The sequence below is a fragment of the Pongo pygmaeus genome, chromosome 7 (assembly GCF_028885625.2).
Source record: "Pongo pygmaeus isolate AG05252 chromosome 7, NHGRI_mPonPyg2-v2.0_pri, whole genome shotgun sequence".
Lineage (NCBI taxonomy): Eukaryota > Metazoa > Chordata > Mammalia > Primates > Hominidae > Pongo > Pongo pygmaeus.
This window is the reverse complement of record NC_072380.2, coordinates 115101145-115172543: the sequence shown is the minus strand read 5'-3', so window position 1 is coordinate 115172543 and position 71399 is coordinate 115101145. Positions and strand designations below refer to the sequence as shown.

Here is a 71399-nt window from a genome sequence, read left to right as displayed (position 1 = left end):
ACCACCTATTCGGGGGAAGCTGATTCTTATGCACCAACTTGGCTGTCAGAGGGAGTGTGGGTCCTGATTAGTTAAGCCATTCTCTGCATGTATGTTATCATTGTGCGCCCTGACTGGGGCATAAGACCCAAGCTGACCCAATCAAGCATCTTCTCTTTCCTCATAGATGTGGACAAGATAATGCCAACTGTCTCTGGTAGCCATCTTGCAACCACAAAGGGCCCTAGGGGGGATGGTGGAGGGGGGCAGACAAAGCTCTTACTGAGGATGGCAGAGCTGAGAGACAAGAAGAATTTGGGCCCTTGATGCTGTCACAGGGTTCAGTAAGAAGCCTACCCTGTGTCTGCATGGCCAGTTCACTCATTCCTTCATTCTACAAGTATTTATTGAATACCTACTATGTGCCAGGCACTGTTTTACATGCTGGAATATAGCAGTAAATATAAACAGACAAAAATCCTCATCTTGTGGAACTTATGTTTTTGTGTGGAAAGAAAAAAGTGACAGACCATAAACATAACTAAAATAAGCAAGAATAATATGTCAGAAAGTTATACATGCTATGGAAAAATAAAAGCAGTTTGCTATAATGGATTATCAAATACTAAATTCCTGTATGTATTGAGCATTCTTTTCAGTAATAAATCAAAACATCCCTTTTGGAAGTTGATAGTCCTTTAGTTTGCAATGTATAAGAATGCTTAATTTTGCACTGGTGCTAGGCTTCTACTCAGAAGCCTGTAATCCCAGCACTTCGGGCGGCCAAGGCGGGTGGATCACAAGGTCAGGAGTTTGAGACTAGCCTGACCAACACGGTGAAACCCCGTCTCTACTTAAAAAATACAAAAATTAGCTGGGCGTGGTGGCACATGCCTGTAATCCCAGCTACTCGGGAGGCTGAGGCAGGAGAATCGCTTAAACTGGGGAAGCAGAGGTTGTAGTGAACTGAGATCACGCCACTGCCCTCCAGTCTGGGCGACAGAGACTCCATCTCAAAAAAAAAAAAAAAAAAAAATTATAATGGAAATGGGAGGATTCCTAGGGATTGTGACTTAAAAAGGCATTTGTCTTTGGACAAGTGTGATAATCAAATTAATGAATCTTATGAACTGCCTACTAGTGTTGCAAAGGTATCAGATTCAAACAAAATAACAAAACAGCACACACACATACACACACACACAGTGGTAGTCTTTGAAATCTGGATAACCAATGAGCTGGTGGTAAAAGTGAAACTATGCCATCCCATGACACACATTTTAGAGATGCTCCTAAATTCTGGGATAAATTTGTCCAACTTCAGGCATCATTTTGAAATGTACACAGAATTCCACATAAAACCTATCAAAATAATTTAATGTTAGGACAAGACCACAGCGCATTAGGAGATAAAAATGCAAAATCTGTGGAAGCCAAATGTATATGATCATATTTAATTGTAAGGCCTGGAACTGCTAAGTTTATTGACAAATTGTCAGTCCTGGTGCCAATGAAATGTGGTGAGTAATGATCAGAGCAAAGTAAGCTAAATGATTGACAGGGCATCTCTGTTTTGTGACATACTTCGTCATTGAATTACAGAAATTGAATTTATTTACTTTGCTGTTGATATAAAGCACGATGACGTGAAATGAGTCACTGCAAACTAGCAAATCTGGTGACACTATGAATTCTTGCATTCTTTTACTGTTGTCAGCCATGAGCCGGGTAAAGTCGATGAAGATATTTTACACTGCCAACCTTTGCAACTTGCACAGACAACTCGCTAATCACTCATGACATAGACTAGAAGTGAAGATTTGGGGTAGGCATGGATGGGCTGAGGCTCTGGATGGTAAATGTCTCCACAGTCAAGCTGTTACACCAGAGCTGTGTCCCCTCAATGTCACTGCATGCAGGGAAACTGTCACCGACCAGAATAGGTATGAAGATTTCAGACAAGTACTAAAGCCCATAAAATTGACAGTCATGTCACAAGCAGGCAACTAAATACCTGACCTTTTTTCTTGGCTGTGTGAGGAGATGGGCAATGTCTACAAAGGACTGCTGCTTCAAATAGAAGCTCAATGTCTTTTGACTAGAAAAGCTTTCATTCATTTAGTTCAGTTATAACAGAACTTCCTTTTTTCTTTTTCTTTTTTTTTTTTTTTTGAGACGGAGTCTTGCTCTGTCGCCCAGGCTGGAGTGCAGTGGTGTGATCTTGGCTCGCTGCAACCTCTGCCTCCCGAGTTCAAGCGATTCTCCTGCTTCAGCCTCTGGAGTAGCTGGGGCTGCAGGCACATGCCACCACACCCGGTTAATTTTTTGTATTTTTAGCAGAGACGAGGTTTCACCGTGTTAGCCAGGACAGTCTCGATCTCCTGACCTCGTGATCCGCCTGCCTTGGCCTCCCAAAGCGCTGGGATTACAGGCGTGAGCCCCTGTGCCCGGCCTACTTCCTTTTTCTTAGAAAACGTTCCCTTTGTGAGGCCAGGTGCAGTGGCTCATGTCTGTAATTGCAGCACTTTGGGAGGCCGAGGTGGGCAGATCACCTGAGGTCAGGAGTTCAAGACCAGCTGGGCCAACATGGTGAAACCCCGTCTCTACTAAAAATACAAAAATTAGCCGGGTGTAGGGCACGTGCCTGCAGTCCCAGCTACCTGGGAGGCTGAGGCAGGAGAATCACTTGAACTCAGCAGGTGGAGGTTGCAGTGAGCCAAAATCACGCCACTGCACTCCAGCCTGGGCAACAGAGCGAGACTCCGTCTTCAAAAAAAAAAAAAAAGAGAGGAAACTTTCCCTTTGTGAGGTATTATGACTGAATGGGTCTGGCTTTGTAAATTAATCTACTTGCTCATCTAAACCCCTAGCTATACGGTTATGAGGAAGTGCAGGAGTACTCCCCACTCAAGACTAAGGGACCAAAAAGTGGAGCAAATCTGGTGCCACAGACTTTGATTTGAGTCAAGATTTTTTTTTTCCATTGCCTGAAAGGCTTGGCTATTAACTCATCTGAAGATGTGTTAGAAAATGACACTTAAGGCTGGGTGCGGTGGCTCACACCTGTAATCCCAGCATTTTGGGAGGCTGAGGTGGGCATATCACCTGAGGTTAGGAGTTCGAGACCAGCCTGGCCAACACGGTGAAACCCCGTCTCTACTAAAAATACAAAAATTATCTGGGGGTGGTGGCACGTGCCTGTAATCCCAGCTACTCGGGAGGTTGAAGCAGGAGAATCACTTGTACCCAGGAGGCGGAGGTTGCGTTGAGCCTAGATCACGCCATTGTACTCCAGCCTGGGGGACAAGAGCGAGGCTTCATCTCAAAGAAAAAAAAAGAAAGCAAGCAAAGGAAAAGACACTTAAAGGCTTAATAAAAAGCCTTCTATAAGTATTCTCCTTAAACTGGCAGTGGTTAAATATACAAGGAAACTTTTATTCTACCACTTCAGAACATCACCAAATAACTCTAGACCTTCAGAATAGATTCTGAAGATACCTGCAGATGGTTTCCTGAAACACTTCTTTTGTTTCTTTTCCGTTTTGTTTTCGAAGACAGTAATTTACATTAGTTTATTCCACTTATATCATTTTGAATGGGAATTATTTCTCAGCAACTGAACCTATCAGAGAAGATGGTTAAACCTAGTAGCAGTCAACATTTATTAACACTTTCTTTGTGCGCATATTGTGTTGCAAGCGCACATATTAACTCATTTAACCATCAATAACACTTTGATGCAGATATTACCTGCTAAATAAATAAATGTTAGTATTTCATTTTATAGATGATAAAACTTAGACACAAAAGGTTAAGCAACTTGCCCAAGTTGCACAGTTAGGAAAGCCAGGATTAAAAGGAGATAATTCTGGCATCCAAGTCCAAGCTTTTAACCATTATGCTATATATTTTAAATATATAAATGTATGTAGGTATATGTGTGTGTATTTAAAATAAGTGTTACCTTAATACTGCTGCAAAAAATTACCACAAACTTAGTGGCTTAAAACAACACCACTTTAGGCACATACACACCATGGAATACTATGCAGCCATAAAAAAGGATGAGTTCATGTCCTTTGCAGGGACATGGATGAAGCTAGAAACCATCATTCTCAGCAAACTATCACAAGGACGGAAAATCAAACACTGAATGTTCTCGCTCATAGGTGGGAATTGAACAATGAGAACATCACACACCGGGGCCTGTAGGGGGGTGGGGGGCTGGCGGGGGTGGGGGTAGCATTAGGAGAAATACCTAACGTAAATGGCAAGTTGATGGGTGCAGCAAGCCAACATGGCACATGTATACCTATGTAACAAACCTGCATGTTGTGCACATGTATCCCAGAACTTAAAGTATAATAACTTAAAAAAAAAAACAAAACACCACTTTATTGTGTTAGATTTCTGGAGGTCAGAAGTCTGAAATGGGTCTCACTGAGCTAAAATCAAGGTGTAGTCAAGGCTGTGTTCTCTCCAAAGGCTCTAGGGGAGAATCTGTTTCCTTGCCTTTTCCAGCTTCTAGAGATTGCCTGCATTTCTTGGCTGTTGGCCCCTTCCTCCATCTTCAAAGCCAGAAGGGTAGCATCTTCAGTTCTTTCTGACTCTGACACTGTCTCTCCTGCCTCCATCTTTCATCTGTAAGACACTTATGAGTACACTGGGGTCACCCAGAATAATCTCTTTATTTTAAGGTCAGTTGATTAGCAACCCTAATTCCATCTGCAACCTTAATTCCTCCCTGCCACGTAGCATAACATATTCATATGTTCCAAGGATTAAGGCATGGACATCTTTGTAGGGTCATTATTCTGCCTTCTATGATTTCCTCAGTTCAAAATTTAAAAATTACAAAACATCCAGGCACGGTGGCTCACACCTGTAATCCCAGCACTTTGGGAAGCCGAGGTAGGTGGATCACTTGAGCCCAAGAGTTCAAGACCAGCCTGGGCAACATGGTAAAACCCCATCTCTACAAAAAATACAAAAATTAGCCAGGCGTGGTGGTGCATGCCTGTAGTGCCACCTACTCAGGAGGCTGAGGTGAGAGAATCAATTGAGCTTGGGAGGTTGAGGCTACAGTGAGCCATGATCATGCCATTGCACTCCAGAGCCTGGGTGATAGGATGAGACCCAATAAAGAATTACAAAACAAAAAGGTATGGAGTGAAAAAATCTTCCTTCCACATCTACCTCCAAGTCACACAATCTCTTTCCCCAGAAGCAGCTGATGTCATCTGCTGTGTCCTTCTAGATTTAAGAATAAATATGTATAATTGTTTTATTTTATTTCCATTTGTACCTATACTATACACACAGCTCCACATCTTGCTGTTTCATTTAACAAACATGTCCTGGAGATCATTGGGTTGATACATAAAGATCTGTGTCATTGGGCCTCTTTTAAATCATATCACCTTTTTAAATATAAAGAAATATATTTAAATGGAATTTTATAGTACTTTATAAGTGGAAAGCCAGTGTCACTCACCATAAATAGGAAGCTTAAAAATTACAATAAAAATAAGGCCGGGCATGGTGGCTTACACCTGTAATTCCAGCACTTTGGGAGGCTGAGGCAGACAGATCACGAGGTCAGGCATACGAGACCAGCCTGGCCAACGTGGTAAAACCCCGTCTCTACTAAAAATGCAAAAATTAGCCAAGGGTGGTGGTGCACACCTATATTCCCAACTACTAGGGAGGCTGAGGCACGAACATCAATTGAACCTGGGAGTCGGAGTTTGCAGTGAGCCAAGATGGTGCCACTGCACTCTAACCTGGGCGACAGAGCGAGACTCCGTCTCAAAAAAAAAAAAAAAAAAAGACTCTAACATTTGTCTCAACCAGCATTATCCAACGGTGGTCTACAGAAAATAATTTGGTAGGACTTCAATGAGTATTACTTGAAAAGGGGGTTCCATAATTAAGTGTTTGGGACTCTTTGACTTAAATAGCTTTGTTTGCCACCAGCCTGCTCAGAGCATTTATTGCACTCTTTGGCTAGAGCAATACACATGCAGATTATCTCAAGAATTTCATGGACCAGGCTTTCGTGGCACCAGCCCAGACGAAACCTAATTAGGAAAGTGAAACTTTGCCTAAATCAGAAAATGCATGCTTTAGTCCATTTGGGTTGCTATAACAAAACACCATAGATTGGGTGGCTTAGAAACAATGGAAACTTGTTTCTCACAGTTCTTGGAGGCTGAGAAGCCCAAGATCAGGGCTCTGGCAGATTTGGTGTCTGGTGAGGGCCCACTTCCTAGACAGTTGCCTTTCCCTGTAACCTCACACAGTGGAAGGGGCTAACTAGCTCTCTGGAGTATCTTTTACTAAGAGCACTAATTCTAATTACCAATCACCATGACCGAATCACCTCCCAAAAGCCCTACCTCCTAATACCATCACCTTGGGGACTAGGATTTTAACATATGAATTTGGGGACAAACACTCGGACCATGGTAATGCAGTCCCAAAGCTAAATACAGGGATAATTGAGATTATCTGCTTTTTAAAAATTGTTCATATGATGATAGCTTCCAGTTACCCAGCACCTATTTTGTGCTAGCATCTCATTGAATCTTATAACAACCCTGAAAAGATCTTTTAAAAATCTCCATTATGAAAATAATAATAAACCAATTAAGGGCCAGGCGCGGTGGCTCACACCTATAATCCCAGCACTTTGGGAAGCCAAGGTGTCACCTGAGATCAGGAGCTCAAGGTCAACTTGGCCAACATGGTGAAACCCCATCTCTACTAAAAATACAAAAATTAGCCAGGCATGGTGATGCACGCCTGTAGTCCCAGTGACTCAGGAGGCTGAGGCAAGAGAATAACTCAAACCCGGGAGGCGGAAGTTGCAGTGAGACGAGATCACGCCACTGCACTCCAGGCTGGGCGACAGAGCAAGACTCCGTCTCAATAAATAAATAAATAAATAAATAAGTAAATAAATAAATACAAATTAAGGATCAGAACAACTGAATTCATTCATTCAACACATTTTTATTATTAAGAGCTTAAGTGCTGGGCGACTGTCTGACTCCTCACTGTCTCTGCAGCCCTCATGACCTCTGAATTAGGTTCCTGTAACCAAGAGTAAACATTCCTGGAAAACAGGCAAACACAGCTCTACAGAGGCCCTAGCATAGCCTGGGAAACAGCGACATGGTGGCTAAGAGCATGGGCTCTAGAGTCTGAATCTCTCAGAATCTCAGCTTTTCCACTGGAAAAACAGGGCTAGTGAGAATACCCTACATCACAAGGATGCTGTGGTGATCAAGCAAGAATGTACAGAGAACATGCTTTGCACAGAGCCAAGCACACGGATGTACTCAACAAATGTCAACTTGAACTGTAGGTCAAGACATGAGAAACCCAAGTATTCAGACTTTCTGTGAAAATACTCCTTGTCTCATCAATCTAAAACCACAGAGGGAGGAATGGAAGGAAAAAAGGAAATCAAACAATCACAAATTTGATTTTCTAACAAAATCGACTTGGGATTGGTGGTGGTGCTGTGGAGTTAGCTTTGATGTAACGCAAGACTCCCCAGATGGAGGTCCCAGCTCACCAGCCCCAGGGAAGGAGAGAAGTCAGAGCTGCTCTCCCAAGGGGGAACATTTCTGAACAGGAGCAAGGGCATTTAAAATGGCACACAGAATTTATAAAGCAAAAGAACCCTGATGCTAGAAATGAACTATCACAACTAATAGGAACTTAAGTTTATTCTCCTTTAAAGGTAAAAGTAAGTCTGGTTGACTTATTAGAACCAGACTGGGCAAACTCTAATAAAGGAATGGATGCAAGCAATGATGGTGACTTCAGCATGGATGGATCAGGCTGATATCATCTGAAGCCCCTGATCAATCTGAATTTCAAAGACTGAGTCTACCAGGTACCATGTGCCTTCTGAGGTGACATGATGGAGACAACCCAGAACTGCCTATGGAGAATTCTTGCAAATAAATAAATAACCAAACCTGACTCAATTGAGTCTCTTCATTTTATGGTGAACACAGGGGGAAATGGAACATGTTAACTATCATAAAGATGCATTTAGCCAAACCTAGAGTGAGGGAAACTATAGGACAAATGCCTTTGCTTTTCAACAAATACATGGCATGAAAACGGAGGTGGTTTGGGGAGGGGAAGCTGTTACAGATTTAACAAACATTTAAGAAATGCAAAAAAAAAAAAAGAAAGAAAAAGAAATGAAAGAAAGAAGGAAGGGAGGAAGGAAAGAAAGAAAGAAAGAAAGAAAGAAAGAAAGAAAGAAAGAAAGAAAGAAATGCAATGTGTGGAGCTTGTTTGGATTCTATTCAAATAAACCAACTGTTAAAAGGCATTTTTTGAGACAACTGGGGAAGATTGAACTCAGGATGTTAGATGATGTTAAGGAGTTCTGGGTAGTGCTAGGTGTGATAAATACTTTTAAAAAAAAAAGTACAGAGACGAGATCTTGCTGTGTTGCTCAGAGTAGTCTCAAACTCCTGGCCTCAAGTGATTGTTACCAAAATGCCAGGGGTTTGGTCTAGGTCCTGACACTTGCTGCACAGAAAGCCAATCACTGAGACAATGAGTACTGCCAGGGAAGAAGGCTTTAATCAGGGGCTGCCACCAAGGAAATGGGAGGCCAGTCTCAAACCCATCTCCCTGACTAAAATTAGGGGTCGATATAGCAAGGAAGAAATTTAACCATGTGTGGGAAAACAGGAATTAGGGAGGGGTAAGGAAGATAAGTTGTTTAACAGAAAGCAGGTGGTCAGTTAGGTAATCATGAGGGGTGAAGGGTCTGATGTCTTATTGTCAGGATGCAGTGATCTGGTAAATTTCAGCTCCTTGGTACCATCTGGGAGGCTTGATGGTTGGTTTTTTGAGAAAGAAACTCAGATAAGACAAATGTAACTTTCTCAAGTTTTAAGACTGGGAGGGGCCAGCCAGGCGTGGTGGCTCAGGCCTGTAATCTCAGCACTGTGGGAGGCTAAGGCAGGTGGATTGCTTGAATGCAGGAGTTTAAGACCAGCCTGGGCAACATGGTGAAACCCTGTGTCCACAAAAAATTACATAAAGTAGCTGGGCATGGTGGTGAGTGCCTGTAGTCCCAGCTACTTGGGAGGCTGAGGTGGGAGGATCCTTTGAGCCTGGGAGCTCAAGGCTGCAGTGAACCACATTTGTGCCACTGCACTCCAGCCTGGATGACAGAGAGAAACCCTGTCTCAAAAAAAAACAAAAACAAAAACAAAAACAAAAAAAACTGGGAGGATTAATTTCTGTGTTTATTTAAAGAAACCATAAATATCAGTTCTATGGGACCATTGAGCTGGTTTCATGATCCACCCACCTTGGCCTCCTAAAGTGCTGGGATTACAGGCATGAGCCACCAAACCTAGCATGTTATGTTTTTATTAAAGGACTTGTTGGTTAGAGATCAGTCCTGAAGTATTTACAGATGACATGATATGTCTTCAGGAATTCGCTTTAAAATACTCCAGCAAACACCAACAAGCAATTAAATAGAATTGTTTTGGGGGGCAGGGAAGGCCAGAGGAAACAAAAAACAGTGGGAAAAAAATGTGGACAACGATTGAAGCTGGATGTTGGAGTCCATGGGGCTTCATGACCCTTCTCTCTACATTTGTGTGTGTTTAAAATATTCCGAAAACATTCAAATGAATAAAACTGATTTTTAAAATTTGAGAGCTGAACTGCAGAGTTTTCCCGGTTCAGATCAGATGGAAAACAGGTACCTGGTGAGATGCTAAGAGGGTTTCTGGTGCAGCCTTGGGGAGCACTGATCAGCACTGCAGCCTCTGCAGACAGCTCGGGACGTCTGGTATTCACAAACACGGATCATGAAGGCGCCCGCACGGCGATTGTAAAACTGTCTATTTGACATGCTGCACTGGCTTTGATAATGTCTAACTATCTATGGAGCTAATTAAATTATTAGACTCAAAGCTGTGAGATGGCCCAATTTACACGTGAAGAGTCCCTCTTCCAAAGCTGCAGCGACTCAGCGAATTCCCCTTGAAGTCATAATTACGCATCTGGAGTTGTTCCCAATCAAGTTGTGCCTCTGATAGTGATTTCCCAATTTACTCCTAACCCCGAGTGGTGAGATTGTTTATTTGGTTTCAGCACAAACAGATAAAGCTGGGGGCAGATCAGCAAGGAGCCACCCAGTGTCAAACAGGCCTGGAAGGGCCTGTCTGAATTAAGGTGCCCAGTTAGAGGGGCCTCTATTGACTAACAGGACTGAGTTCACTCCTCTGGAAAGGCTCAGATGAGACACCAGTCTCTGAGATGGGGAAACTGTTCCCTTGACCCTCTGTGCCAGCACCCAGCAAGGTCAGAGAAGGGGGCTCAATGCCCAAGTCAGGGACAGATTCAACTCCCTTGAAGAGAAGTGACAAAGATCAACAGCATGGTGGGTGGAGAAGCTACTATGCAGAGAACCAAAGACCTGGGCTCCAGGCAAGGCCCAAACTCAGCCGGTCTCAGCATCCTCATCTGTGATACGGGGGCTGAACAAAGTGGTTTCAAAGACTGTAGCTAGAAAATGAACTCATTTCTGGTTTAAGTGGCTTGAGCTCTTCTGGCAAAAGGAACTAAAACTCAAAACGAAATGTTTGCAATTTCCATCCCCACCAGAGAGGCAGTATAGCTTAGCGGTCAAGAAAGGATTCTGAAGCCAGATTGCTTGGGTTCAAGCTCTGCTCTGGCACTCCCTAGCACGGTGGCCTAAAGCATGTCATGTATCCTCTTGAGCCTCAGTTTTCCCCTCTATAAAATGAGGATAACAGCTGTACCTTCCTCATCGGTTTTCATGAAGACTAAGGAAACTAATACAAGTGAAATACGCAGAACTTAAAGGATAAGTACTATACAAGTGTTGCTATTATTTTTATCCAGAAAAGTAACACTTTACATACCTTTACAGTTCTAGGAATCAAGCATGATGCTGTTGAGGTTTTGTAGATTAATAAGACCACTCTCCATTAATTTTAGAGTTTAGAAGATAGACATTTCTATTAAAACCCTGGCCTCGACAATGATAACTATTATGATACTGGGTAGCATTTAGTACACACTTCATTTTCTGACCTTGTTTTTAAGTCAGAAGGTTGGAAGGACATAGGGCTGGAAAGGGCCCCTAGGATTTTCCAGCTGGAGCCTCAATCACAAGTTCAAGTCCCATCCCTGCCGAGTGACCTTCCATTTTCTGTTTGAATTCCTCCAGAGACGTGGGACCCACTTCCCTCCAACAGAGCTGCTGTTTGAAACCTCCCCCAGCAGAAAATGTCAAAAGAAGTGAAGACTTTTAAACTAGAAAAAAGAGTTTCATGGCAACATCACTGACATAAAATATTTGCAGAACTGTGATTATAATTATTGTTAACCTTAATAAGATTAACATTAGGCATCATCTCTATTTTTTTGTTATTATGGTGATCGTGCATTGATCTCACACTATAAGCCAGACATTGTACAAAATGCTTCACACGCCTTCTCATTTAATCCTTCAAGGACCTCATATGATGGTATGATTATTCTGATTTTACAGTTGAGGAAACTGGAAAACAGTTATGTAAAACTCTGCCCAAGGATAGAGAGTTAATGAGGGGAAGAAACAGGATTCAAATCTAGATTGGTCTGACTTTGGAAGGTAGAATTAGAACAGCTTTGTGGAAGTTATCAGGACTCCAAAACACAGACTGTCTGGGAAGTGGGTTTTGGGTCAACATAATGAGAACTTTCAAATGAGGCTGGACTAATTTCAGGCAATGGGGTGTTGACAGGGCTTTTAAAACACACACACACACACACACACACACACACACACACACCCTGCTCAGCCTGGTACACTTTCTTCAAGGGGCAGTGGGTAGATAGGCAGGGGCTGGGCCCTGGGAGGCTTGGGAGGAGGAGCCTGGCTAGTAGAATGGGGCATCCATGGTAGTCTCATTGCTGGAGAAAACCCCCAGGCAAGATACCAGAACTGCCACCAACATATGATTTCCAGTAGCAACTGCTTGCTCAGTCCTGTAGACTCTGCCCCAATTCCCTGGGCAATTCACCCTTTCCCTGGCCCAGTCCCTTCAGTGAGTGAGCACACTTCCTACTTTGTGGAGAAAGGAGAGCTTACTGGGCATGAATTACCTCAACTGTCATCCTCTGTGCCGATGCACAAAGCTGCACCGTGGGCTCTGCATTCCATCCCATTCCATATGGCCTGCTCCGGAATCTTTGCTCCACTCTCTTTCCTGCACCCTTCTCCCCTGGCCTGTCCTGGCTTCTTTCCATCAGCCTGTATCCATGCTAAGACTGGGTTATTTAAAAAAAAAAACAAGACAAGGAAAAATAACTCTTTGATCCTGCATCCAACTCCCAGTAAGTGTTGTAGGTTTCCTTTTCCAAGCTAACCTTCTCAAAGAGCAGTTGGCACTAGCTCTCAATCCTTCCTTCTCTTGGCATTTCCCTTCATACCCCCACCTGGTTTCCAACCACATCATTGCAGGGAAACAGCTCCCACCGCAGACGCCACTGACCATACTGTTACTGACATCCAATAAACCCCTGTAGGTCTTTTCTTACATGATCTGACCTGTTATTCACTCTCTGTTTATGAAACTCCCATTTCTCTTGGTTGCTATATAACACTCTTTCCCAGGTTTTTCCCTTTCAGCTTTCCAGCTCTTTCTGGACCCCTTTCACTTGGGGCCTCTTATTTGTTTACCAGAGGCTATCTGAGGCTCTGTTCTCAGTCTGGACCCATCCAGAACCATCCACCCACACAGGGCTTGCCCCACCACCTCCATGCTGACCACTCTCCCAATCTAGAAGTCCAGCTCCTCTCATGATCCAGGCTTCTGCATACAACTGCCGCTTGGGTGGTGCTTTGGTTTGAATATGTCACCTCCGCAACTCAGATGTTGAAACTTAATGGCCAATGTGATGGTATTAAGAGGGGGGGTCTTTAAGAGGTGATTAGGTCATGAGGGCTCCACTCCTCATGAATGCGACTTAAGGCCCTTATAAAAGAGGCTTCATGCTGCACAGCATTCAGCCCGCTTTGCTTGCCCTTCCTCCTTTGGCAAAGACACTGCTTTCCTCCCCTCCAGAGGGTGCAGCAACAAGGGACCATCTCAGAAGCAGAGAGCGGCCCTTACCAGAGAGGAAAATGCTGCTCCTTTGACCTTGGACTTCCCAGCCTCCAGAACTGTGAGAAGTAAATTTCTGTTCTTCATAAAATACCCAGTCTTGGGTATTTTGTTACAGCAGCACAAATGGACTAACACAGGTGGTTCTGTACCCTCATCCTAGAAAAACCACAAATTGCCAATACACACAAATCTTCCAACAACTTTTGGGAATTCCTGAAAGATGCTATAATGCTCCCCAAACATCCTATATGATCTGTAGTTTTACAGCTTTGGTGGCCCCAGGCTAATGCAAAACTTCCAGGATCCTCTGGCCAGGCTCCCTCAGTGCTTCCTCCTCATCTCAGGAGCATGTTCCAAGGCCTGCTGGTTTTGACTTCACCTCATTCCACCAAGGCTGAATTGCAGACACATTGTCTTTCTTCCACTGTTTGCTTCACTTTGGTCCCTTCTCTCAACCCCCGATTTTCACACTTTTTCAATAGCTACGTTCCCACACATTGTTTTTTATTATAACCCTCTCCCTTTTCTTCTTCTACACTATTTATAGAACCCAAACCAATTATTGCATATCCGTTATCTTTTCAGCTCACTTAAAGTTCTGGGGAGAATAGAAATGGCTCACAAAAAGACAATGAAATGTGATAGATCAAAGCCATGAATGAAGATGACACATGGGTGCTCCTCTGCCCTCCTCCAGGGGCTGCAGTGGGCCCCAAAGCACAGGCCAGCTGAAGAAGAAAGAAGTGGTCTTTCCCAACCAGGACTCCAGGGGATCCAAAGCACCCAGGAACTCATAAAAACAGCACGGAGCCTCATGACAATGCTGAGGGTGGATGAGAGGAGGAGCGAAAGGAGGAACATGCCGGCTTGGAAGGGCTGTGAATATTCTGCTATGAGTCAGCTTTCCAAAGGCAAAAACAGGCTTAATCCCCAAGCCCCCACTTCTGCACCCCCGTGCTCTTTGGCTGCGTCTTCCTTCTCCAGGACCAATGTTTGCCCTGCGTCAGGAGCAGCTCTTACCCTGTGGATCTCCTTTCTCCTCTTTCTTCTTTGGAGGCCAGAATTCCTGCATGCCCCACCCTACCCTCTCCACCCTTGCCTGTTCAATGCGCCCATTTCAGCCTCCAGCAACGGCCCCTGCACCAGGCTTTCCTGGGAGTGCCCTTTCCTTCTACTGGGACTCAGGACTGTGCCTCCCCCAGGAAGCCCAGGATGCTTTTTACAAGGGATGTTCAATGTCCCTCATGGGTTCTCAGACACACGAGAACAAGCTGTAGAACATAAAGTGATTATAAACCTTCAGGCTAAACTGAGCCCTCCTCCTGCTTTTTGATAACCAGACACTTAGCTCAGGATGGGGATAAAAGATCTCCTTACAGTGCACTGAAGATTCTAATTGAATCTGTGGACAATAATTTTGTCTAGATACCTGGCAATCTTTACCTTAGCTTGGCCCACTCTTAAATTCTCAATAGATACAAAATAGCCAATGAAGAATGTTAAAAACAAACAAACGAACAAACAAAAACCCAGGAATTCTTTTTTTTTTTTTTTTTTGAGACAGAGTTTTGCTCTTTTTGCCCAGGCTGGAGTGCAATGGCACAATCTTGGCTCACCGCAACCTCTGCCTCCCAGGTTCTAGTGATTCTCCTGCCTCAGCCTCCCAAGTAGCTGGGACTACAGGCACTCGCCACCACGCCCGGCTAATTTTTTGTATTTTTAGTAGACACAGGGTTTCATCATGTTGGCCAGGATGGTCTCGAACTCTTGACCTCGTGATCCGCCTGCCTCGGCCTCCCAAAGTGCTGAGATTACAGGCGTGAGCCACCGTGCCAGGCCAAAACCTAGGAATTCTTAATTGAGAACACACAGTAAGTTATTTAAAAGAAAGATCACCAGAAAAATATATTAGATATTTCAGTTAGACGATTCACACCCAAAAAGTTCATACTATAAAATTTATGTAGGTCAGATATCTGTTCTACATTGCCTAGATCTCAAAAGCCCAGATCACAAAAATCAGTTAAAACCTATTTTTCTTGAAATAAGAATTTACCAAATGCAATTGCAATTTAGAGGCTACAGAAGTGATAAACTCTGTGAACCTGAGCTTTGTCACAATCATCCCCCCTGCCACCGTTTATGGCACACTCACTCCCCACCAGGCAGTGTGCTGGGTGCTTCACACGCATGACCTCATTTGGTCCCGGCAGTGGCACTAGGAAGCAGGCATTATCATCCGATTTTGCAGGCCTTAGAAAGCTTACTCAGTGGTCCAGGATTTCAACTATTAAATTATTTCAAACTCCAAAGTCTTTATGTTTAACCTCTGCATTATTTTGCCTCATGCTATATTTCAAGTCCTTTGCAAATCTATTATAATTCATTCTCATCATCCTTAGCAAAAAAATAAAAAATAAAAATCAGAATTCTTCCCAAATGAAGCAAGGGCAGAAAACAAAACTTAGGGTGTGCTCATCCATTAACATGTTATTATTTATTTATTTTTGAGACAAAGTCTCTCTCTGTCGTCCAGGCTGAAGGGCAATGGCGAGATCTCAGCTCACTGCAACCTCCACCTTTCAGGTTCAAAAGATTCTCGTGCCTCAGCTTCCAGAGTAGCTGGGATTCCAGGCACCCACCACCACACCTGGCTAATTTTTTTGTATTTTTGGTACAGATGGGCTCTCAACATGTTGCCCAGGCTGGTCTTGAACTCCTGGCCTCCAGTGATCCAACTGCCTCGGCCTCCCAAAGTGCTGGGGTTCCAGGCATGAGCCACTGCGCCTGGCTCCATTAACATTTTACTTTATTTTAATTAATTAATTTATTTATTTATTTGGAGACTCAGTCTCCCTCTGTCACCCAGGCTGGAGTGCAGTGGCGCAATCTCGGCTAACTGCAACTTCCGCCTCCCAGGTTCAAGCAATTCTCCTGCCTCAGCCTCCCGAGTAGCTGGGATTACAAGTGCGTGCCACCATACCCAGCTAATTTTTGTATTTTTAGTAGAGATGGGGTTTTACCATGTTGGCCAGGCTGGTCTCGAACTCCTGACCTCAGGTGATCCTGCCTGCCTAGGCCTCTCAAAGTGCTGGGGTTACACACATGAGCCACCGGACCTGGCCGCCATTAACATTTTAAATGAAATTCCACTCCAGTCTAGATCAGAGTGTCTCAATCTTGACACTACTGATGTTTTGGATAGGATAATTCTTGGTCGTGGGTGTGTCCTGTGCATTGTAGGAAGTTTAGCAGCATCCCTGGCCTTTGCCCGCTAGATGCCAGCAACACCCCTCTCCCACCCCAAGTTGTAATAACCATAAATATCTCCTGACATTGCCAAATGTTCACTCAGTGGGTGGGTGCCTTTAGTGGAGAACCAATCTAGACATCCAGACAATTTGCAGGGACTCTATCTCATTCCAGCGTTACCTTCTATGTCTTGCACTCTCCCACCTTGAAGCAACAGATCTGGACACAGATCACAGTAGAACAGGCAGGAAGAGCATGGCCATGAAGAATTCAGGAACAGGTGATAACTTAAAAATCAGGTCGGTTGGCAGATGGCATCAGGTTTAGGACTTTTCATTCACGTTAGTGTTTTCTTGACAAAAATGTCAACTTTGCCCTCCCCATGCCAAGTCTGCTCATTTTATACAAAGTGCATTCGTGTTGTGTTGCTATTAAAGGTCATGGTTGTGAAGATTATGGGCAGCATAAAAATGTTCATGCCAACGGGAAAAAAGCAGGTTAAACAATTACACAAACACTGTGATGGCAACTGAAGTGACAAGAATGATGGAATTATGGCTGACATTTTTCTCCTCTTTCTAAATTCCTGTCATGTGACTTCCATAATGCCTTCATAATTCAGAAAGTACATTTCCAGATTATGTCCCCAGACACTGCCCCACTGTCCCCCAACCTCCAGGTAGTGTCACCAGAGCAGTACCCTCATACATTACCACCTGTACACTCCAGATAATCCCCTAGACCCATAGGTGAACCCTCAACAATGTCATCTGGGTGGTCTGTGTTTTATCTAATGGCACTTAATAAATTCATATAATGAAACTCACTAAAACTCAAAGGTGATTAAATTTATTTTTAATAGAAAATTAAGAGTTATTCTCTTATTGCCTAGTCCCATTCTGGAATCTTGCAGAAACCCACTGTGTCTCAGACTGCTCTGGGGATGTCGCACAGGTCCAGCAATTCCCATCTTCTGGAAGCAGCTCCAAGGCATGTGGTGCCTAGCACCCATGTTGGTCCTTTAGGTCCTGTCCCTTGACACAGCTGGGCCCATCAGTTTCTTTCCATCATTTCTGTTCCTTCTGAAATTTGGTGGATCTACTCTTCCTGGGATCCTCCCCCAAATATTATTATTATTATTTTCTTTATTTTTTTTTCTTAAGCTGGCTCCAATTAATTTTTGCTTCTTGCAACCAACAGAATCTTAATTCATAGGGGTCATATCTGAGATCTCTTTGTTATTCACATAAATATTAGGCTGTAAGTATTATTCTGGTCGATTCCAACTTGTGGCTCTGCCTCTTTGCCTGAGTTTCCTTATGTAGAAGAGAAACTTAGCCAGGTTTAAATGAGGGGCATACACAGGGCATGGAGCACAGGATGTTTCTGCACATACCACCCCCTTCCTCTTACATTCTCCCTCAAGCCAGGGGAGATTTGCTTTTCCTCATTAACTCATGGTCCAAAAAATCAAATCTCAGTTTGCAATAAAGTCTACATTTCTCTCCAAGCACTTCTCACAACTTCTTTCTCTCCCCTAATCCCAGTGCTTGACTTGAAGCCCATCCTGAAGGCCTGCAGTTTCCTATCCAGGCTTTCCTGGGCCCTGGAGATGCTTGTCAGGTTTCTTCTGACGTAGCCTTTGGTCCTCACGCAAGTGCCTGAATATAAGTAGTAGTTAATGGGCTGGAGGCATCTAGGAATAATAACAATTACTGACTGCTTACAATGAGCTCTACTCGAGTTATCTCATTTAATCCTCATGCAGCTCCAGAAGGGGGAGGTATCATCATTACTGTTGTTTTACAAAAGTGGAAACTAAGGCTCAGAGTGGTTAAGTAGCCTGCCCAGTGTCACAGAAGTAGTAACTGGTAGAGCTGAGTTGAGAGTCTGTGTGCCTAATAGCTAAAGATCCTAAATTTACCAGCTTTAATCACCCATGAATAACCTCCTGGCCTGCCCTCAGTGCCTGATGAGCCAAGCACCATGAGACAGCCCTTTATCCTGGACCCTGGACCAAGGGTCCTTCTTTACAGTACCTGGGAGCACAATACGAAGCTCCTCCCCTAGCAAGTCCCAAGTTGTGCTGCCTAGCTCAAAGCGTTATGTAGAGTCACTGCTCCTTCTTCTCTCTGTCTCATTCACCTACATACCATCTACATCCTCGGCTTCTTGAACTTCTTTTTATTGAGCACTTACTTTGTGCTGCATAAGTGTTCAGAATATCCTTCACAATAAACACTAGCTCTTGTTTTCATCATTGAGTCACACACACACACACACACATGCACACATACACACACTGGCCGACATGGCCCTGCGTGGTCTAGCCCTGCCCACTCCCTCACAGGTCCAGCCACAATGGTCTCCTTGCTGTCCCTGGAACACTGTCAACATGCTGCCTTGGCCTTGGAGACTTTGCACTCACCATTCCTTCTGCCCGGCTTGCTCACACACTTCCTTCAGTTCTCTATTCAAATACTTCTTAAAAATTGTCCCAGGATGCCAGGCGTGGTGGCTCACGCCTATAATCCCAGCACTTTGGCAGATCACTTGAGGCCAGGAGTTCAAGACCAGCCTGGCCAACACAGTGAAATCCTGTTTCTAGTAAAGAGACAAAACTTAGCGGGGCGTGGTGGCTCATGCCTGTAATCCCAGCTACTCAGGAGGCTGAGGCACAAGAATTGCTTGAACCAGGGAAGCGGAGGTTGCAGCCAAGATTGAGCCACTGCCCTCCAGCCTGGGTGACATAGTGAGACTGTCTCAAAAAAAAACTAAAACATTGTCCTAGGCCTTTTGTTTTTCTCTCTCAGTATCTATTTGAGACAGGATATCTCTATGTTACTCAGGCTGGCCTTGAATTCCTGGGCTCCAACAATCCTTCCACCTCAGCCTCCTGAGTAGCTGGGACTACAGATGCACGCCACCACTCCTGGCCTGCTATGCCCTTTTTAATAAATGATCTTTCATTCTCAGCAACCGTATGAGGTAGGTACCAACTTATCAGGTTGTGCCCAAATGAAGTTGAAAATATTTTGCAATAATTTGAAAATAATTACATAAAAGCCATTTCCTATGGTTTAACCTCATAGTATGGCTAGTTTACAGATGGAAGAATTGAGGCTTAAATAATTTGGCAAAGATCACACCATTTTAAAGTGGCAGAGCCAGGATTTAGTCTTAGATCTCTTTTATCTTAAAGTCCAGATTCTTAATGTCTACACTGCACCATTTTGCTTCTCAGATCTTCACTGTTTCCTTCTTGGATTTTTGTCTGTCCACTTTGTCCATACTCTCTATTAAGCTAGGGTGCAGAGATACTGAAACACGGATACTCCCCAGTCCTCTGAAGGAGCCCTTGAGCCAACAAGGTGCTGTCTACCTGGATATCCTCATCTCTGCCTCCGTGCAGCTCCAAAGCCCCGGGGAGGGAGCTCTGCCAGCAGAAGGCTGTGCCCTAAGACTGGATTTGAAAAGTCTAGTCACTTCTTGAAAAGTGAAGAGGAATTACAAGCTATGAAGTGTTGGGCACGTTGCCTAACAACAGAGAAATGACTCAGAAACCACGGAAGGGAAAAGAAAGCCAGAGAATTAAAAAACATTTAGAAGGTAAAGACTCTGTAATTCTCTCTAATGTACCTCTCTCACCTGTTTAGAAGAAATCTCCTTAAGTGGTAGGTGTAGAGCCAAGGGTTTAGGGAAATCTCTGAGAGTCAGTATCAAGCGTGCAATGGTAATAAACACAAACTCGGAGTTTAGGGAACACCAACCACCATCCGCATTTTCCCTCTAACCTACTTGCAGTCTAGAGGCCAGATCTGGTCTAGGCTTGACTTTGCTGATGTCATTTTGAATATCATTCCCGGACAATACTGTGCATTACAGAGTTCACCAGTTACGGCAAATCTCCTCAGGAAAAAAAGTGGCTCCCATCCTCTGTTTACCTTTCTGGCTTCCCAGTTTTACTTGGATTTGAACCTATCAGACAACTCTTTATTATCCTGCCAAGTCATTGATACCTTTAAGATTCTGAGTATGTATTGTACAATGGAGGGTTCGTCTGAAGCCTATCCCACCATATTATTGAAAATGGAAGTCCATTAAATGTTTGAAAGCAGAGAAGTCACACAGCATCAGACCTTTTGTTTTGTTTTGTCTAAAAGATGACTGACAGTTGTTTGGAGAATGGGCTGATTAAAGGACAAAATTTTAAAAAGGAAGATCATTTAAAAGGTCATTCCAGTACTTCGCATGTGGATGGGTGTTTGCTTGGCCTGGCCTGGAGAGGTGGCAGTGAGGGAGACAGAAAATAACCAATTCAATGTGAATTCTTGAGTCATCTGTACAGATGACTGTTGGCAACCTGCCTCTGTGCAGTGCAGTTGCTGCTGTTAGTGAAACATCAGGGGGTTGGTCTAGGTCCTGCTGCTCACTGCACAGAAGCCAATCACAGAGACAATGATTATTGCCAAGGAAGGTTTTAATCGGGTGCTACAGGTGAGGAGATGGGAGATCAGTCTCAAATCCATCTCCTTGATCCACTAAAACTGGGGTTTTATACAGCAGGAAAGAAATGCAACCAGATATGGGAAAACAGGTACTCAGTGGGGTAAGGAAGCAATCATGATGAATGAGGGGCCTGGCGTCTCATTGACAATCTTGTGAGTTTCAGTTCTGTGACATTTTTTGAGAGGCCTAGGGGTCCTTTGCTGAGTGAAGGAACTCAGATAAAACCAATGTAAGCAGCAAGCTTTAAGACCAGAAGGGTTAATTTCTGTTTATTAAAAAAAAACAAAAAACAAAAAAAAACTGTCTATGGGACCACTGGGTCAGTTTCATTGCAAGAAGCCCATCCTATTGCCTCTGCCCTGTAACCAGTTGGACCAAATGACCTCTAAAATGCTTCCCAACGTGGTTCTCAGATTTAACATGGAATGGCAATTTAATAGTTATGACACATTTCCACCTACATGGTGTTGTTAGATCCTCATCACAACTCCGGGAGATAATATTATTTTCTCTGTTTTATAAATTGAGAAACACAGACTCAGGGAGTTTGAATGATTAATTCAAATACTAATTCAAATTAGAACCTAATTCAAATCCAGGTCTTCTAACTCCACAACCCATCTGTTTCCTCTGTGATGAGAACTGATCACTTCTGAGCAACAGAGCCAAGGGGACCATAAAGCTGAGGTAGGTGCATAAAATCAATGTTGTTATTTTTAAAGAAATAAACATTCCATATTATTAAATTGATACAAGTAGAATTGTAACAGCCCCTATATGAGTGTTTACTTATTATATACGAGAAACTGATTAAAGCACTAAGTATATGATCACATTTCATCTTCATGGGAACCCAGAAAGGTAGGTACTATTGTCATCTCCATTTTACATATGGAGACCTACAGTACAGAGGCTAAGTATATTGCCTATGTTCACACAGCTAGTCAGCCATGGAGCTGGGATCAACACCAGGGCATCACCAGGGCATTCTGACACCTAAGTCCACATTTTAATCTTTGGAGCTACATGGCCTCCCAAGAGAGAACATATACACATATGCTATTACAGCCACAGAAACTCCAGAAACTCCCTTTAGCGAGGAAGGCTAGAAGCCAGAGTTGGGGGAGGGATGCCAGCTCTCTGTCCAATCTGTCATATCACTTGAATTTTTACACTGTAGGGACCACAACTGCCAGTTAACCACCAATATCCACTCTCTCTTTCTTCCTTTAACTATAGAAATCCTGGGTTTTAGCTGGGCCTCGGGGAGTCAGACTAAAGATTATGCTTCCCAGCTTCCCTTGTACTAGGCCACGTAACTAGGTTCTAGACAGTAGAATGAGAGCAGAAAGGATATGTGTAATCTCTGGGCCATGCCTTTAAAAGGAATGGATAAAGTTTGCCCTTGTCATTTTCCCCTTCAGTATCACTGGGATGCAGACACGATGGTAGGAGCTGGAGCAACCACCTTAGACCCACAGACAGAAGAAGCAATATATTGAAGAAAATCGAGTTGCCTTCACAATGCTGGGAAGTCTAACTTGGGACCTTTACCTGGGAGAAAAAGAAACTTCTATTTTATTTAAACCACTATATTTTTAGGTCTCTTTTAAACAAAAGTTTCTACTGTACTCTATCCAACACACACGTATATGTATGGCTTTTTCTATTTAAAAACTAGTTATTTTTTATTTTTATTTTTTAATTTTTTTAAGATAGAATCTTACTCTGTCACCCAGGCTGGAGGGCAGTGGTGTGATCTCAGCTCACTGAAACCTCCGCCTCCCAGATTCAAGCAATTCTCCTGCCTCAGCCTCCAAGTAGCTGGGATTACAGGCATGTGCCACCATGTCTGGCTAATTTTTGTAATTTTTAGTAGAGACAGGGTTTCACCATGTTGGCCAGGCTGGTCTCAAACTGCTGACCTCAAGTGATCTGCCCACCTTGGCCTCCCAAAGTGCTGGGATTACAGGCATGAACCACCACGCCCAGCCACTAGTTAGTTTTCTTTTTCTTTTTCTTTTTTTTTTTTTTTTGAGACAGAGTCTCGCTCTGTTGCCCAGGCTGGAGTGCAGTGGCACTATCTCGGCTCACTGCAAGCTCCGCCTCCCGGGTTCATGCTATTCTCCTGCCTCAGCCTCCTGAGTAGCTGAGACTACAGGTGCCCACCACCACACCCGGCTAATTTTTTTTTGTATTTTTAGTAGAGACGGGGTTTCACCATGTTAGCCAGGATGGTCTTGATCTCCTGACCTCGTGATCCACCTGCCTCGGCCTCCCAAAGTGCTGGGATTACAGGCATGAGCCACTGAGCCTGGCAGCCACTAGTTAGTTTTTAAAAACATATCATGACATAGGGTACATAACCTGCTATTATATAATATTTGAGACAATTGTTTGGTGGACTGGCAGCAAATGTTTAAAAAACACCATCTCCAGGAAAAAAAAAAAAATCCTGAATTGTGGCATTTGCCAATTTCCTTGGTGTAAATACTCCACGAGGGCTGATTTCAAACTATCAATACCCAGTCTCTGAGCACAGACTTGGGAAGAGAGGCACGTGTTGACTCTGGGGAGTTTGTATGAACCTCCTCCAGGAAGCTGCTGCAAAGATCCCTGTGACCTTTGGAGAAAAAGCTTTAAATACTAATTGCAACAAACTATGGGCTTGATCATATAGGAGTCCCAGTAGCCTCTAGTATAGATGAATTAGATTTTTTTTTTAAGTGTTTCTCAGAGAGCTTGTGGACCTTCAGATTGGACCACCACGACCCCTCCCCTCTCCAGCAGCCGCTGTCCCGGGCAGCCTCTGCTTGCTGGGCCTGCTCTGCCAGGGCGTCTGAGGCCATGGTCAGTCCTAATATGTGGATGAGCCCCCTGAGCTGCCCACGTTCCTCTGCTCATGGGCCTAAAGCAGCTGTGTTGCCTCGGGTGCTCTACTAGAAGCTGGATGCTGACCAGTATCAGAATGATTCAGAATTAGAATAAGAAAGGAGAGAAACTACTCCTGGATGGACATAACAACCATGTGCAAAGATAAACTGTCAAATTATGAAGAAAAGATTAAGATGTTTTGTGAGGGGTATTTGCACTTGGATGATGAGTTCCGCTACATTTGTTTTCTTTTTCTTCCCCCCGCCGCCCCTGCCTTTTTTTTTCTTTTTGCAGATAAGGCCTCACTATGTTGCTCAGGCTGGTCTCTAACTCCTGGCCTCAAGGGATCACCTTAGCCTCCCAGGTAGCTGGGATTGCAAGGTGAGCCGAGCCACCACGCCTCCTGCAGCAGGTACTTTGATGTGAGAGATAAAAGAGTACAAGTGGATGGGGATCTTTCTGGAGTAAGGAGACATCATAACTCTCCCCACAGGAATTTATCACTTCCTGCTGGAGGAAAAGATCTAGATGAAGGCCATGCAGCCGTTTGTGGGAGACCCAGCGTGGACTGTGTATAACCGGCCAGGTGACCTTTTTGATGCCTGGGGACAATACAGGAAATTTCTGGCACAAACAGCATAGCAGTATTCCCTGGGAATTAACATGTGCCCTGTAAAAGTCCTAAACATGATAACTGAGCAGAAAATCAATCATTGTCTCTTTGCTTTTATATGATAGACTTGAGGCTAGGTTATCTTCCCTTTGCAAGATTATTTTACCAGAATATTTTCAAACAAAAGGAGCTACAAAACTGATTTTTACAATGGAAGCAACTTGGAAATATAAACATGTTACCTTTGTTCTCTCTAACTCAGTCAAGACTAGTGGTTCAGTAGCCCTATGTGAGTCCATGCATTCATCTCAAACCAGAATGAAAGTTTCATCTCCCAATGAGCAGCTAGATGCTCATTCTAGAGATGATGTGGTGCTTACTTTATAAGAAGGTGCGCCGGGTGTGGTGGCTGACGCCTGTAATCCCAGCACTTTGGAAGGCCAAAGCAGGCGGATCACCTGAGGTCAGGAGTTCGAGACCAGCCTGGCCAACATGGTGAAGCCCCGTCTCTACTAAAAATACAAAAATGAGTAGGGCGTGGTGGCAGGTGCCTGTAATCCCAGCTACTTGGGAGGCTGAGACAGGAGAATTGCTTAAACCTGGGAGGCGGAGGTTGCAGTGAGCCAAGATCTCACCTTTGCACTCCAGCCTGGGTGACAAGAGCGAGATTTCATCTCAATAAATAAAAAAAGAAGGTGCAACAGTAGATAACCAACCAGACAGAAGACACCTCTTTCTCCCAAAATTATACTTTGGGATGGGGAGGGGTATGGAGGAACAGCTCCTATGTTAGGGGCACACTCTGAATTGCTTATGCCACTTCCTGTTCAAAATAAGGTAATTGCCTTAATTTTGTGTTGTTTCTTTACCTGTGAGACATTGCTCAGGCTGGAAAACCTTACAAAAAATGAAGGATATTTAATTTCACTTATCAAACTATGGGTTTAGACTCTTTATAACTTATATAATTATTGTTATGATAGTAACATATGATGAAGGCTAGAAATGATGCTGGAAAACTCAGTCATTCAACAAACATCATAGTCTCTAGAATCTCTTGAAACATTGGTGGCTTTAACATACAGTATCTGGGAATGAAGCTCCACTTATGAGCTGGTAAGATTTATGATGGTTATACCGAAAAATATTTCTTTCCCTCCAAAAATACAAATTAAACAAAGTCTTCTTTATTAGTGATTTAATGCAATTTTACATAAATCAAACCCCCTGATAACAAACAATGCCAAACTCTGCCAAGAGCGTGCTCCACAGGACAAACTGAAAGGTGGATACCTTTGGGAAGGGCTGACCACAGAAAAAAAATTACAGAGTTACAGCATTTTAAAATCGGAAGGATAGTGAGATTATAATAACACATGCTGGAAATCCACATGGTTTCATGAGTTCAGTAACCTTGAGTAACTTTTTCCCTGGGGAAATGTTGGAAGTCGTATTGCCTCGCCAAGTCTCATAGATAGATCCCAAAGAATCTGAACGCACACAAACATCAGCTGCTCAGATTTCCACAAACCTTTTACCAGTGGACCCCTAGTAAAGCAAAAAACTGTATCTATGCAAAACACCTAAAGGAATGCTACGTTCGTGGTCTGAATTTTCTTTTACTTATAATAATCCTCAAAAAGGCCAGGCAATGTGGCTCACGCCTATAATCCCAGCACTTTGGGAGGCTGAGGTGGGTGGATCACTTGAAGTCAGGAGTTGGAGACCAGCCTGGCCAACATGGTGAAACCCCGCCTCTGCTAATAATACAAAAATTAGCAGGTATGGTGGCGTGCACCTGTAATCCCAGCTACTCAGGAGGCTGAGGCGGGAGAATTGCTTGAACCTGGGAGGTGGAGGTTGCAGTAAGTTGAGATCACACCATTACATTCCAGCCTGGGTAACAGAGTAAGACTCTATCTCAAAAAAAAAAAAAGTAACACCGAGAGCTTCCTTTATTTAGGCCAGAATTGCGTATTTTAGTCCATGCCTCTGACAGCAATGTCCAGGTAGGACAACTTTGGAACACCAACTGTGATCCATGTGAACAAATGTCCTTAATGTCGTTGCTGCATTTGGAAGGACGGGAGCTAGCTCCACCCTCTAGGAGTCCTGTAGAAAGGAAAAGAGAAGCATACTGGATTGCAGGCTTTCTTGCTACTGGTGTCCGATGTCATGGCAGGGGTCACCAGTGGCCTGGAGCGAGTCCAGCTGGCAGATGGTTGGATAGCCTGCAGGGCTCCCCTGGGCTTATCTCCTCTTTGGCGGTAAGCCCCTAGCTCTAGCTCCTGCCCAGGCTTGCATCAGGAACTGTCGGGCGGTGTCCGAGCTGCCGGATTCCACCCACAAGCAGAGGCTGTATGCCACTGGTAACATCCAGCCAGTCAGCAATGAGCTTCTGGGCAATTCTTTCAAGAGACTAGATTGACACCTGGAGCCAGACTTTATCGGACTTACCAAAATTTGACCCTAATAAACAGTTCAGTTTTCCAGAGTTTTCTGGCTGCACATAGTTGAAAGCAGGACTCTGCCAAGTTCTGAGTCCAGCTCTGAGCTGTTTATCTTCCACCACCTGCTGCAGAACACGAGGTGAGTAAGTGGCCAAGGCTCATGGCCAGGTGTGCCTGGGGCTGCCTGACACCGCCAGGGGCAGCTGACCTCCCAGATGGTCACCAGCTATGCCCTGGACCTTTAGCTCCTGACAGTTTCCATGATGGCTCCCCTGACAGGCTGTGGCTTTGGGTGGTATTAGGGGACTGTGTTTTCTTGTACCTGTTGCTACTAGGAAAACACTACAAATTTTGTGCCTGTATAACACTGTTCTTCAGAGTTTCTGGGGGTAAAAGTGCAGTCACAATAATAAAAACCAACTTGCAATACCGATAGTTACCTGAACCCTAGTCAACAAAAATTTACTAAGGCCTTATAAATGCAAGACACTCTCCCAGGAAGTGTGATGTCAGGGAAGAAAATACATGGTCTTTGCATTTAGGGAAGGACCATGCAGTGGGGAAGGCAAGACTGGAAACATTTCCTGTGTCTCCTCTGTGAAGTCTGATCGTCGCCCTCAAGCCAGTCCAAAGCATGTAAGTTAAACCACATTTTGGGGTGAACCATACAAAATTGCTGTTTTTCCAGTTAAAAAGGTAGCATGTCAGCAACTTACTTTGGTTCAACCTAATAATCAGGTCTCCCAGAGCACTCTGCCTATCTTCTGTTAGGGCCCTGTTTCAACCTGTCTTGTGAATAATTGGGTGTTGACATGAACTTTTCCTCCATTTGATTGCCAAGCTTCCTGAGAGCAGGAACCTTAGTTTTGTGCATCTCCAGCTAAGTACTACACTTTACACGGAATAGAGGAATGAATGAATGAAAAAAACAACACAGGTCGGCACAGTGGCTCATGTCGGTAATCTCAGCATATTGGGAGGCCCAGGTGGGTGGATCACTTGAGGTCAGGAGTTCCAGACCAGCCTAGGCAACATGGTGAGATCCAATCTCTACAAAAAATTTTAAAAATTGGCCGGGCACAGTGGCACTTGCCTGAAGTCCCAGCTACCCAGAAAGGCTGAGGTGGGAAGATTGCTTGAACCAGGGATGTCAAGGCTGCAGTGAGCCCCGTGATCATGCCACTGCACTCCAGCTTGGGTGACAGAGCAAGACCTTGTCTCAAAAAAAAAAAAAAAAAAAAAAAAAATGCCAGGTGCGGTGGCTGAAGCCTGTAATCCCAGCATTTTCAGAAGCGGAGGCAGGCAGATTGCTTGAGTCCAGGAGTTTGAGACCAGCCTGGGTAACATGACAAAAATCTGTCTCTACAAAAAATACAGAAATTAGCCAGGTGTGGTGGTGCATGCCTGTGTAGTCCCAGCTACTCAGGAGGCTGAAGACAGGAGGATCATATGAGCCTGGGGAGGTGGAGGTTGTGGTGAGCTGTGATGACAACATTGCACACCAGCCTGGGTGATAGAGTAAGATCCTGTCTCAGAAAAAACAAAACAAAACAAAACAAAACAAAAAAAACACCCACCCAATATAGATACACATCGTTTATATATACATATTTATATGGTGTGTGTGTGTGTGTGTCTGTGTGTGTGGTTACAAGCAGTGTACTGGGTGCTGGGGACAAAAGGCTGAATCAACCTTGGGTCTTCCCAGGTTGATATGGGTCCTTACTGATATACAAAGAGATAATTTCATACCATCAAGCAGGGCTTCTCAACAGTAGCACTAATGACATTTTGGATCAGACAGTCTGTTGTGGGGATGGCTGTGCTGTGCAGTGTAGGATGTTTAGCAGCATCCCTGGCCTCTACCCACTAGATGCCAGTGGTACACATTCCATCCCCACCCCCAGCCATGACAATCAAAATTGCCTCCAGACATTGCCAAATGTCCTCAGTGAAACAAAGTTGCCCACCCCCAATTGAGACCAACTGCCATAGATGTGCTAAGGTGGCACGATGCTTTTTAATCCAGTGAGGTGGTTCAGAGACACTTCCCGGAAAGGATGACACCTGGGGTAGGTCTTGAAGGATGAGTGAGACTTAGCAAGGAGAAGCGAGGCAGAGGCCACTGCACAAGCAAAGAACCATGGCATACCAGAACTCCATGCACACTCAGCACAGGAGGGACCACACATAAGTGAAAGGCAGTGAATTCAAGCCAAAAGATGAGCGTACATGTTCCCTTTTAAAAAGCAGATCTTGGTTTCTGGTATAACCTTCTTTCCATGAATTCTTCCACCTTTCAGCAATGCTTGGCCTGAACATAGAATCTTTGTGAATTAAGTGAAATCACTTAGAACTGTTTTAATGGCAGAGCAAAAGCTGTACTAGCACTAATAATAGCTTCCTTTGGGAAGGTACTTCACGGGTTTTTTCTGTCTACTTGTTTGTTTGTTTGTTCATTAATTTTTAAAAAATGCTTTCATTGGATGTTGAATACATACAAAAAACATCAACATACAAACACAGAGAGGAACTAGAAAGCATGTAGCATGTAGCCCCCGTCAGCCTCACACATACAATATCTCCTCCACTTGTTAGGTCCCCTGTGTGCACCTTCCTGACCTCACTTCCCTCTCCACTCCCAGGGGAGCAAGATTTTTGTGTTCACATTTGTTCATTCAACAAACATTTTACTGAACACCCTGCTATACTATGGGCCAGGCTGTGTGCTATAAAGTAGCAAACAAAACAAAAACTTTCCCCTTTCTTACTTAAAGCACTTTCACATTAGCCTTTTCAGTGTTATAGGATATTATCAATATCCCAACGAGATACATAAATACAGGCAACTAATAACCACTGCCTCAACTTCCTTTAACAGGTGAGGAAGTGGAGGCTCCCAAATGTTGACTTGTCACAGGTAACATGGTTTGTAGGTGGCAGAACTGGGGCGAGAAACCAAGTGGTTGCCTCCTGTCCCCTCCTTCTATTGTACCACAGCACTGACCTCTCCTCTTCTCATCCGACACTCCAGGGGTTCAAGTCATTGTTACCAGATGCCAAAGTCTGCAGGTAAAGCAGGGCAACTGCAGCGCAGGGAGACGGGTGGGATTTGGAGACTCCTACCAGACCTGCATGTGGGCTATGGAGTGGGGAGAGGAGGTTTCTCTGCAGTAAAAGAGTCCCTGGGGGCAGTCTTGTCCCCAGACATTTGGGTCCACACCAAACGCCCATTTTAAAGTGGCATTGACTGGGTACAACGCCTTGAGCCTGTAACCCCAGTGCTTTGGGAGGCAGGGCCAGGAGGATCGCTTCAGACCAGGAGTTTGAGACTAGCCAGGGCAATATAGAAAGACCCCATCTCTAAAAAAAAAAAAAAATGAAATTAGGTGCACATCCTATAGTCCTAGCTATTCAGGAGGCTGAAGCGGAGGATCACTTGAGCCCAAGAGTTCAAGGCTACAGTGAGTTATGATCATGCCATTGCACTCTACCTTGGGCAACAGAGCAAGAGCCTGTCTCTAAAAACAAATAAATACATAAAAGTGGCATCACAGCATACAAACAAAGCCATCTTTTTGCCTTTTCCATTTGACTGGGAGAAAAATGTTCTTCTCCCAGTCAAGTGGTTGGTTTATCAGTTGCTTGAGTTGGATAAACTTGGTATCATTTATTTACAACTCAATTTCTACTTCACTTGTTGATATTTTGGTTTGGTATTCATGCCTCCCCATAAACAAAAATAGTGATGCCTCGGATGGCAGGGATGATGGCGAGACAGATCTCAGAGGCTATCCAAGGGTGAAGAATGGCTTCCATTTATAGCTGCCACTCTGATCACTGGTAGCAGCTGCCTAGGTGTTGTTTTGAGAAGGCTCAAGGGCCATAATAGATTAGGGAGTGTGGGCTCTGGAGAATGGAGCGGGGGCTCTTGTGCCACATGATTATCAATCCTGACGTAGGCTGTGATCAGCCAAGATTGGCCAGGCACCACAGGAGGCCTCACACCAGTCAGGTCTCTGGTGGCCAGTAGCTGGCCCTTCTATAGCTCCATCTCCTGGTATGTGGGCCTCACACTCTAAAGGGGGCACAGATCTGGTCCCTGGTTCCAGGCCCTTTCAAATGAGGATAAAGCCTGATAGGAAAGTCTCAGCCTCAAAGCAGATGTGACCTCCACATGGGTCATCACTCATTCTGCAAATGTTTACCCATGCTTCTCTGTGCAGGTGCTGTGCTAGATACCCGGAAGCCAAGTGACTGGATGAGAGACACTGTCCTAAGAGTACTTGCCATCTAGTGCATAACACAGACATCCAGTGAATAGTAGCAGCACAGTTTCATGAAGGCTATGGTAAGGACAATCCAGGATCCTACCAGAGCTTATTCACATGGGTGGTCAGAAAAGAACGGCTGCCCATGGCATTGGGGCAGAGAAAAAATTGTACAACAAGCCAAAGAATGCCTATCCTTTCATGAAGCATTTTGGTGGGGCCATTCTGTGACCTGTCTGTGCTTAATGATTCTAGGAATGGACTCAGTTACAGGCTGGACTCAGGGCTTCTTGGCAGTAAGTGACAGCCTACCACATACATACCACATACGCACGTTGTGGTCTGAACAAGGACACCGGCTTAAAGGGAAAGTCAGGAGGAAAAGGAAAGGGTGACTTTTACTGCATTTGCCCAAGGTACTTTATTTGCCAGTAGAGAACTTGGGGAAATCATATATTTCAATTACCCTATAATCATGGAAGGTAAGACCGACGGGTGAGCTTTTAGCTGTCTTCACGGTGTTTACACATCTTTACATCCCATGGACATCCCTTTGGATCTAAATGGAAGTCCTAATTCCCAGGTCTTGATTTATTTCAGACATGGGAAGTACTTCTTAACTGAACAGTCAGGGTTAAGTCAGGGAAGCGAACCCCTTGGAGTTATGGGATAAAGGACACACTTATTATAGGAATTGGACATTACACAACTTTGGGAGGAACTGGAGAGGCAAAGGCCCCGGAGGAATGGAGGAATGGGAGGATCAGAGAAGGAGCCGCCAAGCAGTCCCTTGGACAAGCTAAGCACATCCTGCTGCTGTGGAGAGGCTGAAAATAGAAGCCTGTGGTCCCTCCTCCGTGGAAATGCCATCTGAGGGAGGGGCTGGGGCTGCTGTCAGTCCTGGAGTCAGCAGTCAGGAAGAGGACTGGATGTGGAGTGCAGGACAGCAAGGACAAGCTGGAACCCGCTGGCCTCTCTGTGTCTGTCACCACATCTAACCCTGATGACTCTTCGAGAGTAATGGCTGCCGCTTCACATTTTCCAAACCTGGTACAAGTTCTTCTTCTGGTCAAATTTAACTCAGAACTGTACAGGGAAAGGGATCTCGAAAAGATAGTTCCATCTTAGCCAAGTGGACGGAGCACCAACCATCACATTTGAAGAAAAGGCTGAGGGGAGAGAGAGAATACTCTGCCTTAATTAAGAAACAAGTACTTGGCCGGGTGCGACGGCTCATGCCTGTAATCCCAGCGCTTTGGGAGGCTGAGGCCGGCAAATTGTTTGGGCTCACAAGTTTGAAACCAGCCTGGGCAACATGGCGAAACCCCATCTCTACAAAAAATACAAAAATTAGCCAGGTGTGGTGGCATGTGCCTGTAGTATCACCTACTCTGGAGGCTGAAGTGGGAGGATGGCTGGATCCTGGGAGACAGAAGTTGCAGTGAGCTGAGATCACGCCACTGTACTCCAGCCTGGGCAACAGAGCCAGATCTTGTCTCAAGAAAAAAAAAAAAAGAAAGAAAGAAAGAAAAAAACACTGCAGAACTTCCTAGTTCAAAGAACCAGAGGTAAACTCGTGTATATGTGTGTGTGTGTGTGTGTGTGTGTGTGTGTGTGTGTGTGTGTGTGTGTGTGTGTGTGTGTGTGTGTGTGAAGTGCTTAGGGAGTTTTGTTGAAAGGATACATTTCCAGGCGTCATCTCTTAAGAGTTCGGGGTGGGGCACCTGTTTTAACAAGCTTAATAGGTGATACTGATACACACAAAAGCTTGAAAACCACTGTCCTCAACCTTACAAGCAAATAATAGGTTATTAATTAATTCAACTGAATGACCTGCTGTTGGAAGCCCTATATCAATAATTTGCCATTTAGGGACACTTGGATGGTTACCCAGATGCCAACAGTGTCCCAAATTGCCTCCTGAGCTGGACTTTATGTCCTCCATCTCCCTGCCTGAATACTTTTAAGAACAAGCTAAAATGCAGATTCGAGACTCACACCTGAACTCTTCTATGAGGGAGCTGGGTGTGGTTGGACAGCAAGAGGAATCTCATGGTGATACCGCCAAGGGGCTAATGGATTGGGAAAGCCAAAGGTGTGCTCCACCCTGCAAACTGGGTTTACTGGTAACTCACACAAGTGATTTCTCTCATCCAGATAATTACCATTAAACAATATGTATCTGTCACCCCAAAGTGTGTGGGCATTGATGCAGCGTACCACGTGAAGCATGTAAAAATGATAGCTACCTGTCTTAGAAGTGGGAGGTAAACTTACAGACCTCCCCATGTGCCTTGTTTGCTCTGCCACACTCATACCCACCCCCCAGCCAGCCATAAACCCACCTGCCCCTACCCTGCACCAGAGAAACTTCTGACACAGCTGCCAAAGCAGCTGACAGTGTCAGCCTCTAGCTCCTTGGGCAGGCAGTATGGGCAACTCAAGAACAGTCAAAGGGCCAGCGTGGTGGCTCACGTCTGTAATCCCAACACTTTGGGAGGCCGAGGCAGGTGGATCACCTGAGGTCAGGAGTACCAGACCAGTCTGGCTGACACGGTGAAACCTCGTCTCTGCTAAAAATACAAAATACTAGCAAGGGGTGGTAGCACGTGCCTGTAGTCCTAGCTACTTGGAAGGCTGAGAATTGGTTGAACCTGGGAGCCAGAGGTTGCAGTGAGCCGAGATCATGCCACTACACTCCAGCCTAGGTGACAGAGTGAGACACTGTCTCAAAAAAAAAAAAAAAAAAAAAAGGAAAAAAAGAAGAAGAGTCAGAGGAAGATGGGGCAGGGTCCAGAGTGGCCCAGCTAAAGTGCAGGGGTGAGCTGATCAAGATCTTCCTGCAGAGCACACGGGGCAGAGTCCAGGCCAGCATGTACACCTCTAGACTGCCTTCTTCCCTTGCCTTCCTTTTCTGTCTCTGTAAACAGAATCCAAAGGCACTGATGCATATTAAATGCCCCTGTTCCCCTGTCTTCTCCCTGGGTTCTTCTTCTAGTATTATTCAGCATTAATCCTACTGACTGAACAAACCAGTGAGCCAGGGGTCCTCAATTGTGCCTCAGCACTCAGGGAGCTTGTCAGTGATGCGTATTCCTCAGTGTCACCTTCAAAGAACCTGACTCAATAGGTAGGACTTGGAAAACTGAATTTTATCTACCTATTTATTTTTTATTTTTTATTTTTGAGACAGAGGTTCACTCTTGTTGCCTAGGTTGGAGTGCAATGGCACGATCTTGACTCACTGCAACCTCCACCTCCCGGGTTCAAGCAATTCTCCTGCCTCAGCCTCCTGAGTAGCTGGTATTACAGGTGCATGCCATCATGCCTGGCTTTTTTTTTTTTTTTTTTTTTGTATTTTTAGTAGAGACGGGTTTTCACCATGTTGGCCAGGCTAGTCTCAAACTCCTAATGTCAAGTGATCCAGCCTCGGCCTCCCAAAGTGCTGGGATTACAGGTGTGAGCCACCATGCCTGGCCTGGAAAATTGAATTTTAAACAAGTGCTACCAAGGATCCCAGGCAGATGATCAGGGACAACATTCTAGAAAACACCGTATGAGGCAGGAGGTGGTACAAGAAGAGGCGGAAGAGACAGACCAGAATAAGGCCTCACAATCTGGTTGAAAAGGCAGATCACACACAAATGAAAAAGACTTAGGACAGGAAACATGCATATCCCTGCAAAGAGCCAGGGCACCTAGGGCACAACATTTAAGGAGGTCCTCAGGCTCAGGTGCACTTGCATGATCCTAGAGTAAGTGTCTCCTTAAATTGTGCACCCTAAGTACCTTGCTTGCTTCACTCTCATCATTGTCCTGGTACCAATAACTATGCCTGGCACATCGTAGGCACTCTAAATATTTGATGAGTGAATAAATGCATTTATTTAACAAACATTTACTGAGTGCAAACTATTATACTAGATATAGGTAACTGGGTGTAGGGTTGAGTCCAGGAGAAAATAACAGTCTAGAAATGAATTGGACACAGACTCCACTTTGAAAGGAGAAGTTTATGGGCCAGGTGCAGTAGCTCAGGCCTGTAATCCCAATACTTTGGGAGGCTGAGGCAGGAGGATCACTTGAGCCCAGGAAGTCAAGGCTGCAGTGAGATATGATTGCACAACTGCACTCTAGCCTGGGCAACAGAGTGAAACCCTGTCTCAAAAAACAATTTTTTAATAAAAATGTTTATGAACTCATAAGGTCGGAAGACCAGGAAAAAAAAAGATGCAAGGTGGTGAAGGTGGTGGAAAGGAAGGTGCTGGAGTGGGGGCGAAGGGGTTTTGTATATCTCTGCTAGACTACATGCTCCATGAAAGCAGTAGCCCTGCCTCTTCTGGTATATCCCCGTTCCTGAAACAGCACAGGTACAAGATGGGTATTTCATGTACATTGGTCAAGTGACTAAATGGCCATAGCCAGACTTAAAGTTCCAGAGATATACACTAGTGTGTTTTGCAGCCTTATAATTGAGTCTAAGTCCAGGAAAGCAAGTGCCTGGAATTAGGTGAGGCTTTTTTTTTTTTTTTTTTGAGACGGAGTCTCGCTCTGTCACCAGGCTAGAGTGCAGTGGTGCAATCTCGGCTCACTGCAAGCTCCACCTCCCGGGTTCATGCTATTCTCCTGCCTCAGCCTCCCGAGTAGCTGGGACTACAGGGGCTCGCCACCACGCCCGGGTAATTTTTGTATTTTTAGTAGAGATGGGGTTTCACCGCGTTACCCAGGATGGTCTCGATCTCCTGACCTTGTGATCTGCCCGCCTCGGCCTCCCAAAGTGCTGGGATTACAGGCGTGAGCCACTGCACCCGGCCTAGGTGAGGTTAATTACAAAGGCCCCACTAATGATCTAACCCAGTGGTTCCTGCACTTGGTTATCAAAACCACTTGAGGAGGGCTTGGAAAATACTGACTCCCAGGCCCTACACTAGAGGTATGAAGTCAGGGAAGCGACTCAGGAATCTGTATTTGGATTTCCTAAAGAGCAGCTCATGATCACCCAGGCTTGGGGACTGTTACTGTAACGAGGAGTAAGGACTCCAGGTTTTAGAGAGCACTTGGTGGGCCCAGCCTGGCAGAGTGGCCGTGGTCCCCAGGCCCATACCACACCAGGACAGGGAAGCAATGAGCAGCCTGCCTGGGCTCCTGTCCACCCACCAGCAATGTGACTTGTTTTTAGACTTCTCTCTGTGCATCTCTGTTCCTTCCTCTGTGGAGGAGGGCACATAGGCAGCTTGTGGTGAGGCCAAGGGAGATAACTTCACAGACATGTAGCCCAGCGCCCAGTGCAGTCGTGTTTGGTCCCTATCACACTCATCTTTCTAGCAACACACCCAGCTTCTCAATTTCCTTTCCTGGACTCTACCAAAATCAGACCTGGCATCAAAGGATTGGATGGCTATGGTGGAAGCTTTACACATGCTCAGAAGACTTTGGGGGAGTGGTAAAGCCCAGAGAGGAAGCTTCCATCAGGACCCAACAGCTGGGTTGAAACCCTGATTTTAGGGTTTAGTGCCAATCTTACTGCTATTTTCTCTCAAAGACAGCCATGACTCCTGCCCTCTCTTCTCTCCTCTAGATCTTTCCCAAATCCTCTTCCAGCACCCTCATTCTTCCTGCCCTTACCCCTAGCTGGGGTGCCAGCTGGGCCATCAGATGCACAGGCATGTGCCTGTTGGGAGGACTGATACTGTAGGCCACAGAAGAGCCCTCAGCAGGTCTCGAGTCTCCTCACGAGGACAGGAGGGTGCTGTCCTTCATGTTGCTCCTTTAGGCCAATTCTCTCCCCAGGTAAATGATGAGGAGACAGCTGAACAAAGAAAAGCCCCTGAACTCCCAAACCCAGAAACATTCTTCAGCATAGGAAAGGAGAAAGCAGGCCGGGAGCAGTGGCTCACGCCTGTAATCCCAGCACTTTTGGAAGCCGAGGTAGGCAGATTACTTGAAGTCAGGAGTTTGAGATCAGCCTGGCCAACATGGCGAAACCCTGTCTCTAGTAAGAATACAAAAATTAGCTGGGTGTGGCAGTGGGTACCTGTAGTCCCAGCTACTCAGGAGGCTGAGGCAGGAGAATCTCTTGAACTCCGGGGGCATAGGTTGCAGTGAGCCGAGATCACACCACTGCACTCCAGCCTGGGTGACAGAGCGAGACTCTGTCTCAAAAAAACATAAGAAAAGGAGGAAACTAAAAATGGCCTCCTCCTTTCTGTACACAGTCCACCTGCCTTCCTCATCTGAGCCCAGTGAAATAGAGCCGGGAGGCTGCTTCTTCTCCTGCACTAAGCTTGTCATCCTTCTGAAAGGGAGGAGTCAGCCAGATGGTGGCCACTGAGACTCCAGGGCCATCTCTGAGAGAACCTCTGCTTCAGAAAGAGGTCAGCTGTCAAAACAAACTGATGCAGAGGCACTTCCCCAGGGGAATCTCAAACTGTAAGCAGCCAGGCCCGGGAAGTGGGTTATTAACCTCGTAACCCTTTATCACATTCTCCTTAATAGCTTTAGGCATCTTCTACGTGGTGTCTGGGGGAAAAACCCACCCTTTGTTTTGGAGGATGATGCAAACATTTTACAAGTAATTTATTGGCCTGTGTTTAACCTTTATTCAATGGGTCTTAATTTATTTCACTAATTGACTGCTCAATTCCAGTAAAATCTCTGGTTCTAGGTTTACAGCCTGCTGAACAAGTGATTCAGAGGTATATACCCACAGCACGGAGCATCTCGCCACAGTTCAGGTGACAGTGCCTTCCGCTCCATGAAGAATATCCCCACAGAAAAGGAATTCTAGGCCAGACACAGTGGCTCATGCCAGTAATCCCAACGCTTTGGGAGGCAGGGATGGGAGGATCTCTTGAGGCCAGGAGTTCGAAACCAGCCTGGGCCACATAATGAGATCTCTTCTTTACAAAAGTAAAAAAATTAGCCAGGTATGATGGTGTGCACTTGCAGTCCTAGCTACTCGGGAGGATCTCTTAAGCCCAAGAGTTTGAGGTTGCTGTGAGCTGTGTTTGAGCCATTAGGCTCTAGCCTGGGCAACAGAGTGAGCCCTTGTCTATAAAAAGAAAGAAGAAAGAAAAGGAATTCTATTTGTTTGGGGTAGTAATTCCCCAATAGCAGAACTGGGATTGGTGGGGTGGGTGGAAAAAATCTTGGCACAAGGAAAAACTTTTGAACAATTACACTTGTTTAAAAAGAAAAAGAAAACAAGGTGCCTAGGGAGGTGGTGGGCATCTGAGCACTGGGGTGTAGGAGCAGGACTGAGGGGCTGTGCTGGGAGGGGTCTGAGCTGCTGCTGGAGGAGTCCAACCCAGCTCAGGGTTCTGAGATGAATGCTCAGGCCAGAAAGCTATATATACAGAGCTATCTTCCTGTCCAGGGCCAAGGAAATGCTTTTTCAGGCTGGACTAAGGAGGGAGGTTTTCTACAGGTGAAGACCAGTTGCAGAACGCTTCCAGTTATTTCAAGAGGCATTAGCAACATAGAGCATCCACGTAAACTTATTTACAACCTGGAGATAGCATTATTCATATTGGTCAGAGAACTGCTATAAATACGGTAATGGGCTTGGAGCAGAGCCTTAGCTCAATAAGTGTTAGAGATTATTATGATTACTATATGGAAAAACTAGTAGTCACTTCCTTTCTGAAGACACACTGATTAAAACTCAGTTAACGTGCCCACTTCTTCAGGTACAGGAAATAGTAACATTGTCTGAAATGCCACATTTAAATACAAGGTACAATAATCTGTGTTAACTGATATATACTTTACAGTGCACATTTACCTCTTTTGTGTATATATGGGGTCAATATGCAATAAGTATATGTCTATCATTACTCAGGTGTTCATTATTCAATTCCTTGAAGTTAGGAAGTTCAGTAGTGAAAATATTCACTAATACATATATTAGTGAATATATAGTGAATATATTATATTCACAATACGTATATTAGTGAATATATTATGTTCACAATACGTATATTAGTGGATATATTATATTCACAATATGTATATTAGTGGATATATTATATTCACAATACGTATATTAGTGAATATATTAGTCACTTATAAAACTGGTCCCTATTAAAAAACATCACTTCAGCTAACACTATACCCCAATGACTAGGTTAAAACATCACTTCAGTTAACACTACTGCCCCACTGATTAGGTCTCTGTGGGTCAGTCTCTTGCCATTGTAAAAATTCAGCAAATGTAACGTAAATATTATGCAAATTGCCTTCAGAGTGAAGCTGCAAAACTTGCAAAAGATACAGGATTTAATGAAGGTGACAAAAGTAATATTGGCAAATTGCTTGAACTTCAAGCAAAGACATTGACAAATAAAGATTTGGCATGTTTAAACCAGTTCACGATTGAAGAGCAGAGTGCTGAGAGAGATGGTGCCACATAGGCCCTTCAAAATAAAATAATTTAAATACCAAAGGATAAAAAGAGGCTTTTAGGAAAGCTAATAAACTCTTTTTTTTTTCTTTTCTTTGGGGCAGGGTCTTGCTCTGTTGCCCAGGCTGGAGTGCAGTGGCGTGATCTCGGCTCACTGCAACCTCCGCCTCCTGGGCTCAAGCGATCCTCTGACCTCAGCCTCCCAAGTAGCTGGGATCACAGGCATGCACCACCATGCCCAGCTAATTGCTGTACTTTTTTGTACAGATGAGGTTTTGCCATGTTGCCCACGCTGATAAACTCTTATTTTGCAAAACAAACAAAACCAAAAAACTCCACCTCTTCTATGATAGAGTTTAAAAGTCCAAGTGAAAGATGTTATCATATAAAAGTTTGTTAGGAAATGAATATTGAGAAAAGTAACTAACATATAATTCATTTTGTAACAATTAATGCATGGTTGCAATTATAACCTAGATTTGTTAAACTAAGAAAATATATTTTAATATCTTTTAATTTCATTTCTCAGTAGGAAGTTCCAATCAAACATTTTTCACACTGATTACAAAATCATGATTCTCTTTTTAAGTGGATTCATATTAAATGTCCTTGCCTGATAGCAATTATCGTCAGATGTGGGAAGACAGAAAGTGTGCACAAGCACCAGCGATCGTTCTGACAATTGCCTAATTCTTTAGCTAACTAGCAGGAAGAAACAGAAACAAACAGAGAGCCACCATCCTTTCCTTAAAGTCTTGCCTGAATCTAGAGCAATGGTTCTCGACCTTGGCTGTACGTTGGAATCACTTTGGAGAACTCTAAAAACTACACACGTCTGAGTCTCACTCCCCAGAGATACCCACTTCACTGGTCTTGGATGTGGCTGAAGTGGGGATTTTTTTTTAGATGGAGTCTCACTCTGTCACCAAGGCTGGAGTACAGTGGTACGATGTTGGCTCACTGCAACCTCCACCTTCCAGGTTCAAGGGGTTCTCCTGCCTCGTCCTCCCGAGTAGCTAGGATTACAGGTGTGTGCCACCATGCCCAGCTAATTTTTGTATTTTTAATAGAGACAAGCTTTGGCCATGTTGGCCAGGCTAGCCTCGAACTCCTGACCTCAAGTGATCCGCCTGCTTCAGCCTCCCAAAGTGCTAGGATTATGGGCGTGAGCCACTGCGCCTGGCCTGAAGTGGTGATTTTTAAGACCTCAAGTGGTTCTAACATGCAGCCAAGGTTGAGATACACTAATCTTTCCTAATTTTTGCCCTTGCGAAAGGACCTATATCACATTCCACTACAGCCCTTTTCCTCATCCTTCCACTTTTTCCTCCCAGTTAATCCTATTCCTTTTCTAGTGTTGCTATAGCTCAAGAATTGTTAAAGCCCACTGCCCCAAAAGGTGAAGGGAGTCTTGTGAACTCAGGCCACAGGCAGTGGGCGGAGGAAGGTGGGAGGGCTGGGGACTGGGTGGGGACGGGGTTGGGGTGGGGTGGGAGTGAACCTGGAGATCCAGGAAAGCGGGAGGAGGATCAGAGGGGAGGGAAGGCCAGGGACAGAGAAGGGAGTGGAGGAGGGTGGAGGGACTGGGGACCCAGGAGTTGGGGAGAAGGAGAGGTGGGCTGGGGACCTGGGATTGATGGAGGAAGGGAGGAGAGGGAGGGTTGGGGACCCAGGAGTGGGGAACAGGGGAGGTAGACAACCTCCAAGCAGCATGTTCCTAGTCCTTCCAGCCTGCTTACAGCTGGACAGATGGCAGCCTTCAAAGCTGAACGCACCAGGGAACAAACACCATTCCCGCAGCAGCCATATAACCCAAATTTAAGTTGAAATGTTCTGCATTATGCTTGGAGTTTGGATTCTATCCTGGAGCAGCAGGCAGCAGAAGCCAGCCACCCGGAGTCCCAGCAGACCACAAATGACTTTTGGAACTGAACACCGCTGCTGCTGTGCTGATGGGACCTTAGAGCCAGGACCTAGATGAACCCGTTTCACCACCTACTTGCTCTCCCCTGGGCTGTGAGGGTCTTTTCATTCCACTTAGTTGGATGTGAAACAATGTCCTGTCCTTTAAAATGTGCTTTTTCGCCACTGCCTTTCACCTTGTCCAAGAAAGGCAGTCATGAAAAAGCACATTTTAAAATTAACATTTCCTTTTGAGAAAGTGATCAGTGCAAGAAAAGCCAGTTCCAGAGACCCAAGGCCTTGTACTGGGCACTGCATCCACATTGGTTATGACAGCCTGTGACCTCTACCCACAGGCATGACAGCCTGCTCCTCACCACTCCCAGGCCATACTCCCTCCAGATTTCAAGAGGGTCTGACCAGCTCCTGGAGAATGTGCCAATCAGGATGGGCGCACCTGTAGTCCAAGCTAGGCTGGAGATTCCCAGGATGCTGAGTCACGTGCTGTACAGTTTGGCTGGAGGTGGATGTGGCCGCCGCTGAGTGTATCTATCACTCCAATAGTGGAAAAAATGCAGACTTTCCCATAAGCAGCCAACCAGGCACATATCCAACCCTGCTGGTAATGGGCACACCAGATCTGACTGCACAGAAGGCAGGTTTGATTTTTCTGAAAGAGGCAAGGTGCCAGTGATGTATACCCACTGCTTTCCTGCACGGGCACTTACCTACAGTTTCACCCAGTTCTGCTTCCCATCCCAAACCGTGGGAATCCAATAGTCAAACACTTTAATGGCATCCAGACTCTCTTTTTGTTTCATCCAGTCATTCCTGGAGCACACATACATTGTCTCAGCGTCTTGAAGGAAAGGGAAATATGGACATGGTCCTTTATGCATCAGGACATCAGAATTAGGGCAACACTCTCCTTGTTACTGCATATTTATTTTGTGGCATATTCTAGGACCATTACACAAGCACTTTGAAACTACAACAAATTAAAGCTTTGAATTATATGTGTAAGTTAGTTAGAGGCCAAATTGTTCCACCATCCGGTTTAGGGGACTGGGGAATCCATTCATTTCTCAAACATTATTAGAGACAGGCTTCTTATGTGATTAGTTCTGGGCAGTGGACATCGGTAACTAAGGTTCTGATCCTCCATGAACTTACAGTCTAATGGAGAACAGAGATACCTGCATTATAGATGACCATGCTGTGTGGAATGTGCTACAGGGGAGACAAGCACAATGAAGGGACTTCCTAAGGTTCTATGTCAAATCAATGGTGTCACCAAACCCAGGGAAGACAAATCCCTGATCTAACACACCCTTTTTTTTTTTTTTTTTTCCAGACAGGGTCTTGCTGTGTCACCCAGACTGGAATGCAGTGGGATGATCTTGGCTCACTGCAACTTCTGCCTCCCGGGCTCAAGTAATCCTCCCACTTCAGCCTTCTGAGACTACAGGCGCATGCCACCACACCTGGATAATTTTTGTGGTTTTTGTAGAGATGGAGTTTCACCATGTTTCCCAGGCTGGTCTTGAACTCCTGGACTCAAGCAATCCCCTGCCTTGGCCTCCCAAACTGCTGGGATCACAGGCATGAGCCATCGCACCTGGCCCTAACACATCTTTGTGTGAAGTTGTCCACATCATACTGGGACTCAGCCCTGTCTGCTAGGGACATATTGTAGGCAGATGTAGCAAGAAGCTAAGATGAAAAGAAGTTGACTTTACCCAAAAAAATGTCAAAGAGGAAGAGTTCAAGACCTGTTGTGAGGTAATGGTGAGGAAGATGGCACCTGAGATGGAGAACTAGCTTTGGTTTAGGTCATGCAGCAGGGCTGGACTGTGAAGACCGTTACACACTGTGGTAGAAGAGGGTTTATGGGGTGAGGGGTGATTTTGCTCTAATATTTTTCTACTGCAGGTGAAGAAATTCGAATTAAAACTCAGTTTTTAAGTACTTCATCATTAATCCAAAGTTCTTCCCTTATTTTACTTTTTATTTTTCCTTTATACCTCTAAACCCTAATTATATTCCCTTCACCCCACAGCACCTACTTTAATATATCTTTATATATGCATGGATGCCGTCTTACAAAAGTTATATTATTTTAGGTGAGATGCTTTTACAAAAATGATAATGTACTATATATCCTTTCCTATTTCCTATGTTTTTCCCTTACCCCTCAGTGTTCTTTTGTTTTTTGAGACAGGGTCTCACTCTGTCATCCAGGCTGGAGTGCAGTGATGTGATCTTGGCTCACTACAGCCTCAGTCTCCAAGCTCAAGTGATCCTCCCACCTCAGCCTCCCACGTATATGGGACTACAGGCATCTGCAACCACACCCAGCTATTTTTTTTGTTTTTTAGTTTTTGTAGAGACACGGTCTCACTATGTTGCCTAGGCTGGTCTCAAAACTCCTGGGCTCATGCAATCCTCCCATCCAAGCCTCTCAAGGTGCTGGAATTACAGGCATGGGCCACTGTTCCCGGCTACCCCTGGATTTTAAAGATCTATAGTGCTGCAATATACTTCCAGTTGGTTATTTCTTACTGTTACTTAGTATTCAACAGTCTAAAACTGCCATATTTTATTAATCCCTTTCTCTAGTGATAAGCACCTAAGCTGCCTTCAACATCCAGCTACCCCAATCAATTTCATGATGAGCATCCTTATGAACTTGTGGGAGAACTTCCTCGGAAAAAATATATATTCCAGAGTTTTTCACAGGTCATAGGATATGTGCATGCTTCATCTCAACAAAGCCAGATTGCTTTCCTAAGTGTTGGTACTGGTTCTAGTTGATACTCCCTCCAACAGCGCCCAAGAGCTCTATAATATCTTCTACATTCTCAGCTGCACTGACCTTTCTGCTCCTGGTCATTCTTACACAGAAGCTTAGAGTAAATGTAACCAACAGGAGCTATCAAAGGCTCTTCACCTCATGAGAACCATGAGAAAGGGGATGCTTTTGAAAAATTGTGCAGGAATGATTGATCTTACTTGAAAAACCAGAAGATGAAACATATGTTGTATTCTCTGGGAATTTCGTGAGATATATGACATTACAAATGCAAAATATTTTCTGCATATATTTCTTTTTTTGCACAAATATCCCATTCAGTCTTTGCCCCCACCCCCCATGTTTGGCTAGTTTCTACTGACTTGGTTTGAAGCATTCTTTGAGTTGGCTGTGGCCAGTCTTCATCATGACCTGGTGGTGGTAGGCAGCAAAGGGGAGGCAGAGTTGCAAGACCAGAGTGTCCTGCTTGAGCAGAAGACTGGCCTCATGAGATGAGCTGGGCCTTCCTCCCTATCTTCAGCTGTCATTCTCCTTGGGTCAGAGAGTAGAATATTAAAATGACAATAATAGGCCTATGCGTGGTGGCTCAAGCCTGTAATCCCAGTACTTTGGGAGGCCGAGGCAGGCGGGTCACCTGAGCTCGGGAGTTTGAGACCAGCCTGGCCAACATGGCAAAACCCCGTCTCTACTAAAAATACAAAAATTACCTGGGTGTGACACATGCCTGTAATCCCAGCTACTCAGGAGGCTGAGGCAGGAGAATCACTTGAACCTGGAAGGTGGAGGTTGCCCTGAGCCGAGACCGTGCCACTGTACTCCAGCCTGGGCAACAGAGCGAAATTCCATCTTAAAAAAAAAAAAGGCAATAATAATAAGGCACATTTATAGAGTAGTTTGGACCCTGCTACTCAAAGTATGGTCCTCAGAGTAGCATCTTAGGTATCACCTGGGATGCTGCTTGGTAGAAATGCAGAATGTTGGGGCCCAACCCAGAATCACTGAATCAGAACCTGCTTTGAGCAAGATCCCCAAGGGATTCTATGCACATTACAGTTTGAATAGCACTACTTCAGTCTTTGCCAAACATGTTCACATTGATTATCTCACTTAAACTCTTCTCAACACCCCTGATTTCCTTGGGTATAGTTATGTAAATCTTACGTTGCAGTTGAGGAAACTGAAGCTAAGCAGGTTAAAATAACTGGCCCAAGAATATCCAGAAGAGCCCCATGAAAACAGACTTTTTAACCCCCAACATCATACTTTGTTTATATCCCTTTCACCCCATGCCTCATTTTTCCTCACTCCAGCTGCCTACTGGAGGTGAGGCTGGCAAGTCTGGCGGCCCTCAGGATCTTTCTCTGTTGGGCTCCAGACCTGAAATATGGCAAATTTGGCTTGAGACCAAAAATGCTCACTGCTTTTCAGCCTCAATCCTTCTCTACCTTCACTGCAAGTCTCAGTTAGGAGTTCAGAGGACGCTATGGTCTGAATGTTTGTGTCCTCCAAAATTTATGATTCAAATCCTAGTTCCCAAGATGATGGTACTTGGACCTGGGGCCTTTTGGGAGGTGATTAGGTCATGCGGGCTCTGGGATTAGTGCCCTTAGGAAATAGGCCCAAGGGAACCTGTTTGTCCCTTCTACTGTCTGAGGGCACAGTGAGAAAGCTCCATCTACGAGAAAGAGTGCCCTGATAAAACATTGAATCTGCTGGCACCTTGATCTTGAACATTCTAGCCTCCAGAACTGTGAGAAATAAATTTCTGTTGTTTATAAGTCATCCACTTATAGCATTTTGTTACAGCAGCCTGAACAGAGGAAGAGAGAGGGACAGCCAGACCTTCACTGGGTGTGAGGTGGGTGGAGTTATTAGTGGGTCTCTCCTTTGAGTGAAGTTTATCAAGTTCCATTTTATTCTTCTTAAAAGCAGGTTAAGCAGGGGTGCTGAATCTGGGGTTCCTCAGACTCCCAAGGCATCTGTGGATATAATTCAAGGACTCTGTGATCTTGGATGAGAAAAATATTTAACATTTTTATTTGCACTAACCTCTTACCACACCTAGCATTTTCTTCACTGTAACTACAGGAAACAAACCACACTAGGCTCAGCAGGGCCTGTGACCTGTGACTTTGTCACTAAGAGAAATCACAGATATTTCCATATTGCATAACTACTGCAGACCTTGAAATCTCATTTATGCTCATGATAACTTCAATATTACCTCAGCTGTCAGTCCCATTCTAGATCTTGTTATTAAACGTGTTAATAGGTGGAGCGCAGTGCGGCTCACGCCTGTAATCCCAGCACTTTGGGAGGCCGAGAGTGGCGGATCACCTGAGGTCAGGAGTTTGAGACCCGTGTGGCCAACATGGTGAAACCCTGTCTCTACTAAAAATACAAATATTAACCGGGCGTGGTGGCATGCGCCTGTAGTCCCAGCTACTCAGGAGGCTGAGGCAGGAGAATCACTTGAACACGGGAGGCGGAGGTTGCAGTGAGCCGAGATCGTACCACTGCACTCCAGCCTGGGTGACAGAGCGAGACTGTATCTCAAAACTAATAATAATAATAAACAAATGTGTTAAAGAAGCACTATGATGCCAAAATACCATTATATATGTATGTGAATATGTGTGTATATATATGTGTATATATATACATATATATGTAATCTTTTTTATTTTTTAGAGACAAAGTCTCTCTTGTCACCCACACTGGAGTGTAGTGGCACCATCATGGCTCACTGCAGCCTTGACCTTCCGGGCTCAAGCAATCCTCCCAACTCAGCTTCCTGAGCAGCTGGGACTACAGGCGTGTGTCACCATGCCTGGCTAATTTTTTTTATTATGTGTAGAGACGGAGTCTTCCTATGTTGCCCAGACTGGTCTCAAGCTCCTGGGCTCAAGTGAGCCTTCTGCCTCAGTCTTCCAAAGTGCTGGGATTACAAACGTGCACCACCTCATCCAGCCTATTTTTTTTACATTTGGATAAATGTGTTATCAATATAATGGCTTCATTTGTAATCTTATGAACTTCATTTTATGAGCTCAAAAGCATTATCCTGAGAAGGAGTTCATAGGTTTCATTAACCTGTAAAAGGACCATTTCAGATTCTGGAACCTTCATCATATCCTCCAGTCTGTTTTTGATTGTTGTTTTGGGTTGGTTCATGTCACCCTCAGATTTATTTTACTTTTTTTTATCAGTAGCAACATAGCACTTAAAACCAAAAGGGGCCTATACGCTTGTCTTCAGGAATGAAACGAAGACTCTCCTGAGAAGACGGCACTCCACTGCACAGCCAGGCTTGGTGGCAGTGGGGGCTAAGAACCCCAAGGAAGAACACGCATGACCCTTGCCCTCCTTCTGGAAGATCATCTCAACATTCAGAAAATTGCAATAAAAAAATGCCACATGCTAAATAGAGAGACCATCAGCCATAGCTTTTGCTGACTGCTTATCCTTCTACAGCTTTGTATCATAATCTTGATTATAACCCACAAAGTAGCTGGAAGATGTTTGGCCTTTGAAAAAGAACACCCCTCCTCTCACCCATGATGCCAGGCAAGATTACCAGAATTCTGACACTGGAACAGGTAAAAGTCACTGGGTCTATCCAGAGAAAATGAAAGGTCCTACTTTTAAGAAGCTGTAAGAACACTACCTTTACAATTATTGATGTGCAAAGAGATGTTCATGATAGGTTAAGTAAAATAAGAAAAAGCAAGTTACAAGATAGCATGTTTTATAACATATATACAGAGGGGAGTGAGAAGACAGGGTAAAGAGCCTGAAAATATATGTATCAAAATGTTAGTAGAGGTTAATTCTGGAAGTGGGATTACAAGGGATTTTCATCTTTTTATTCCTTTTTGTATTTTTTTAATGATCAGTATGTTTTACCTTTGTTAAAAAAAATAAGGAAACACAGCTGCGTTCATTTGGTAAAAATCACAATGTTAAGTAACTATATTTTACTGCTACTAGGAACCTTGCAGAGCCACTTAACCACTTAACTGGCTTCTCACCTCTTGAGGAGATAAAAAGAGCAAATGGAGAGTGGAGGAATTTAATTATTTTTTTTACAAAAATAAATCCCTATAGTGTTATGTCATGGACTTTATACAGTGGGCCACATTAAGACCTCCAGATTCTTACTGCACCAAGTAACAACCGGTGCATAGCAGGTGCTCCATCAAGGTGAACTCCCTTTCTTCCTATTACACATTTATTTCCATCTCAAAGCACTCAAGAGAATGCTTGCTGGTGGTGTGGAATATTTTTCTTCCAGATCTCCATTTCTCTCTTTTTTCTTTTTTTTTTTTCTTTGAGACAGAGTCTCGCTCTGTTGCCCAGGCTAGAGTGCAGTGGCACGATCTCGGCTCACTGCAACCTCCTCCTCCCGGGTTCAAGCAATTCTCCTGTCTCAGCCTCCCGGGTAGCTGGGACTACAGGTGCCTGCCACCACGCCTGGCTAAGTTTTGTATTTTTTTAGTAGAGACGGAGTTTCACCATATTGGTCAGGCTGGTCTCGAACTCCTGACCTCAGGTGATCTGCCCGCCTCGGCCTTCCAAAGTGCTGGGATTACAGGTGTGAGCCGCCATGCCCAGCCACTTCCCATTTCTCTAAGGTAAAAAAAAAAGTATTTCTTCCTTGCTCTGATTTTTTTTCCTTTTCTACTTTACTAGTTTTTCTAGTTCTCCTTCCTGGGTCTTTCTCCAAGGTATTTTAGATTCTTTTTTAAAAAAAAGGAAAAAAAAAATACTCTTATAAAGTGAGTATTTTGAAAACTGTAGCTGTCCCTCCAGAACTGAAACACACATGGACTATTTCAGTTATCTCTTGCAGTATAGCAAACCACCCCAAAACCCAATGACACTCCTGTGGACAGAAGCGGGACCGTGGAGTGGCGGGGAGGCAGGAAGTGATGCCTGGGCTGCTCTTCTATTTACTGTTCATGATTCTGTGGGTCAGGGCTTGGTGGGGATGGCTCATCTCTGCTCCATGTGGTGTCAGCTGGGCCTGCGTGACTGGGGCTGGCGGGTCCCAGGTGGCCCTGGTCACGTGGCTGGAGTGTTGGTACTGGCTGTTTGTTGGGGTGCCTTAGTCTTCTCCATGTGGCCCTTCTTTCACGTGTTCTCTCATTATTAAGTAGTTTAGCCTGGGCTCCTCTGCCTTGTGGCTAGTTTCCAAGAGGATAAACACAGACACTTCAAAGTCTTCTTAAGATCTAGGCATGGAAGTCTCACAGCACTGCCCCAGATTCTCCCGGTCAAAGCAAGTCACAGGCAGGGTCGGCCCAGAATCAAGGGGTAGGGAAAAAGACTTTACCTCTTGATGCAGAAATGGCAAAGTCACAGCAGAAAAGGTTACATGGGACAGGAAGGGTTGTGGTGGGCATCTTTAGAAAAAATTTACCCCATAAATAGAGTTTAAGATTAAAAAAAATGTTTTTAACAAGCTTAAAAACCATAGTAATTAGTATAATGAAAATAACTAATAATATTCACCAGAGGAGATTTTTTTTTTCTACTCTATCTGGCACTTTCACTTTCTAAATCAGCCCCAGTTTGCCTCTCATCCCCACTCTGCACCCCATGAGGCCAGGACATCCTGAGCACGAACACAGGAAAGAAGTCCTTGCTACGCCCTCTGCCAGCATTTCACCACAGGCCTGCTCCCTTCAGCCTGCTTCTTCCTCAGAGGCCCACCCTCAGTTCTCTTCTTTTTTCTCATTATTTTCTTTTCCTGCAGGATTTTATCTAATCTCTTGGCTTCAATTGCCACCTAGACTCTGATGACACCTACATTTTGTTTTTTATTTTCTATTTATTGATTTATTTTTGAGACAGGGTGTTGTTGTGTCGTACAGTGCTCGGAGTACAGTGCTTGGCTCACTGCAGCCTTGACCTCCTGGGCTCAAGCAATGCCTCAGCATCCCAAGTAACTGGGACTATAGGCACACACCACCATACCTGGTTAATTTTCTGATATTTTGTAGAGACAGAGGTCTCCCTATGTTGCCCAGGCTGGTCTCAAACTTTTGAGTTGAGCCATCCTCCTGCCTCAGCCTCCCAAAATGCTTGGATTACAGGCATAAGCCATTGCACCTGGCTAAAATTTTAATCTCCAGCCTAGATCTTTCTCTGTTGGGCTCCAGACCTGAAATATGGCATTTTCTTCCTTTCCACCAAAGCCCACCACCTCTCTGTGGCCCTCTTCTATCTCATACAGTGAATCAAGCCAGAAACCTGGCAGTTCTCGATACTACCCTCTTCCTCATGTCTACATCCAATCGATTACGGAATCCTGCTTGCTCTTGGCATCTCTATTCCATCCTCTCCAGACCTGCCACCATTTCTTAGTTTAGCCCAGCATCATCTTTGCTGCCTGCAAAAGCCTTCTCAATGGCGACAGACCCTCACTCCTCTGGTCCATTCTCCATGCTGGGCCAGAATGAGCTTCCTATACCATCCTCCCTGTTACAACCTGTCAGCAGGTCCCCCACGTCCTTAGGATAAAAGTTCCACTTCTACATTCCTTAGCACGGCACGCAAAGGCACCTCATGTTCTGGGCTGCTTTCCTTAATAGCCTAAGTTCCTCACCCTGCCTCTCTGATCTGTGATCCAGACAATTCAGAGCATCCTAAATCCCCAAGGCTCTCTCTAGTCTCCACCTCTATCCCTTTACTTCCCCAGCTTACAGATCAAATGGGAGAAGCCTTCCCTGAACCTTCCCTAGGCACCCGCAGGTACCTATCTTAGCATCTGTCAGATTCTATAGTGACGGCTGGGTCTCCTATTTACTTCTCCCACTATGCTGGAAGCTCCTTCAACACTGGAACGGTGTCATTTTTATGGTTTTTCCTCAGTGTTCAGCTAATACCTGGCATATGGTGGGGCAACGAATGGATGAATGGTGATGAGACCCACTGACTGCAAGGAGCAAAGAGAAGATGTCTCGTGGGTACAGTATGTTCTAACATTCGTAACTGACCTGAGAAATCTTTACATGTCGGCTCCCCTCTCACTTCGTTCATTATTCTGATCTAAGGAAAAACCAGTACCATCAGCAGGAAGGGTCAGCATCTATCTGAGGTACTACTTACTACTGCCCAAGGGCTTTCTTTTACTCATGCTACATTAGTCTGTTCTCACGCTGATATAAAGAACTGCCCGAGACTGGGTAATTTGTAAAGGAAAAAGGTTTAATTGACTCATAGTCCTGCATGACTGGGGAAGCCTCATGAAACTTACAATCATGGTGGAAGGGGAAGAGGCACAGAGCACAAGCAAGAGCAGGGGAAACCGCCTTATAAAACCATCAGATCTCATGAGAACTTACTCACTGTCACGAGAACAGCATGGGGGAAACTGCCCCGATGATCCAATTGCCTCCCACCTGATCCCCCACTCGACAAGTAGGGATTATGGGGATTACAATTCAAGGTGAGATTTGGGTGGGGACAGAGCCAAGCCACATCCAAACCATATACATGCCCAAGATGACAGTTTTCCATGTCTGACCCTGCAATGACACAAGCTAAGGGAAAGGCATAGAAGGACCCACACTTCCACCTAGGCGTTTGCGCATACCCTGTCTGTAACTCCAGTGAGTCTTCAGAGACAATCTACAATTACTTTCTCCAATAACAAAAAAAATCTGAGTGCTTCTTATAGAACAGATACTGGATCAAAAAGATGATTATAGGCTGGGTGTGGTGGCTCATGCCTGTAATCTAAGCACTTTGGGAGGCCAAGACAGGAGAATTGCTTGAGCCTGGGAGTTCAAGACCAGCCTGGTCAACATAGTGAGACCTAAGCTCTACAAATAGTAAAAAAAAAAAAAAAAAAATCAGCCAAGGCTGGGTGCAGCAGCACACGCCTGTAATCCCAGCACTTTTGGAGGCCAAGGCAGGTGGATCACTTGAGGTCAGGAGTTCAAGACCAGCCTGGCCAACATGTGAAACCTGTCTCTACTAAAAATACAAAAATTAGCTAGGTGTGGTGGCAGGTGCCTGTAATCCCAGCTACTCGGAGGCTGAGGCAGGAGAATCACTTGAACCTAGGAGGCAGAGGTTGCAGTGAGCTGAGATTGTGCCACTGCACTCCAGCCTGGGCAACAGAGTGAGACTCCGTCTCAAAAAAAAAAAAAAAAAAAAAATTCAGCCAAGTGTGGTAGCACACACCTGTAGTCTCAACTACTCAGAAGGCTGAGGTGGGAGGGTCATTTGAGCAGAGGAGGCTAAGAGTTCAGTGAACTGTGGTCACCCCACTGCACTCCAGCCTGGGTGACAGTGCAAGACCCTGGCTCAAAAATATAGATGATTATACATGATCACCATCTCAGGAGTTCAGATCTGGATGGAGCATGGGCAGGATTCAGTATCGTAAAAAGTGTTTCTTGCAAAATGACTAATCCACTCCCAGCATGAAGGTGTGGACAATGTACGCTGAGAGCAAAGAAGAACCATCAATTCATCCTAGCGTTATGAAGGAAGCCTTCAACAAAGTGACAGTGGTACAAAGACCCTGAAAGCCAGTAAGGCAAAGGGGGCCTTCAGGGATGCAAATATACATTTTGTTGTTGTTGTTGTTGAGACGGAGTCTCGCTCTGTTGCCCAGGCTGGAGTGCAATGGCACGATCTCTGCTCACTGCAAGCTCCGCCTCCCGGGTTCACACCATTCTCCTGCCTCAGCCTCCCGAGTAGCTGGGACTCCAGGTGCCCACCACTGTGCCCAGCTAATTTTTTTGGTATTTTTTAGTAGAGACGGGGTTTCACCATGGTCTCAATCTCCTGACCTCATGATCCGCCCGCCTCGGCCTCCCAAAGTGCTGGGATTACAGGCGTGAGCCACCGCGCCCGGCTGCAAATGTACATTTCTTGTACATGGCCTCCCCTAGCACTTTAAAGAAAATCCCCATTTTGGCCAGGCACGGTGGCTCATGCCTGTAATCCCAGCACTTTCGGAGGCCGAGGCAGGCAGATCACGAGGTTGAGAGACTGAGACCATCCTGGCCAACATGGTGTAACCCCGTCTGTACTAAAAATACAAAAATTAGCTGGGTGTGGTGGCGTACGCCTGTAGTCCCAGCTACTCAGGAGGCTGAGGCAGGAGAACTGATTGAACCTGGGAGGTGGAGGTTTCAGTGAGCCAAGATCGCGCCACTGCACTCCAACCTGGTGAAAGGGCGAGACTCCGTCTGAAAAAAAAAAAGAAAAAGAAAAAGAAAAAGAAAATCCCCATTTCAAACCATGACCTATAACTTCCTCAGTAGTCTAGCTTCTCCTGCCTTACTTTCCAACCTCATCCCCTCCCACTCTCCCTGACACCCTCTGCACCTCCAGCCACATTGCATCCCACGGGGCCAGCTCCTTCCTGCTGTAAGACTGCCTTAGCTGCTCCCTCTACTTAGGTGCACTTGCCCGGAATCCTCCTATCCTCTCATGAGGTTTTCAGCTTAAACATCTCCTTGGAGCAAGCTTCTCCTATATCTCATACCAAACCAGTTGCCCAGTCACAATCTTACCACCCTGTTACAATTTGGTGCACTGCAGTGAACTTATCTACCCTCATGGTACTTGTGTGTGTGTGCGTGTGTGTGTATTCGACGTGTACTTATCTTTGCCTCCCCTGGTGTGTCTTGTTCACTGCTACTGTCCCTTGAACAGTACCTAGAACACATAGTAGATGCTCAACAAATAGTTGTCGAATGGAGTGGATAAACGAACAAAGGCATATGCAACATAGTGTTTCCTGAATGAGGATGTGGCACTGAGACATGAAAATGCACCATATGTTTGAGGAACAGCAAGCGGTTTGCTGTGGCTGTGGGCAAGGGTAAGTCTGAGTGGAAGACGAGGTGGGGAGGGTTGGGAGAGTCCTGTAGTTGGAGGCTGACCGGATAGCTCAGAACTGAATGGCCTTTCATCTCCTGGCAACAGGAGCCATGGATCATTTTTAAGGAGAGAATGTTATGATTGGATCATGACTTTTAAAAAGCCATTCCAGTCACAGTGTGGAGCTTGGGCAGTGGAAAATAAGCTGGAGTGTGGGTGGAGGTTGGGTGGGGGGATTGCAGATTGTTTAATCCGAGCAAGACTTGATGACAGATTGATCTAGTGCAACATTTGGAGGGTAGAAATGGAAAATGAGAACAGAGACATTTCTGAGGCAAAACTGCTGGGTCCTGGGGACCAATCAGATCCAGGGCTTTGAGAGAGAAGGTGAAGGCTGGAAGGAGACAAGGCATGCATCCGGGAAGGCGTAGAAACAGCAATTCTAGTTTTGGATATGTTGTCTGAGGAGCCCGGGAAACATCTTTCTCTGAACCTCTAGGAATTGTGCCACCACCACACTGTTCCTCCTACCCCTTTTCTCTTTTCTTTTCCTGTTTTGAATCACTCTCACAAGTCAAGACCGCTCCCTGCTTCTCAGCCCGCTGGGGAGCCAGGCGGCCAGCAGGCCCCACATTCCTGAGGAAGGGACAGGGCTCTGGCCTGGAGGGTCTAGCAGAAGCCACTCCAGGGGAGGGCCCAACAGGAAGGAAGGTAGGCCTGCCGGAGGAGCATACAGGAGCTTCCTCTCCCGCCACAGTGTCCAGGGCCAGCTGCTCCAGCCCTCAGGCTGGGTCAACAGGATGGGACAGCCCAGGCGGAAGGAAGCCTGTGGGGAGGGACACCCCGCAGACAGAAGCAGGGACATGGGGTGGGGAGAGGCAGGAAGAGCTGCCGGGCTGCTGAGCTGGCGCCTCTCCAGCAGACTCAGGAGGGGCGGTGACAGGAGGCCATTCCGTCCTCATCCCCGCAGCCCTGGGCCTCTCTGGTCCTGGCCAACAGTATTACTATCATTATTATTGCGGTTGTTCGCTAGCCTGGGCCTTAGATACATTAGAAAAAAACCATTGGAAGATACGTACAGCATTGGCAGTTTCTAAAACAATTAATTCCCTTCCTATGTTCATTCTGTGATTACTGGGATAGAAATGCTATCTGCATTACCAGCTTTTCATTCAGTTAGAGACGTGAGTGCTCGCAGGAGAGACAGTGATTTTTGCCTTAAATTCAGCCTGTCCAAATCGGATAAGATCTCCGATTTGCTTTAAACCCCGTTATCACTGCCTTCCTCTCCAACAACAGCTGCTGTGGTCGCGCGCAAACGGCCAAACGGGGGCAAATCCGTGCCAAAGCAGAGCCATGGGCTTTCCTGATCAGAAGGCCCAGCCCCAGCCCCCGGGCGCAGCATACGGGCGGCTTCCTTTCAGAAACCCAGCCTGCTTCCCACCAGCTGGAGTGGGTGGGTGGGGCGGTAGTGGTGCCAGTTTCAGGGGACGGCCGGCAAATCCACCTCCAGGCGTGCTCCAGCGGGAGCCTGGAGACCCTAGGAGAGCCCTCCCCACAAGCGGCTTCCAGGCAGGACGCTTCCAGAGATCTTGGTCCAGGGGTGGGGGTGAGGTGGGGTCTACCTTTGAAACAGCTACAATTTAAACTTCAGCTACACCGAGCTCAAACTCGATTCCGCAGCCGAGTGTCGGCGCCAGAGAAGGATAAAAACTCGGGTCTACGGCTCCCCACCACGCCCCTGGTCCAGTCCTCGGGGCTTCCAGGAGTCCTCACGCCATCCTCTGGGTTGCCCAGGAGGAAGGATGGGCGGGACGGGCAGGCGCTGCGAGTGCTGCAGATGGGGAGGGCGAGCCCGCGGCACGTCGTGAGCGGGGGAGGGGCGCGCGAGCAGGTGTCCTCTCCGTGACAGGGTCCCCCATCCCGCGCCCCAGTGCTCCCCGAGGCTTAGCGAGGCAAAACCCAGCAAATGCTTCAGAAATGCAGCTCAGTCGGTCACCGGGTTCTGCTTCCTCATCAGACGCGCAAGAGGATGGCGCTTCCAATGCAAATCTCTTGGCTCCGGCCCCTTGGCTGGCAGCCGCCGCGTCCCCCGCCTGCCTGGCGTCCCGCCCACTCCGTGGCGGGCTGAGACGAGGCCCGGCGCGGAGAGGACGGGGCGGAGCGGGCATCCCTCCCCACCCCCCACGTGGGGCTGGCCCTCCGCAGTGCCTGGGCGCGCTGCCGTCGCCGCGCCTCCCCGGCCGCGGCGCCGCCTCTCTAGGCAGGGGCGGGGGACGAGGGGCAAGGAGTGGGCGAGGAGTGGGCGAGGGGCGGGGGGCGTCACTCAATCAGGTGGCCTCTGGAGTTCCCCGGGGCAGGGCCGAGGGAACACGCTGCCGGAGATTGTGTACACGCTCCACTGACACCAGCTTCACGCTGCCGGGCAGTCGCTGATCACGCGTGGCCCCGCGAGCCCATTGGCCAGCGCCTCACACACCTTTGCCGTTGATTGGCCGGCCTCAGGCTCCGCCCCCGTCCCCGCCCGCGGCGCGAGGCAGGCTGAGCGGCTACCTGAATGGGGAGGGGGCAGACGGCGCTGAGCGCGGCGGCGGCGGGAGCGGCGTCGAGTGTCTCTCCGGGCGCCCGTCTGTGGCCAAGCAGCCAGCAGCCAGCAGCCGAGCAACCAGTCAGCTTGCCGCCGGCGGCCAAGCAGCCAACCATGCTCAACTTCGGTGCCTCTCTCCAGCAGACTGCGGTAAGTCATTTGGGGATGCCCCTGTGCTTCCTCGCCTGATCTTGTCTGGGGGGCCAAAGGGGGCGCGAACCCCGAGCCCCTGACATCAGCCATGCCTGAGAATCGGGGCTGCAGCGGAGTCGTGGGGAAGGAAAGGGCTTCCTGCCTGCAGACTATGGGCATTAGTGAGGGCGTGTGTGTTGGGGAGGGGGTCGAACCAGGGGGCTGGAATCTTGAGACGGGGACAGGGGTCTTTGCTCTACATGTACTGAGGAGGGGAAGGGACAACTCCGCATGGAGATCCGAGAGGGCTGGTGAGGAGGAAGATGACGAGCGGGGGAGGAGTGGGGAGGGGGCCGTTGCCCTGCAGCGAGGTTGGGGTACGGTGTGGAATGGGAGTCGCGGGAGGGACAAGGAGGCTACCCTCACCTGGCACAGAGGAGAGATGCCCGGTCTGGCTCAGGACCGCGAGCCAAGGGAGGAGGGGGCTGCTCGCAAGCACTCGGGAGGCTGGGTGTCCACAGGAGAGGCGAGTGGGCTACCCATCCTGGGGGTCTGAACCCACGCTTGGAAGACGGGGGCTGCTCAGCAGATAGCTCGTGGCTGGGGCAAGGGGCGCCTGTCGTCGGCGCGGGGGGATGACACGAGGGCCCGCCGACCGCCCTGGGGGACGAGTTGCTCCCCCAGACGTCTGGAGGGGGACTCTTACCCCAGGGGCAGGCGGCCGCCTTCTGACGACTCCTTGGAAGAGGCGGGGAGCCGCCTCTGGGGCGGGAGGGTGGGAAGCGGGACCCAGCAGCTGGGGCGGGAAGGTGGGCGGGGGGAGCTGGGCCGCGAGACGCGGGGGCCGCGCGTCTGGAGCCGGGGCCTGTGGGGGCTGCACGTCTGGGAACCCGTGGAGACGCGCGGCGGGAGGGGCCTGGAGCTGCCGGAAGCCACGGGGAGGGGGCGCCGCGTCTGCAGGAGAGACGGGGTGGTCTAAGGTCCCGTAGGCCGCGTGGGCGGGAAGTGCCGAGGGCTCGGCCGGGTTCCCGGGGGCTGCCGGCGGGAGGAGGGCGGCGGCCGGGTTTCCGCGGGGACCTGGCTCCTCCTCCCGCATCTGAGGCGGAGGCCGGGGGTGGGCCGGGAGCGGGTGCGCCCGGGGAGCTTCTCGTCCCCGAGTGACCCAGCCCCGGCCTCCGCCAGGGGCGGGAGCGAGGCCCGGCCCCGCTGTCGGTTCCTAAGGGAACGGCGGCTCGCGGGGAGCTGGAAGGGGCGGGCGCCTCCCGGAGCCTGGCTCCCGCAGCCCCGCCCCTCCCCGCGGGCCCGGCGCGCACGGCCGGGCGGTTGGCGGCGGCGCCCGCGGCCCCTCCCCCGGGTCGGGCGCGGGCGGGGGCCTGCAGGCTCAGGAAGTAGGGGAAAGGTGACCGCGCGGCAATTCCCAGTTCACGTTTCCTGCGCCTCCCGGAGCAGCCGCTGATCACGCTTTGTTCACATGCCTCGCCCCCTCCTCGCCCACGCCCCCGCCCCGGGCCGCACAGCCAATCCGGGCTCGGGCCGCCGAGCCGACCGGCCAATGGCGGGGGCAGGGGCGCGGAGACGTGCGAGCGGCGAGGAATGTTCCCAGTGACTCACCCGCGAGCCTCATTGAGGTTAGGGCGGTCCCATCCGTCGGTCCCCGCCAACTAGGATCTCCCCCGCCGTCCGCCCCCGCCCCTCGTCTGCCTCCCCCGCCCGCGCCTCCGCCCGCGCTTCCCTTTCCTGCCTCGCGCCCCACTCCCTTTCCTCCCCTCCCTGTTTCCCTTCCTGTCCTTCCCAGCTCACGCTCTCTTTCCCTGCCGCCTGCCTTTCTTTTTTCCTTTCTTTGCATTGGCGTCTTGGGGCTGTTACACACACGCGCGCTGTCCATTGCAGCTTACATAAAGGCGGGCGCGATTATGCAATTGCATCGTTAGCGATATTTCAAGAGCAATGGCTCGTTTTCTTAGGATTTCAACACGAAGGCATCATGCATTTTTGAAAAACTAGTGTTGAGAATAATACCTTGCAACGTAGAGAATGCTTTTTGGTATTTTTACACAATCTCTACTTTGACCAAACGAGTCTGGACAGTTTTTTTTTTTAATGGAAAATAGGAGAAATGGTGAGTAGTACCATCTTTTTTAGCGTAGTTCAAAGAACTTTACTATAAAACATTAGGTAGGAGTTCTGCAAATAAGTGCAAAACGTGTGCTGTTATTTTGTCATCAAGCAGTTCTTTAAGGAATTAAAATAGATTCTACTTTGATTATGCTGACTTTTTAAAGTCGGTTTTTGCAAATTCCAAGTAGAATATTAAATTTTTTGATTATCCAGTTTTTAGTAATATTGCATTAGCTATGTTGTAGTTATGTATGGCAAACCATTGTGTGAAATAGATTCAGTAAAAGGGAGCACAAATATGAAGAGGTTGCAAGTTAATTAAAATAAACATTAGAATTTTTTTCTATGTATTTCACTTGATTTTTCTTTACCAGAATCAAGTAATCAAATAATTTTAGATCTTAAATAATGCAATTTTAACTTGAAAGCTACCCTGAGGATCCCTTATCTTTTGATTTTTATCCCAAAGTGCAAAGTGACTTTCCAAAGGTCAGACCCATAACAACAGGCCAGAGCTCTAATACATTTTGTCTTTATTAGAAGGTTTTGGCTACTTTTTTTTCTGTCAGCAATTTGTATCTCAAAAGACCTCATACCATACCTGTAATAGTTAAGAAGATAAATTTTCGCAGCACTCTTTCTTAGTTATTTTGTCCGACTCCAGTTGCAGGTAGCTACTCTGGAAAGTCTATATAAAACACTTTTTTTCTTCTTAGCCAAATACTTCTCCTTTTGGATCACAAATGCATTGATAATTTTCGACTTAGTCCCCTTAATAGTAGTAGGTGTGCCTCTCTCCCATGAACAGATATCTCTATATCAGTGTTAAGGTCTACATGTTAAGAGAAAGAATGAGGAAGATTTTATTGCCACTACTGTGAGGTTTGGGTTACCTACCTAGCAAGTGTAGCTGAACTTCCTTAGTATCATAGTAAGTGTGAGAGGAAAATTATTTCTGATTTTAATTTGGAAAGTTGTGTGAGTTGTAAAAAAAAAAAAAAGAATATTTGCTCATTTTTCTGTGTGTCATTTGGATGACAAAAAATATGCTTATAAGCTTTCCTCTTTTGTTTTTATAGGAGGAAAGAATGGAAATGATTTCTGAAAGGCCAAAAGAGAGTATGTATTCCTGGAACAAAACTGCAGAGAAAAGTGATTTTGAAGCTGTAGAAGCACTTATGTCAATGAGCTGCAGTTGGAAGTCTGATTTTAAGAAATACGTTGAAAACAGACCTGTTACACCAGTATCTGATTTGTCAGAGGAAGAGAATCTGCTTCCGGGAACACCTGATTTTCATACAGTCCCAGCATTTGTAAGTATTATTGTTTTTAAGATAGACGTAAATTATATAATTTCTTAAAATTTATATAATAAACTGTAGATTTCTCATGCTTATATATTTCCCTTTTCTTTAGTGTTTGACTCCACCTTACAGTCCTTCTGACTTTGAACCCTCTCAAGTGTCAAATCTGATGGCACCAGCGCCATCTACTGTACACTTCAAGTCACTCTCAGATACTGCCAAACCTCACATTGCTGCACCTTTCAAAGAGGAAGAAAAGAGCCCAGTATCTGCCCCCAGACTCCCCAAAGCTCAGGCAACAAGTGTGATTCGTCATACAGCTGATGCCCAGCTGTGTAACCACCAGTCCTGCCCAGTGAAAGCAGCCAGCATCCTCAACTATCAGGACAATTCTTTTAGAAGAAGAACCCACCTAAATGTTGAGGCTGCAAGAAAGAACATACCATGTGCCGCTGTGTCACCAAACAGATCCAAATGTGAGAGAAACACAGTGGCAGATGTTGATGAGAAAGCAAGTGCTGCACTTTATGACTTTTCCATGCCTTCCTCAGAGACGGTCATCTGCAGGTCTCAGCCAGCCCCTGTGTCCCCGCAACAGAAGTCAGTGTTGGTCTCTCCACCTGCAGTATCTGCAGGGGGAGTGCAACCTATGCCGGTCATCTGCCAGATGGTTCCCCTTCCTGCCAACAACCCTGTTGTGACAACAGTCGTTCCCAGCACTCCTCCCAGCCAGCCACCAGCCGTTTGCCCCCCTGTTGTGTTCATGGGCACACAAGTCCCCAAAGGCGCTGTCATGTTTGTGGTACCCCAGCCTGTTGTGCAGAGTTCAAAGCCTCCGGTGGTGAGCCCGAATGGCACCAGACTCTCTCCCATTGCCCCTGCTCCTGGGTTTTCCCCTTCAGCAGCAAAAGTCACTCCTCAGATTGATTCATCAAGGATAAGGAGTCACATCTGTAGCCACCCAGGATGTGGCAAGACATACTTTAAAAGTTCCCATCTGAAGGCCCACACGAGGACGCACACAGGTACCAGCCACTTCTTATGTCTTTAGTGTTTAAATGAAGAGGTTTTGGCTGTGATCACACATTTAAACCCAGGATGATAAGGAATAACTTGCCTTAGCTAGTTTAGAGGATGGTATTTACCAGTGCAAGGTCCTCCAAAAGGCTTTATTGGAGGCCACTCATAAGTGCCATAATCCTTGCACTTTAGGAGACCAAGGTGGGAGGACTGTTTGAGCATAGGAGTTCAAAACCAGCCTGTGCAACATACTGAGACCTCATCTCTACAAATAATTTAAAAATAAATAAGTATGTAAATACTTTATTGTTTCAGTCTCTCAAATGATGATTCTGTAGATGTCTGAGTAGTTACTTTAATAAGGTATCTTTAAAGCCTTTGAATCATAGTTGAAGTCAGGAAGTCTTTTCATATTTGGCTTTTTTTAAGGGATAAAAAAAAACTGCTCTGTTGCCCGAACTGGTCTCAAACTTCTGGGCTCAAGCTATCCTCCTGCCCCAGCCTTCTGAGTAGTTGGGACTACAGGTGCCTACTACCCCACCCAGCTACCTTATTTCATGAGGGGAAGACTTTTGTAAATGTGATCGAGTGACAAGTTGAAATTGGAGCAATACATATCTCATATTCATTTGACAGTTTGATTTATTAGCTTTTATTATTTAAAATGTATCTTCTCATATACTTTTAGATAGAATTGAACATATAATTTACAGCAATCTTATGCATAACAATGATTCCTGTCTTTGTTTTAGGAGAAAAGCCTTTCAGCTGTAGCTGGAAAGGTTGTGAAAGGAGGTTTGCCCGTTCTGATGAACTGTCCAGACACAGGCGAACCCACACGGGTGAGAAGAAATTTGCGTGCCCCATGTGTGACCGGCGGTTCATGAGGAGTGACCATTTGACCAAGCATGCCCGGCGCCATCTATCAGCCAAGAAGCTACCAAACTGGCAGATGGAAGTGAGCAAGTTAAATGACATTGCTCTACCTCCAACCCCTGCTCCCACACAGTGACAGACCGGAAAGTGAAGAGTCAGAACTAACTTTGGTCTCAGCGGGAGCCAGTGGTGATGTAAAAATGCTTCCACTGCAAGTCTGTGGCCCCACAACGTGGGCTTAAAGCAGAGGCCCCACAGCCTGGCGCGAAGGCCCCGCCTGGGTTAGGTGACTAAAAGGGCTTCGGCCACAGGCAGGTCACAGAAAGGCAGGTTTCATTTCTTATCACATAAGAGAGATGAGAAAGCTTTTATTCCTTTGAATATTTTTTGAAGGTTTCAGATGAGGTCAACACAGGTAGCACAGATTTTGAATCTGTGTGCATATTTGTTACTTTACTTTTGCTGTTTATACTTGAGACCAATTTTTCAATGTGATTCTTCTAAAGCACTGGTTTCAAGAATATGGAGGCTGGAAGGAAATAAACATTACGGTACAGACATGGAGATGTAAAATCAGTTTGTAGTATTACGAATATTGTCATCTTTTTCTAGAGTTATCTTCTTTATTATTCCTAGTCTTTCCAGTCAACATCGTGGATGTAGTGATTAAATATATCTAGAACTATCATTTTTACACTATTGTGAATATTTGGAATTAAACGACTGTATATTGCTAAGAGGGCCCAAAGAATTGGAATCCTCCTTAATTTAATTGCTTTGAAGCATAGCTACAATTTGTTTTTGCATTTTTGTTTTGAAAGTTTAACAAATGACTGTATCTAGGCATTTCATTATGCTTTGAACTTTAGTTTGCCTGCAGTTTCTTGTGTAGATTTGAAAATTGTATACCAATGTGTTTTCTGTAGACTCTAAGATACACTGCACTTTGTTTAGAAAAAAAAATCAGAAGATGAAATATATATTGTAAAGAAGGGATATTAAGAATCTTAGATAACTTCTTGAAAAAGATGGCTTATGTCATCAGTAAAGTACCTTTATGTTATGAGGATATAATGTGTGCTTTATTGAATTAGAACATTAGTGACCATTATTCACAGGTGGACAAATGTTGTCCTGTTAATTTATAGGAGTTTTTTTGGGGATGTGGAGGTAGTTGGGTAGAAAAATTATTATTAGAATATTCACTTTTGTTAACAGTATTTCTCTTTTATTCTGTTATATAGTGGATGATATACACAGTGGCAAAACAGAAGTAAATTGCTTAAAATATATAGTGAAAAATGTCACTATATCTTCCCATTTAACATTGTTTTTGTATATTGGGTGTAGATTTCTGACATCAAAACTTGGACCCTTGGAAAACAAAAGTTTTAATTTAAAAAAATCCTTGTGACTTACAATTTGCACAATATTTCTTTTGTTGTACTTTATATCTTGTTTACAATAAAGAATTTCCTTTGGTATATAGAATGGTCATTGCATTTCTTAAAAACCATTCTCAACTCTCACCTTGACATTCATCACTTATATTATCCAAGGACTTAGTGTCTGAATTTCTCTAAGGGTATCATTCAAATTTAGAACTGTAGGAGTATGTCTTTAACATGAATCCATTTAGAGAGTACACAAAGTGAGGCCAAATATCTATTTGGTGAGGTAATATGTGAACCAGCCAGTTCTAAGAAAACACATTTAATTTTTAAACATTGTTTTTTATTTTTCAAGACACAGTTTCACTCTGTCACGCAGGCTGGAGTGCAGTGGCATGATCTCAGCTCACTAAAACCTCAGCCTCTCAGATTCAAGTGATTCTCCTACCTCAGCCTCCAGAGTAGCTGGGATTACAGGTGTGCGCCACCACACCCGGCTAATTTTTATATTAGTAGAGACGGGGTTTCGCCATGTTGGCCAGGCTGGTCTCAAACTCCTGACCTCAAGTGATCTGCCCATCTTGGCCTCCCAAAGTGCTAATTTTTAAACATTCTTGAATATTTTGATGATTTGGGGTTGAAATATAGCCCCAGCTCTCAACAAAATCTTGTTAAGTAGTATTCAAGTTAAAGGGAACACGACAGTGAATAATTACAAGCAATGAAACTCCTGTGGCAGATGAAAAGAAGTCTGACTTATTAAATAGTGAGTAAATTGCTTACCTCTAGAAGTTAGACAATTAAGTGATACCTTAAATGCAATAAACATATTGGTACTTAAGCCTCATGAAAAGTAATCCACCTCTGAAGAGAAACACTTGGCAGTCACTCATCAGTAGAAAGAACTAAGGGCTGTAAATGCTACTTGGTGTAGAGTATAATTTTGTAGATTACTATTTTAGCTTGCACTGAAACCCCCTTGTGGTCAGGAGAACATCTTCCACAATGCCCAACTTAACCAGTGACCTAGAGTCTGCCTCGTTGAACAAACACCATGGTAAGGGACCGTGTACTCACTTGGCAGCAGTTGTAGGACAAGTGTCTCGGGACATCTGTACACCTGTTGCTACTTTTCTTGGAAACTTAATACCACATGAGTATGACACAGCTGCTGGAGAAAGGCTTTGCCATTCTGGCCTCTGGTGTAGCTTTGGTGTTGGGCACCTGGACCATCCTCTTCCTTTAGAGCTTTTCATGGTGGCAGGTCTCCAGAAGTGGGAATGGAGGAAGATGACTGAAATATTCTCTGCCTCCCCCAATGCCCAGTCCCTTGTAATGATGTGGCCCATGAAACTATGCCACCCGTTGGCTGTATTCTTTTTTTTTTTTGAGACGGAGTCTCACTCTGTTGCCCAGGCTGGAGTGTGGTGGCACGATCTGGGCTCACTGCAAGCTCCGCCTCCCAGGTTCAAGCCATTCTCCTGCCTCAGCCTGGCTGTATTCTTTGCAGTCCTAGTTGGTATCTGAGATCTTTCCTTAGGAATCTTGTAAATAGAGTTACTGTTTTTGAGTTGAATGTTGAAGCAGGGTCTAATTTTTTTTTTTTTTAAGACAGAGTCTCACTCTGTTGCCCAGGCTGGAGTGCAGTGGCATGATCTCAGCTCTCTGCAAACTCTGCCTCCTAGGTTCAAGTGATTCTCCTGCCTCAGCCTTCCCGAATAGCTGGGATTACAGGCGCCCAAAACTAATAAGTTAAACTTGGTACAAAACTATTAAGTTTTCATAAGTATACTAAAATGGAGAAAAGTTGAAGCAGAAACACCTTTTTACTAGCTTAATTTTTTACTAGCTTTTGTACTTTTTCCTATTACAGGACCTAATCCAGGATCTCAAATTGCATTTAGTTGTCATGTCTCTGTAGCCTCCTCCAATCTGTAGTAGTTCCTCAGTCCTGTCATTTCAACATTACTTGTCAGTTATTTTGCAGAATGTCCCTTAATGTGGGTTTGTCTGATGTTTATTCATGATTAGATTGAGGCTATGGGGTATGTTGGAAAGATGCCCCAGAGTGATAATGCCCTTCTCAGTACATCTTACCTACGAACACATGGTGTCCATATGCATTACTGGTGATGCCAACCTCACTCACTTTGGCTAGGGTGATATCTGTTGGAATTTTCCACTGTAAATTTACCATTTTTCTCTTTATAATTATTAAATATGTAGAGGGACATACTTTAAGATTATGCAAATAACCTGTTTCTGCTTACACTTTTCCCCGTTTATTTTAGTATCCTTATGGAAATGTTGCCTGGGGCAATTATTACTGTGATATGCTAATTCCCTCATTATTTATTAAGTTGGAATTCTGTAAGAGTTATTTCTTCTCCATTTATTCAGTTTTTTTAAATGTCAGCATGGACTTGAATATTTATCTCATTCTTTGAGTTCTAACACTATACTTAATTATTCTGTGACTCAGTTGTTCCATCTTTGGCCCTTGTTAGCTCTTTCACCATTTTTAATAAATGAAGATGAAAATTGTATATGGTTCAACCTATCATTTCTCACTGGAACGAGAGCTGTTTGGTGTTAGTAACTACTTTTTAAAAGTGTTTTCTACCTGCATTGCTGCCACCCTGTCTAATCCAGCATCTCTCACTCAAGCCAGTGCAGCCACCCCTAACTGGCCTCCCTGCCTCTGTCCTGTCTTCTTACTATCCAGTCTCCTCACAACAGAGTCTTTTGAAAATGCAAACCTGATAATGTCACTTTTCTGTTTAAAACACTTCAGAAATCTCCCAATGCTCTCAGAGTCAAGTCTAGGTTTTATAACATGGTCTAGAACAGTGCTGTCTAATAGAAATATAATGTGAGCCATAGGTAATTTGAAATTTTCTAGTAGCCACTTCAAAAAAGTAAAAAAAAAAAGTTTATATTTAAATTTAAAATTTGTATTTAAAAAACATTTAATTTAATGCTCATGGTAATCTTTGAAATCTAGTCTAGTCTCAGTAGGGACTAGCCTCATGCCAAGTGCTCTGTAGCCACAGGTGGCTGGTGGCTGCTGCAGTGGACTGAGCAGGTCTAGAAGACCGTGCACCTTTAGGCTTCTACCAGCCTCCCACCACACCACTTTCCATCTTATACTCTACGTTGTGTCCAAGCTTTGAGCCTTCCTATGTGCTATGTCTTCTGCTGGGAATGTTTTCCCTGTCCCCCAACCCTTCCCCCACCCCCGCCCCCAAGGCGTAGTCTCAATGTTGCCCAGCCTGGAGTGCAATGGTGTGATCTCGGCTCACTGCAACCTCTGCCTCCCAGGTTCAAGTAATTCTCCTGCCTCAGCCTCCCGAGTAGCTGGGATTACAAGTGCCCACCACCACACCTGGCTTATTTTTATATTTTTAGTAGAGTTGGGGTTTCATCATGTTGGCTAGGCTGGTCTTAAACTCCTGACCTTAGACGATCCACCCATCTTAGCCTCCCAAAATGTTGGGATTACAGGCATGAGCCACGCACCCAGCCTTCCCTGCCCTTTTACCTTGACATTTCCATTGTCATAATAATCATTATTACCCTTTACTTCGTGTCTTTTTTCCCTTGACTGTAAAACTTCATAAGGAAAAGCACCCTGTGGGTCTAGCTCACTGCTACATCACCAGCATCTAGCACAGTCCCTGACATGTAGCACAGGCTTAACAATTTTGCCGAACTGAAAGTTGAGCCGCGAAGAGACCTGTGCAATTTTAGGGAGGGAGAACAACTAGGAAGTTGTTACATGCAGGATATAGAAAAAGGAGATGAGAAGCTGAAGACTGCCTTTTTCTTGTTCCCATTATTCTTTGCTAGTGCTGGAAGGACCATTTATTCCACCTTCCACTCTTAAAGAGTCTCATGGCATTTGAATTCTCTTCATTGCATTTTTAAGGGGGCAGGGAAGAAATCTGATCAAGACAGACATACACTAGGCTCACTAAGGCCCTTCGTGTGAGTCTAATGCTTCAGCCTGGAAGGGCTGAAAAGTGTTGCCTTGGCTGTTATCCTACCCTTTCTCTTTAGAAGACTTTCAGAATAAGGCGGAGACAGAAATGGAAACTTCCATCAAGGGCACTGGACATCAGCAGAGCCCTGGAACTAGACAAGATCTTCTGGGCAACACCTTAAGGGAATTTTATTCTGATGCCTTAATCCAGTCCTGGCATTTTGCTAACCAACTTAGGCAGAGCTTGAGAAATGATAAAGTTGATTTTCAAAGAGCACTGCCTTTAATTTTTTACACAGGTAACTGTGCCCTGCAGGTGTCAGTATCAGGGAAAGAGTACTGATCAAATTAAAAGACCCGGTATATTAATCTTCTCCCAGAGAAATAGAACCAATGGAACAAACAGAACATATATACATATGTATTCCTTATATGAAACTGAATAAAAGGAATCAGGTCATGTAATTATGGAGACTGACAAGTCCCAAGATCAGCAGTCAGCCAACTAGAGATCCAGAAGAACCAATAGTGTAGTTCTAGTCCAAATGCCAGCAGGTTCAAGAACCAGGAAGAGTCTATGTTTCAATCTGAGTACAAAGGCTGGAAAAAAAATAAAGTCCCAGCTCGAAGGCAGTCAGGCATCAAGGGTTCCTCTTACTTAGACTTTTGCTCCATTCAGGCCTTCAACTGATTGGATGAGTCCCATCCCCATTGGGAAGGGCAATCTGCTGTACCCAGTCTACCAATCCATATGTTCATGTCCTCCAGAAACACCCTCAAACACACACCCAGAACGTTTGCCACATATATGGGCATCCTGTGGCCCAATCGAGTTGTCACATAAAATTACCCACCATGGGCCAGGTGTGGTGGCTCACACTTGTAATCCCAACACTTTGGGACACCAAGGCAAGAGGATTGCTTGAGCCCAAGGAGCTCGAGACCAGCCTGGGCAACATAGGGACATCCCATCTGGACCAAAAAAAAAAAAAAAAAGAAAGAAAAAATTAGCCAGGTATTACCATCACATTGGGGATTAAGTAAAAATAAATACATACATACATAAAAATAATAAATAAAAAATTAGCCAGGCATGGTGGTGCGCACCTGTAGTCCTAGCTACTTAGAGGCTGAGGTAGGAGGACCACTTGAGCCTGGGAGGCTGCCGAGCTGTGATCGCGCCATTGCACTCCAGCCTGGGTAACAGAATGAGACCCTGTCTCAAACAAAAACAAACAAAACACCACACCTGGGTTCTAGTCCTGGTTACACTGATAACTAGTTTATTCCTTAAGAAACTTGCTTTATCATTCTGGGTCTGGGTCTGCCTTTAAAAATGAGGCTAAATGCACCTGCCCTACTCAGCTCATCAAGCTACTGACGAGTTCAAATAAGGTTTTGTACACAAAAGCCCCTGGAAAGTATAGTGCATTCGATGTTTGCTGGCACCATTACAGCACCCGTGTCCAGAAACACACGCATGGCAGTGGATGCTTTAGAATGCCCACTGAGGGTGGCTGCCAATTCTAAAAAAGGGAAGCCACCTAGAACTGGATGATTAGAGAATTTTGATACCCAGTGTGCCCACATTTCTACCTATGTATGGTAATTATTTGGGTAACCCATTTACAGTAAATCTCATTGCAGCGAGGCCAATCTAATGGGAAGGAAAGCACAAAGCATGAAACCATGGCCATTTGCTGAGGAAAGCTAGAGCATGAGTACTCATCATTTAATTAGAAAGTATACATTTGGGTAGAGTTACCATAGAAGCCTCCAATGTATGAACTGAGTTCGTCAATTTACTGAAATCCCTTTGTTCTGTTTATAATTATCCCAGCTTGAGGGAATTCTCCAAGTCTGAATTTAGTTCATTCATGATAAAGTGCCCAATCTCAGATGCCCCATCAAGCATGGGCTAAAAATGATATAAAGTTATGCCCAGAGCTCTAGGAATTCAAAATCCCAAGGGAATGAAGATCAGCATGAGTGACAAAAACATCTCTGCCCCAAGGAAATCATCAGGCCACACCTGTGCCAGGTCTGCCCACATAATGCGACCTCAAATTGACAGACACAGAATTCCAAGGAAGCATAACTCTCTCATCTTTGGCTTGTTCTAACGGAAGGAATAAAACTAAATGGAGCCGTCTGTTGTTTTAAGCTTCCCCTGCCAGTTGGCATCCTGATCTTGACAGAGATTAGAAATTCATGGCTCTCTACCATGGATGCCAACAATCCCTGCATGACCTTGATTGACCAGCTTGGCAGCAAGATGCTGAAAGGGAGAAAATGCCCCAAAATATAAAAAGGTGACACCTTATCTTTCTTTCATTTTCTTGGAAGAATTTAATTTTTAATTCTAAATTTTAATTCTAAATTGGAGGCATAGCCTGGGTTTAGAAAAATCTATATAAAATTCTGAGAAGAAAAGTTAAGAAATAACGTGAAGTGAAGAAAGTATGACCCAGGCTGTGGTAGAAGCAGTTTCCTATTTCTCTGATTAAGCTGTGTGAAGCTTGAATATCAGTTTCAAAAAGGCACCCTTTTAGTTTGTGCAATCTCATTGAAAAGATAAATACAAGCACTGAGTGTTTATTACCACTAGACAAAGTAAAACAGTGTGGCCTTGTGAAAGGAAGCTTCTCCTGGGGTCATGGGGCCATCATGCTGGTATCACTTCTATGCTGGCTACAAATGTAAGCTAAGTAAGCAATTTAACTATTTCACAGCTTTGTTTCAGTATCTATACAATGAGGTTATAATGATTATCTAACCTGTTTCTCAAGATAGAATTAGGCTTGAAAACTCTGTGTGTGTGTGTGTTGGGGGGGGGGGGTGTTGGCAGTGGAGGGAGGGGGTTCAAACATTAAGAGGGCTGCCCAAATATCAATGGTGGGTATTGCACTGTCACAACTCAGATCAATTATTAAGACAGAAAAGGCCCCTATAGGTGAGGCAGCATCCGACGTCAGTATAGAAATTGCCATGTTGTGGTCCCTGTTAGGGAGGAAGGTCAAATTCCAAATGTTCACAAAATTGAGATGAAGCAATGAAGCAGCTCATTTCCAAGATGGCATCCAATAATTTTTGCTCTTGGATATTCACGTCCTCTTGTAGTGTCTGCTCATTTTGACTAGAGTTGATCTATATAACCAGTATGATGGTGTAGAAACGATGGTGTGTAATTTCCAAGACTCCTCATAAAAGATATTATTGTTTCCAGCATGATCCCTCTTGGATCACTCACTCTGAGGGAAGCCAGTTGCCATGTTGTGAGGACGCACAAGCAGGTCTATGCGGAGGTCTACATGCTGAGAGCTACACGTTTTGCCAACAGCTAGCACCACGATGCCAACCAAGTGAGAGAGCTACTTGGAAGTAGCTACTTGGAAGCCTCAATCAAGCCTTCAGATGACGGCAATCCTAGCTGATATCTTGACTGTAACCTCTGACAGCCCTGAGCCAGAGCAATGTAGCTAAGCCATCCCCAATTCTTGACCTACAGAAACTGTGATAGATAACAAATGTATATAATTATCTTAAGCCACTGCATTTTGGGATAATTTGCTAACACAGACTTAGCAATGGATATTACAGGCAGTGAAGTATTTCTACGGAGTAGGCAGTAAGACCCCAAAGCCCTGAAATAAAGACAATGTTCAGTTTAGTCCAGTTTCCATGCTGACTTTAGCTCTTTAATTGGACAATATATTTTGGGAAGTGGCAAGACAGAGGAACAATGAACATACAGATTCCAGAGATTTCTACTAATTGGGACAATAGTATTGAAACTTCTAAGCTTTGATTACCTTTTTTTAAAATAGAAGAGTGTCTGGTACACTGGTTGTATTAGTTTGCTAGGGCTGCCATAACAAAGAACCACTGACTGGGTAGGTTAAACA

At 45.4% G+C, this 71399-nt stretch overlaps 2 protein-coding genes across 4 annotated transcripts; one reads left to right on the top strand and one right to left on the bottom strand.

The window, feature by feature from the left end:
• Positions 1–26019: 26019 nt before the first annotated feature.
• On the bottom strand, positions 26020–58065 carry LOC129042409 (proline-rich protein 2-like). Of its 2 annotated transcripts, XR_010127269.1 has the most exons (5): positions 55592–56216; positions 46081–46217; positions 42155–42285; positions 29005–29179; positions 26020–26974 (listed from the first exon to the last, which is right to left on the bottom strand). XR_010127269.1 is itself a non-coding variant. In XM_063669012.1 (3 exons), exon 1 carries the CDS (start codon positions 57897–57899, stop codon positions 57339–57341), a length of 561 nt encoding a protein of 186 aa, XP_063525082.1. In that variant the 5' UTR covers positions 57900–58065; the 3' UTR covers positions 44903–45084; positions 46081–46217; positions 57230–57338. The 2 variants fall into 2 exon arrangements, 1 of the variants encoding a protein (XP_063525082.1); XM_063669012.1 differs by lacking the exons at positions 26020–26974; positions 29005–29179; positions 42155–42285; positions 55592–56216 and adding exons at positions 44903–45084; positions 57230–58065.
• On the top strand, positions 56270–63605 carry KLF10 (KLF transcription factor 10). Of its 2 annotated transcripts, none has more exons than XM_054498357.2 (4): positions 56270–56821; positions 60001–60234; positions 60338–61250; positions 61998–63605. In XM_054498357.2, the coding sequence occupies exons 1-4, from the start codon at positions 56642–56644 to the stop codon at positions 62255–62257; spliced, it is 1587 nt and encodes a 528-aa protein (XP_054354332.2). In that variant the 5' UTR covers positions 56270–56641; the 3' UTR covers positions 62258–63605. The 2 variants fall into 2 exon arrangements, with proteins under 2 accessions (XP_054354332.2, XP_063525081.1); XM_063669011.1 differs by lacking the exon at positions 56270–56821 and adding an exon at positions 58230–58922.
• The last annotated feature ends 7794 nt before the right edge of the window (positions 63606–71399 follow it).

Excerpts from the sequence above, each read along its gene's own strand:
- KLF10 (XM_054498357.2), top strand. The coding sequence starts at position 56,642 with ATGGGGAGGGGGCAGACGGCGCTGAGCGCGGCGGCGGCGGGAGCGGCG. Across the intron at positions 56,822-60,000 it reads CCTCTCTCCAGCAGACTGCG|GAGGAAAGAATGGAAATGAT; the intron begins GTAAGTCATTTG and ends TTGTTTTTATAG. Across the intron at positions 61,251-61,997 it reads CCACACGAGGACGCACACAG|GAGAAAAGCCTTTCAGCTGT; the intron begins GTACCAGCCACT and ends TCTTTGTTTTAG.
- LOC129042409 (XM_063669012.1), bottom strand. The coding sequence starts at position 57,899 with ATGCGGGAGGAGGAGCCAGGTCCCCGCGGAAACCCGGCCGCCGCCCTC.